Raw genomic sequence first — 72,089 nt, 5'->3', positions numbered from 1 at the left:
TGCATGCTGCCCCAAATACGTTCATCACATGTCACTAGACGTTTAGCTGGCCAGTGGATGTTCCGTGTGTACACATAAACGATTTAGCATGGTCTTATGAAAGGAAATGTGTTTTTATTGATGTCGAGTCCTTCCTGTCTTTGAACAGATAAAACTGACAATTTGTGTGTACATTTTCTTTTCTTATAGTTTGAAGGGCTTACAACAATACCTAATGTATGGCATCACTCAAGTGTATACTCAGTTAGGAATGATTTCTAAGCCCCTATAGTTTATTTGCTTAACAGGTAGCTTAGGAGTTATGAAGCTTCCACAAGTGGGATAGATTACATCCGTAACGTATGGACAGTTTATCACATGTAACACACAGCATCATCATAAGTAGGCCTTCCTTTTCAATGAGTTCTGGTTCCTTCAACCAGAGAGCAGAAGACGTCAGCTTTCAAGGAACAGAGTCGAAAGAGAGAGAGAGAGAAAACTATATCGAGCTTTAAATGGTCGCCTTTAAAAGGTAAAAAAAAAATTGGTCAAAACGGTTCGACCAATAAATTCTTCCCAGGAGACAGCAGAGGAGAAGCAGGCAGAATAATGCATAGTGGGTGAGGAGGTAATGAATTGGAAGTGATGAGGAAATGTACAGTAGGACTCTCCAGTGCTGGGAGTGGATGGGGACCAGCCTGGATGGAGAGGCTGCTAGCCAAGCCTGTCCTCTCCTAGCCTGTGCTGTCCCGGACCCTCCTCTGGGTTCCTGATGCTTGTCTACTTCATACGTTTGCATGCAGTAGGCCTACCTAGTATCTTGTTATTCTTGGGTTATTCGTCGTTACATTACGTAATATATATACTGGATGGTAAGCAATGAATTTCGATTTTTGCCGAAAAGTCACACGTTAACAGCTTCATAACTCGGAGATATTCAATTCAAACTCAACAGTTTATCAATGTAAACACGAAAAGCGAATGCTTTACAAAACATACGATTACTTCCTCACTCCTGGCCATGGTCAGTCTGTGTCTATGTCTCTTGCGAGTGATCTACCCTCAGTCAAGTTGCTTGATTTGCATTGTGCCTTTCACTCACATGCGTCCTAGCCTGGCCCTGCCCTCCTACGTACTTCCGCTCGATTTGGATTTTGCTTTTGTACAAATGAAATGTTTGAGGGTCTGGTTAGGACCAGGCTATAGGTGCGTCCCGCCTGAGAGCGTTATTACACAGAGATGATGAGGAGTCAGGAGGAGCTTCTTCCCTCCCTGCCCACCCCTGTCAGCGGCCCTGGTGGGTGGAGAAAGAGGGCCACTTCCCAAAATTACAAGGGGCGGGAGAGTTTGACAAGTATTTGTGGCGGCTGGCGCCCTCCTGAGACCCTCTGAACTTCTCATTCAGTTCACTGATGAAATATTTAGCATCACAATAGCCGTCCTTAGAGAGGTGGTCTCACTGTTGTCATCACCATCATCATCATCAGCGTCTTCAAATCTTGTGATGATTAAAAGACAATGCCACAAGATTTTTAATGAAGGTGCAATCATGTGTTCAGTCACCAACATGACAAGCGTACACTCCATCGCTCAAAAATATTACTGTTGTTGGCTGGAGTACATTACGTGAATTGCTATGCAAGTAATAACAACAGTAGTTCTATGCCATAGTATTTTGTATGTAGTGTCTTCTTTTAGAAAGTTTACAGCATTGGGTGAAAGTGTATGACAATATTGTGGCAAACCATGAATATGTCCAACATGTTGTTTAGAGTGCCAAAGATAATTGTATAACAAAAAAGCTATGTGCCCAGCATAGGGTGACACATTCTCAGGAAAAATACAACCCAAACTGTCACCTGAATTAGAAGTATTTTTATTTTCCATGTTGAAAAATAGATGGAGTTGGGGACAGCAAAGGTGTTGTATTCAATATATGGGCTTTCATGTGATAAATTGAATGTTATTCATATCTGAGTGCACACTGTTTTGGGTTATTCTCAGGGAGACGGCTCTGCCTGTCCTGGGACTCCTTTCCTTTTACCGAAAGCAGTTTGAGGAAAATCTCAACAGACCTTGATACAATTACTGAGCCTCCCCCTCTCCATCCACAGCACTCCTGGCCCTGCTCTGGCTCCACCGTGGGGAATTCAGACGGCTATCCAGCAGAAGATTTGGTCAGTCAGGCATCAAATGCAGGCCCTCTTCTCACACTCTGTGCCGCGGCGGGCGCACCAAGGGACCTGCATTGTGCATTTTCACACACTTCTCTCAGCGGACACTGGGAATCCTTAGCTTGGGGAATGGAGGATAGAGGGAAAGAGGAGAGGAGTAGAAGGGGGCCGTGAGAGAGAGTGCTCTGAGGATGTAGGAGTACACGCGTGCCCACTCTGGTCCCTGCGTCTTCTAGAGTAGTCTGAAGCACTCATACTTTTTGTCTAGCCTCAGGACCTGCTTTTTGTTCCCCTTCTCTTTAACAAGCGGCCATTGCAGAGGAAGAGAGACAGAGCCAGAGAGTGAAAGAGAGACATAGGAGACAGGCGGAGATAAAGATAAATAGATAGATAGATAGAGACACAGGGAGAGAGACAGGGAGAGAGAGAGGGAGAGAAACAGAGACAGAGACAGAGACAGAGACAGAGAGAGAGAGAGAGAGAGAGAGAGAGAGAGAGAGAGAGAGAGAGAGAGAGAGAGAGAGAGAGAGAGAGAGAGAGAGAGAGAGAGAGAGAGAGAGGAGAGGAAACTTTGTTGTTTAGAGTTTTGACCCTGGAACAGGGGTGACAGGATTGTCCCGGGGCTACAAGGTTAGAGGTCAGGGTGAAATAGGTAAGCGTATTTTTTATATTCATGGGTTTGGGGCTCCGAGTGTAATGTCACACAAGCATTTCTCTGAGAGAGAGGGTGCGAAAGGTGGAGAGCCCTAAGCTACCAGCCTCCATCAGTCTTCACTATAGACCTTTCCATTAACCCAAGTACTTCTTCCGCTATCACAACATCCTTCAGACAATTTTTTTCCCAAAAGTGCAGTATAGACAGTTGCGTTAAGACCTATTTTACATGATGATAACTCGATGAAGAAACATGAAGAAAACAAAGGTTAAGTACATTCTTTCATTTTATTTTATTAAATATGACTTGTATTTGGATTGAGACACACAAACCATCCTTCACAGATTCAGAATTCTAAAAGGATCTGGATTTATGACGTGAAAATCAAATACAAAATGTTTTGTATCCAGCAGTGCTATGAATATTATTGTGTGCATCTTGGTTGAGGAGGACAGAGACTCCACCCTCTGTATTACAGCAGGAGGCCCAGGTAGTGTTTTAGAGTAATGCATGCTAATGCAAACATCAGCATTGCTTTCGGAAAATTCAAATGCGATCAGCCGAGTGGAAAATAATAGGAGTGAGAGGACGAGAGGAATAACTTCCTTCAAACACTCCTCCATAATATAATCTCCTGCCTCAGATCGGGCCTGACTTTCTCTCTCAAAGTGACCCCGACAAGCGGAAAAACCTTCCTGAGAGACCGGACTATTAAACCCATCCACGGTGTCAGGACATTTAAATCGCAGCTGCCTTTTTTATATTTAAGGCGTTTTCTTTTTTCCGAGGCGAGCCACTGGTTGTCATGATGACGTGATATGAGCTTTCTTTGTTCACTGCTCTCTGGTGTGGATTCCTTTGCGTTTGCGAGAGGACAGTGTTTCTCAGATCATCATAAAACATTACATTATGTGTGGATGAGAGCCAGAAGAATCTGATTATGTTGCTATCTTGTTCTAGTCCTTCGGTGGTGCATACATACATATAAACAGGCACGGAGGCCTGAGTAACAATGACTCCTGTCAGTCAGGTGTCCCGATGTCCCTGCAGGGCTGTCCTGATGGCTGCTCCATCCCCTGGCCGTCACCTACACCCAGGCCATCATGTCAGACAGCCGGCTGACACTGATCACTCCCCTCTGTAAGGGGGGCTTCAGGTGGTCTTCCAGTGACAGGGCCCACAGCCTGGGGCTCCCCTGGTGCCTGTGACCCATCCAACCCCAGCCGTGTGCAGCCACGGGTGCCGTGGGTACCCCCCCATCCCCTCCCCGACCCACATCTCCGTGTGCCCTGCTTTTCAGGGGACCAGCTGAGGACAGCGCCCTAAACCAGGCCCGGCTTCGAGTGGTCGAGTCAGAACAACCCCAAAATATCAGTTGTTTCCTAAACTGCTGATCGCTGTGTGTAGCGACAAGCACTTGAGGTCTCTGTCTCTCTCTCGCTCTCTCTCTCCTTCTGCTTTTGTCTGCAGACTAAATGGATCACAAAAAATTACCTTTCCCCCCCATCTTCTCCTTCTATCCTTTTTACTCTCTACGTATGAAGCACCAGGACATTATAAAGTCATGATTTCCATCCTCTTTCCATATTCACTCCACATAATACAACTAGTACACTGGGAGTGTGCTAGGGCTGTGATTATCCCTGAGAGGTAACATGGGCACTTACAATTATTTATTCATAATGCACCTACTGAACACAAATGCACTTTATTGTCTCATTCCGCATCTTATTTTACCCCCTAAACCAGAAAATGGCCTCTTTCTAATGACAGAGCCATGTTAATATCAAAGTGGATAGGATGGCTCTTCTCAGACGGGAGCACAATGTGGAAACCAAATCACAAGTTCCTTCAATCACCCAACTGAGGAACAAGGGATGCATTTGAATATTTTTACCTGAACGTATTAAAACTATACAATTTTAATATCTGTTTAACATGTAGTTGCTTTTTGGGCCTTTCGCTTTCTTGCAATTTGCGCATAAAAAGCAGTAGGGTAATGTATTGTAGGAGTCATCTTGGCAGTTGTGAGCAAGACATGCTTTTTCCACCAGGCCTCGTCTCTCCCTTCCTGCTTCCTGTCAATACAGGAGCTGCATTAAGGCCTAAACTTCTCCTCTCTCTGGAATCACGGTGCCTCGGTTCTTTGTTCTCTGTTATCCCCAGCTAAGAGGTTTCTGGTCAGTGATCACAGGGCCTTTCACTGCTCATCTTCATTTAGAAACAAAATAAATCCTTACCTGGAGTAACCTTGACTCTACAGATTGTATTGTTTAACTAGACATTGCTGTTAAGAAATTGCTAATCAAGTTGTTGCGGATTTCAATCATATGGTTTAAAACCTTTAAACAAGGATCTTGGTAAGTCAATGCTTAACTCAAGTTGTAATCTTGATTTAGGTTGCAGCATTACAGCAATGTAACACACACACACACACACACGCACACAAGATATCTTATTATAAGGGCTACATACACTAACTTTATCAGATGTTTTCAGTGTCAGTTTAAACACCCTTGTCTTAACTTGTTTACTGTGAATAAATGTTGACCATGCAACAAATCCGTTCCACAGAGAAAGTTACGTACTGGAGGATTCCATGATTGATGCATGTGTTGCTAACTGAGACAAACGAACCTTGCAAATATAAAATGTGACACTGTCCGGGTCTAACTGAAAGGACACTACTGTAACATGGGTGTAACATGGGTATAACATGGGTATAACATGGCGAGAATCTGGTAACTCTTATTTAGAAGGGGGAATATCTATCGCTGTTTCTGTCTCTGACCAGCTGATAGTGGAATACCTGCAGCTAGTTAACCAAGTGTAGAGTGAATGCTCCAGACTATCAATAATGCAGGAGAGGAGAACTCCGACACGTTAAACCTCTTAGAGATGCAGCATAGAGGAGAGAGGGGAAACGACTTCCCTTCAGAAAGCGGCTCTGACTTCCATTGTTTCAGTGTTGGGAAGTCAGCATTGATATGTTGAATTCATTTAAGGATTAATATGATTGTATTAACTTGATTACATGCTGTTGACCTCTAGTGGAAATTGATATTTGTATTTACAACCAAAAGTTGTAACACTAAGGGTATGATCACACAATATTTTAAACATTAGTATGCTTGTGACTGGTTGCAAATCACCATGACTCTTTATTAGAGAGGGCCCTCTCAAACCATCTAATACTATGAAACCCACACTTGTGGACATACAGTATGGACAGGGATGTTTTCAATCATACTTAGAGGTTCTGAAACATATCATATACCTAAATGTTCCCTAGTTTGAAGAATGCGCCCAGGGAATGCTGCTCTCCAACTCATGCAAATATTACTGGAGGCTTAATGGGAGAAGGGGCTGGGGCAGGGAATCTGTGAAATGAAATGACTAATTTACAGAGTGATAGTTTTGAGATCAATATTCCATTTGCTCCCAAGGACTATACAGGCTAACGTTTTGGAGGATTAGCAAGGTCTATAACCTTGAATGGTCTCTGCGAAGTGACACACCATTGCCACTGAAAAGCCTTGAAGCAGCTCCAGGGGTTTGTGTTTGAATACAAGCCAGCCATGTACCTGGGCTCACTAGAAGAAGTCAAGACTGGGTTGCTGTCTAAATAGATTATAGAGTGGTTTATGCATTTAAAGCATTTGAAATGATTGAAATCATTAAAGATGATTGGAAAATGAACCGTTATTGCGATTGTATAAGTATTAATAAGAGATTGTACATGCTTACAATCATTGTCTTTGTATGGACGATTCAGTAGAATGTTGTCTTGTGTGCAGACTGGATGTGTTTACCTCAATCCAGCCTGCTAGGGTACGTTTTGGAGGTTAGACTTATGGGTTTACCACATCAACAATAAAAGTTCAAATCCCCCTTCTCAATGGAAACACTGATCCAAGTCATTTTGGGTTCAAATATTGAGCACCATGACCCTCCTGTAAGTTTAATTTGGTCAACTTGGGTGCAATTTAAGACCAATTCAAGTCAATAAATGTTCAATTCTGAATGAAAAGAAAAACAGGTAGTTTGAGCAGATGTAGAATGAAAAGCATGAATTCCATATTTCACAGACAATAACACAACAGGAACGTAAGCTAGAGGGGCTAAATACCAAACAAGATTCGTTTTGCTGCTCAGCAAGAGGCATGCCTCATCAATCAATGTCTGATATCAAGAAGTGCAGCGTTAATGAATTAGATGTTTGAGGATGACGGTCGCTTGTAGATGCACTACACATTTAGCCTATGGTAATTGTATTTATCTAACCATTCAGTTTTTGTCCAAGTTTATTGGATAAAAAAAAAAAAACATTAAATTAAAACGTAGGCCTATTGTGGTTTGTTTATGCACTGGGATGTCATCATCACGACATTTAAAATGAGTAGGCCTATGAGTTCCTGTTCTTCCTGTTCCGTGTTCCAATTATTCAGTATAGTCAATCGATTGTTTATTGATGAGCTTTTAATTGAAATTATGAAAGTAAAACTATTGGACAATTTATTTTTTTGTGCGAATTAACTTCAAACTTTGAAGCTACAACACATACTTCATGTAGGCCTGAAAGACTATTTTCATGAAGTGGACTGTAGAATATTGCTCTTTACACCGTCCTTCCCCAACATCTGTCTACGAAGAGCTTCTCTTTTAATCTTTAACGCAAAACACGAAACAACTTCAGTAACAGCATTCATCCTCTTCTAAAAGCATATACTCGTGCAGCTAAATATTTTATAAATGCCTGATAACACAAGCAACGCAGCGGATAATGAAAATGTATAGAGAGAGCCTGTGTGGACAATATCGTTTACTGAACGTGTCCATCAAACTTCCGTCGACTGCGCTATCCCACACGTGAGCATCCGTCTGCGCCTCCCTGAACACTGCAATAGAAAGAAAAAAAAAACGATAAACAACCAGACTAACTGTGAAAAATCTCATCTGTAGATCATATGTCAAGATCAGTACCGTAGTCTTTGTAAAAAGCAAAGGCTATTAATATAAACATTTTCATTAGGGCCATATGACAAAGAAGGAATCATTTGGGAGATCAGTTGGGTGTAGTTGAGTGAAGTTATTTTAACTTGTCAGAATCGGAATTCCGCAGAATGACGTGAAGATAAGTTGAATCCACCCCTCTAGTAATGAATGTGCACAACCTTAACCCCAATGAATTTAAAACTCCAAAAGAAGCCTAATAGAGCAGTATGTTTTAACGCCCTATAGTCAATGCTTGAATAATTCAAAGGGCTGTTGAGGTGTCATTTCCTCAGTTAATGCAAATTAAAAAATATGGCAGAGGGGGTGATTCCCCTGACCTCTTGTCTATGGTGTTAATGCGACTTCATTTGCTTCTAGGTGAGAGAGCTAATTCAATTTGTTTAAAAAAGAGCGTTGGCCAACGTTCTCAACTCCAAAAGAAACTTGCCTTATGAAGCCTTAACTTAATTTAAGGACAAGCTCACTTTCATCTAAATGAAAGCAATTATGCAGCCGGTATCACATTATGTTGGCTGGTCTCTAGATAGTCATCAATCACCCTCAATCGAGCTGTCACTGTAGGCAGATTCGTTTCTAGCCAGGCAGTCTTCCAGCTGGGGAGAAGAGGAGTACATCATCATTAATTTGAGTGTGGCCCGGGGTTAGCTACTCACACGTCTGGACCGGGATTATCCGAGCAAGTCATCACCGTGGCGCAGACGTTTTAGCCATACCTGCAATACCAAACCGCTGCTGCCCTCCACTTCTCAGACTCAGTCAGATATCTCTTGTCTATGCCACGAAAAGAAGTTCTTAAGAACCCTTATAATTGGGAAATTAGTGTGGGGAGGACACCACTTGAGATATATTTCAGAAAGATAAGGAGATATGTAATCTGATGAGATAGTAGGCTACAATGTAAATGTTAGATTGTATTACATGTAGGCTACAGACAGTGCATAAGGTTGTCTAGTTTTGTTTTTTTCATGGCTGTGAACGGTGGTGGAAATTGCATGTGTGAATCAATCTTAAAAGTGAGGGAAATTAACGGCTAATTAATTGACAATGCTCAGGGGACTCATCAACTGACAACATAGTGTGTGCATGACAGAAAAGAGTTATGGACAGATGTATTTCCTTTAATTATAAAAACGAATAAATGCAAGGCTCTAATGTGCTTTTATAAATGAAAAGCTTTTGAGGTTTATTTTTTTAAACGGTTTTGTTTTCCTATAATTTAGTGGCACTGCCTTTATCTTCGTTTGTTAATTATCCTACTAAGAGAGGACAGAGTGCATATTGTTCATTCATTAATTTAAAATCATACAAAAACACGATATCCCAAGTTAATTTGTGCTAAATGAATGTATAATATGTTTAATTGTAGATAATTGCCATGATTGAAATTAAGAGATAAGAGGATGGTACATGTATTAATTTATTTAGTGATTAAATTGCAATCACGCATCCATCTTTAAAAGCCCTGTCCCGTTCCCAGTTTCTTGTTCGATATGAAATGCATATTAAAGTTACAGTCTGGTCATTTTGAGTGGGATTCTTCTGACGTCAGAGTCACTGGTGTTTAAAACAACCTGCATCTGAGCTGACGTGTTTTATACTACTTTTTTATAAAGCAAAATATGTATTTCTGACACCAATGATTAATCTGACCAAAGCCTTTATAGCCACAATTCATTTGAGTATAATTGGAATTGTAAGGTAGTAAAAAAAGGGGAGTTGATATTTTGAGAATCGTTCGAGAGGGCATTTTAACAAATTAAACATGGTACTGTGCTTCGCCCTATAAGCATCTAGCAGCCAGTGCTTACCAATCAATTCTTATACAGTGAAACACACCAAGGCTACGTTAGCGTGGAGACCTGCAGTCACGCTTTATTTCTGGATATTGGGACCACTCTACGATGTCATATCCACAATTTGGATATCCCTACTCGTCTGCACCACAAGTAAGTTCAGCCTTGTTGATTATCAACCAAATATTTATTTGGATTTTGTATCGATTGTCATATTGATTCCATGCTCCTTTTTTGCTACTTTCAACTGGAAAGATGTCCATTGGTGTATATCGGAAATGTATTACGTTACATTGAATCACTAACACTACGCGTGTTCTTTGAGCGAAAAAGGCAAAGGGTAATCGGGAAACAGCATACTTTGCTGCAAACACTCAGTTTACAGATTTATTCGAGATAATAGCGCAGGATATGTTTCTCTGTTCAGAAATCCACACATGCCAACTTGGATTGTAGACAAGCTGTTGTGATAGAAGCTTGTCAGATAGCCCAACTGTTGTTTTATTGGCAACAAGCCATAATTGTATTTTGCTTTGATGTCCTGCATACTTACCCTATATGAAAATATGCAAGTTAGTTTAGCAAAAAAATAGTTTGTCAGTTAAATATTTTTATGACATTTTGAAGTATGATCCATAGTTTACATCTTCCTGCCTTCCCAATTTAGAACGTTTTTGGAATCTAATTTAGCCATTCATTCAAAGACGATTGAACAGAAAAAGGTAATTGACTAATTTCCCTGTGTGTTTTTCAGTTCCTCATGACAACCAACTCCTTGACAACTTGCTGCGAATCAACCGGCAGATCCATCTCGGATTCCGGAGTTGCAGCCACTGCCCAGACGCCGGTTTACTGCCCCGTTTACGAGAGCAGACTGCTGGCCACTGCCAGGCACGAGCTTAGTTCCGCCGCGGCTCTGGGTGTGTACGGGAACCCCTACACGAGCGGTCAAGGCTATGGAAATTACGTTACATATGGAACCGATGCCTCCGCTTTCTACTCACTGGTATGATATGTATCATCTCTTCTCTGACATTGATGAATCACTTTAACGACTGGATCATACTGTCTATTTAATGCATGCTGCCAAAACTTGTCCTGGATGACCTCTATGGCAACTTTTCAAGTGACCAATTAAAGTTTAGAAAATAATGGCCAAACAAATCCTTAAATTTTCATAGTAGCTCTGTATTTTGGGTAGGATGTAATAACCGACAATGGTTTTGTTTGAAATGCTGTAAGTCATTATGCTTAATATAATACATAATCACCTATTGTTTACATCCCATTCTCATGACAGTATTTTCACTTATTGCAGGGTACATTCGATTCGAAAGATGCCACTGCATCTGCGCATGCGGGGATAACACAAGCAGCTGCTTACTACCCATATGACCCTACCCTGGGCCAGTATCAATACGACAGGTATGTCAAAAGGAATGAGGATGTACACGTTGTAGTTGAAGTTACAAATATACTATAATATAATTATACAATTCTAAATATCAAAGTTGTTCTTATTTTACAAATGACCTATAGTTTTTCAAATAAGTGTATATAGCTAACTTGAATAGTTTGATAATGCTTGAAAAGTGGACTGCTTGTAATGTCAGTGCACTGAGCAAAATGTTAACAGTGGCACAAGTGTTAGCTATATAGTGTGGCTTAGACTGTAGTCCAACGCACTGTGGCCTTGCAAAACATGTGATGCTGAGGTTTTACCAAAAGGCCCACAATACTCTCAGTCTGCCACTGCTCTTACCTAAGGGCCTATCATTACACTCAATCAAGCAATTCTACAGCCTGTTTTATCTCTCTGAGTGAACTCTCAGAATGGTGGATCAGGACTCCCTCTCGTTTAACTCACCTTGCGGTGCTTGACCTGCGATCTACAAGCCAATAATGCACTTATAGAATCCTCCCTTGAGAGTGCTTTCAGACTTCCACGGTGTATAAATCAACAGTGTGCTACATTTGAAATGTGCAAGACCTTAAGAGACCTCGTAGCAGCCCAGCCTTTGTAACCCTATCATCTATATCGTCTATTGAGTCAAATGCATCTGTCCAAAAAGATGGTATCAGGGTTGCACTAAGAGTTTCTGTTTTTCATAGCTGTGCCAATGAACACGATAAGCGAAGCACTGTATGCCACACGTACAAGTGTCTGTGCCTGTCACTTTACAAACAAAATATAAGTTATACTCTCAAAATCCCCCCCCAAAATGCTGCTATGCAGAGCCATTTGAAACAAGCCAAAACCCCTTTTTGTGGGTTCAATAGACTCAATAACGAATCAGTTTCAGGTCCAGAAGACGGCTTCCAATCCGCTCATATATCTGAGATCTCAAGGTTCCTGTGCTGTAGCAAAGGGTTCTTGGCAGCACCTTTGTTTTAGAGGGATAGTTACAGTGGATGATATCTGGGTTTTGGCTGACAGATACGGATCCATAGACGGAGGAACCAGGAGAAAGAATGCGACCAGGGAGACGACCAGCACCCTGAAAGCCTGGCTCCAGGAGCACAGGAAGAACCCCTATCCCACCAAAGGAGAGAAGATCATGCTGGCCATTATCACCAAGATGACCCTGACGCAGGTCTCTACCTGGTTCGCCAACGCCAGGAGGAGACTGAAGAAGGAGAACAAGATGACCTGGCCCCCCAGGAACAAATGTTCAGACGAGAAGAGGTATGATGAAGATGACGATGGGTCGCAGGAGGAGCAGATCAAAAGTGAAACCAACGATGATGGTTAGTATCTTGTGTGTTCTACATCTGGGTCCTGAGATGGTTAGATGAGATAGGGGAAAGGAGATAATAGCTTCTGTAGCTGCGTTTACAGTGGGGATGGAAAGCTCAGACTCACTCTAAACTATCAATCTATAAAGTATCTATAAAGGAGGACTCTTATAGGTCTGGGCCAAACATTGGGGTCAAAGTCATTTCCAGCTTGGATCCAAGACACAATCTCAATTCCGCTTCTGATTTCATGGGTAGATTCCATGATGACGCCTACAATAATTGAACCCGAACACACACTTGACACAGTTCACAGAAACAAATTTTCCACAAACTGACAGAAAACGGCACGGAAGTAAATCAAAGGCAGACATAACTTGTTTCCTGTATGCCATTGAAACTGATATGAGCTTAAACCAGAGCTCATGTTTGAGTGTGAACTGTTAAATTGCACGAGACAAGTGGTAATTTAATTAGTTTTGATTCCCATCTTATCGTTTATGTCTGATGTCTCGTTCATTTCCAGAGAACACGAGTCGAGAGGACAAGGATCTACAACTCAGCGATCTTGAAGATTTCGACACAATTGAGTCTGAAAACTCCGAATGCGAGCTCAAGCATCAGTATCACTTAAATACTCACATGACGACGACTGACTGCCCTAACGGTCACATAAAAGACACTTCATTAAAGATAAGTATTCCAGTGTCTCTGGGCGGAGAGCAGGACTCGAGAAAAACCTGCCTGAAAACCAGTTCGGAGGATTGTGAGCACGATGTCAGCAACGGAAGACAAGTTAAAACGTGTTACGAGCAAGGCCACCAAATACTTGACGGGAAACCAAGAATCTGGTCATTGGCCCAAACTGCAACTTCTTTGAACCAGACTGAGTATCCGTCGTGTATGCTGAGATGTCAGCCAACCATGTCCCCGTCTCCCGTGGCCGACTCTCCAGTGCACGTCAATGACAGGCAGGATTCGCCTGTCACAACTCTCAGAAACTGGGTAGATGGGGTTTTCCACGACCCTCTGTTCAGGCACAGCACTTTGAATCAGGCTTTGACCAACACTTCCGTTTCTTGGACCACGACCACCAAAGGCTCAATACTGGAGACAGGTGCGCTTGACCGCTCTCTTGGAAACAACGTTGTCAAAGGACACGCTCCCATGCAGCACCAGGATTCCACCAAGGACACTATGAATTTCCCCAAAAATGTGAACAAACTTTTCTGTTCGTAACACGCCAAATTAGATTTGTATTTACAAGAGACTTGCAGGATAGGCCTGTGTTTATGGGCGTTTAACATGAGCAATTGAACTGAGAAAAAGCTGTTGAAGTTGAAGCTATTTCATGATTCTTTTTTAAGCAAGGATATATTTGTGTACTGTTACAATGGCATTTCACTGGTGAATTTGCAAACGGGATTCGTTTGAGCGTATTAGTATTTCGTTTTAAACGCACGTTCCAAATATATAAATGTATAACTGAAAGTTTACATTCGGAAAAAAGTTTACAGGATATTTACTTTTTCTTACAGCATGCAAATGTTACAGAATATGCTTTACATCTCAGCTGAGCCATCGTTAACATTTGGCTTGAGAGTCACACTGTTGAAAGAAAAAAAGTCACACAAATGCACTGCTTTCCGAAAATTGAAGGATAGTATCTCAAGTTTGTTCACTAAAATAAAAAAAGTCATTTTCTGAATAGCTCGTGTGTTCAGATTGCATCAATGATAGTCGCTGTCCATGGTGCTGAAATACAGCGTTTTTTCCCCAAATTGCAGACACAACATTTAGTCTGTTATAGGCCTAATACTGGACATAGCCTGTTAGGATTGCATTTATGCAATAGGCCTGCTTCTTATTTTTTGAACTATTCAATTTATTTTGAGGCTATAGCCTATGTGAATCTGACAGCAACACACATATCTCCTTCAGGCTATGTACAATCATGACTCGCGTTTTTGAGGAAGCATCCACTCTCACCATCAGACAAGGAGAAGGAGAGAGCCTTCACGAGATAGACCTATGTCAGAGCGAAAGATTTGGCTCATTAATACACTATAAACAGGCTGTAATTGGGATGTATGCAGTCATATTTCATGTCAGGGTATTGATTTCCTCATCCGTCTTGATAATATTGTCGAAATATCTAAACCCTATGATCCGCTGTCAACGGGGTAAGTTATTCGCTATACGACCGCTAATAGGTGCAGCAGCCGCAAATAATTTGATGTGAAGAGTTTTCATTTTGACACTAACCCCTCAATTTCTGAGGGCTCTCCGACCCGAGATTCCTGAGCCTGTGAGAGGCTTTACTCAGAGGCTCGTCTTCAAGTGAAAAGGGCAAAGGAACTGGAATTAGTTGTTGTAGATAAAAAGGGCAGGAATAAGGAGTCAAGGGTACTTGACAGTAATGGCAAAAGTGGCCTCCCAGGGGACTGTCTTCCTGTGAGAGATGCTCCGATGATGAATTTTAATGTGAAAGCCAAACGAGGGAGATCTTCCCTAGAAGACCTGCTAGCGGACAAAGGATTTTTCTATCACAGTCAGGTGGAGCATATGGATCTATGTGTGTGTTCTTCCTTCAACTCCTCCCATGTAGGAAGTCCCAATAACTGTAGTCACATAATACAAATAATAGAGGTTACAGGGGTAATTTCAATTGAGGGCTAGGACAATGGTGTCTGTCATAGTTAAACCCAAGTGTTTGTGAATTATATTAGCTGGATAAATCTTCCTTTTTTTTGTCACGGAAGAAAAATGAAAGCCATTGACCATATTAAAAGGACACAAAATCAAAGCAACTTGTCACCAAGGGCTAATGCATTATGGCTAGATCATTATTATCTTCGCTATATATGTCTTATTCCATAGTATCCTATTTACTGAAAAGAGCTAACAGCAGAAAGAGTGTGTGGTCTGTGTGTGTGTGTGTGTATGTGTGTGTGTGTGTGTGTGTGTGTGTGTGTGTGTGAGAGAGAGAGAGTTGTTTTATAATGTGAAGGCTAAATCATTCAGCCATGACAAATTCGAACGCACAGAGGAGGGGATGCTAAATTAACAGCGCTTTTTACACAGAGACCAAATAAAACTGCAATCAGCGACGCGTTACTTTTCATTAAGCGAGTTTGACAGCAGCATATTCAGACTCGACAAGGGAGCAGGGTCCGGGAAAACGACTGCTCTCGAACCGAGAGTCATAAGATAATTCCTTAAGCTCCATTAACAACTCTTAGCCGCAGGAAATGGGCTCCCTGAAAACATCTCAGAATCTAAAAGCTTTATCGACCTGGCAAACCTCGGTTGATGGCTTCTATTTTTTTCTGTCTTTTTTCAACTTAAGGGAACAGTAACGTCCAACCGAGGTAATAGACTTTGACACAAAACATTAACTGTGAAATAAGAAAAATGCGAGCAGGGTCATTCTTAAACAATCCCTTTAAACGATATCAATTAGAGGTTTGAAACCGAATGTGAGGCCTAATGTCGAGTGATAATGAATTCAATCAAATACAATGGGTAACATTCCATTTACAAAGAGGAGACATGTACCGAGTTGAGATGTGTACCCTCAATTTACTCAGGAAATAATACATATGTTGACTGCATTGTATTCAATCATCCAAGCTATCTTAATGTATTTGATAGTGTATTAGTCAGATTAGATATTAGTAGATAAATCATATAGGCTACATACCTTTTCAAATTAAATAATGTGTACTAATAAAAAAATAATTTGTACCAATAACATACTGATAACAATCCAGGTTTCCCCTTATCCAAATGTAAAGTCTGAGAAGGGTAGGGATGAAGGCCTAGTAATAATGAGTCGAGCCAGGCCTTCACAGGGGCCCTATATCAGGTTAAGACTAAGATTACATGGCTTGCACCATGACACATCAAGAATTTTGTGGTCCGTCGAATCACTGATCCTTTTTGGTCTTGGCATTGCAGGTATGACGTGGTAAACAAAGGAATGTATTAGGGTATCATTCTAATCACACAAACACATACAAGCACAGGCACACCTTTTATCATTGTATAAGGTTTAGGTCCAACAACAATCAATTGATTTGAAAGGCCTTTCATTCTAAAGCATATCAAGTATGTGTGGAACATTATGTAACAAACAGGAGAGAAAAGCCACAACGCTCATAAACAGCCCGCAGCCCTCAAATCAGAATGAAACCTTTATTTTCTCTTCATTTAAAGCAACTCAAATGTGATCTAAATGTCATTTGCTCTGAATACCTTGAATAGTTCTGGTTGATTGATAAACATGAATAAAAACATCTTACCATTCGATAGTCAAGAGAAATAGAGGGAGAGAGAAAGATAGACAGAGGGAGAGGAAAAGAGAGAGTGAAATGCAGGACGCGGGGAGAAAGTGAGACAGATATTGTAAAAAGTGGGATAGAAAGCAAGGAAATGAGAGTAACTGAGTGAGAGAAGAGAGAGCAAGACCAAGGAAAAGCCAAAGTTAGAAAGAGAGAATCGAGAGAGGGTGAGAGGAGAGAGAGAGAAGTGAGAGTGAGAGAAGGGAGAGAAGGAGAAGAGAGAGAGACAGAGACAGAGCGAGAGGGAGAAGAGAGGGAGAGAGCAAGAGGGAGGTCTGTCAACACTCCCCGGTGTCCAGGAAGTCGTCAGCAGACACCAGGCTGAGTGCCCCCATCACCCCTCTGGGCTGCCAACACGTCCCTTAAGTCACTCTGGAGGTCAACATGTTTCAGTCTGGCCACCATCACTACTCAATGAACCCTTCTCAGGCCTGTCTGCCTGCCTGCCTGCCTGCCTGTCTGAATGTCTGTCTGCTTTCCTGCCTGTTTGTCTGTCTGCCCTTTGCCTCTCTAACTGTCTTTCAGTTTCTACATTGTCAAATATAGAGCAGTTTAGAGACAAATAAGGTATACAGTATAGGTGAGACAGAGTGTGTTACCTTACCTTTGTTAGTACATGTGTTTGTTGTGTAGCAGAAAAAGACAATAGGTCTATTCTTTCACGGGACCCTTTTCTATGACTTCACAAAGTAAATACAGTTAGTAAAAAAAGCATTGACTTTATACAAATAACAAGCTGTTCCCTAACAGTCCTTTAGTTTTTTTCTGAACCTAAGGGTCTCATTTGTATGTGATGTTGATCCTACTGTACACAATAAAAACAATCTAGACAAAGGTCAACTCTTGAGTCTCTAATGGCGTCTGGTTTTCAAACAACGTAATGCTATTGATCTCTACTAAAATGATAAACACAAATAAGTTGTTGGAACACAGTCACCTGTAACCTTTTACGATGACTTCAACACACATTGATTTAGTCAAACAATGACCAATGCACCTACACTTCACCCACAAACTTAAACATTGGTATTTTATCCTTTTTGAATAAAACATATCACCATTTTGGACTTTTCAGTTGAAATTGCAAAAGAAAAATGGAAAAAAGAAAGCGGGAATGTCCATGGAGAATAGCCAGGGAGTGAGCTTGCATGATAAAACAGAGGTTATACTAGTCAGGGGGGGCTTACTGTATAAACACCAAGCCATAAATGAGGGGTACAGTAGAGAGGATCTGTGGTCTGGCATGTATCCAAACTCAGAGAAAGCATCTTCTTTATATACATATACTGTATATATCCAATCACCTCAGACTACATCTACAACAAATACAAGAAAAGACATGTGATTTGAGCAGAATGTTCCTCAATGGTCAAATATGATGAATTAGGTTCTACGTTTCTTGAGGTGTATTTAGATGGCACATCGTCTTATGAGGCGTTAGAAACTAGGAAGGGCTCCGAGAAACTGTATCTTTTAACAAGTCCCACAGAGAGACACGCTGGAGAATACCCCTGACCCTACCATACAGCGTGTAGCGTGACGACTCAGTAACTCAAACAGGTTCGGCCGAGGCTATTTGAGAGTTTGAGAGACAGACCCGTCCAACTGTATGGATGTGCACCAGCGAGCTAGGTGCTCCTCTGCGCGTCTCAATCAGGTCTAACGCCCGTCTCCCTCCTCTCACCTCTCTCAGGTGGAGCATTTCATCCTAAATTTTGATGAGTCATCCAAGCGAAAGGTTCCCCTTAAAAAAAAGTTTAACAAGAACAGACTATCTCTCAGGCTTGGCCCGCTGCATCCTTCCGTCTCCTGGTGATCTGGAGAGAGAAGAAGAAGACAACTTTCTTTGTTAAGGGGGTTGTAAGGTGTTGTAGTGGAGAGCTGAGCTATCTGGCCTTGGCGGTCACTACAGGTCAGGGCTGTTGGTTTCCTCTGCATGGGGACCCGGGATGCTCTGACTGTGCTGTAGGGCCAGGGCTTGGCTCACTGACCCACCCACTCATTAAAGCATTGGCCCGTTTGCCTCGCCTTGTAATAGGCGCCTGTATAATGTCAAAAACACTTCTTTGTTCAATGGCCATCAGAGTGTATTAACATTCATGACAGTTTTGACACAAGAGAGGAAGGGAGGGCAGAGATGTCTAACCCAGCAGCCTACCAGCCAACCAACCAGCCAGTCAGCCAGTCAGCCAGCCAGCCAGCCAGCCAGCCAGCCAGCCTAGCATCCAGCCAGTCAGCCAGCCAGCCAGTCAACCACTCTCAGTCTTACAGCACTCCGCTCCGCATACACCCCAGGAAACATGCAATCAGTCCTCTAAGTAAAGGTCACATTTGCAATGCAGGTGACTGGTGGGAGGAAAAAGCGGCAGGTAATTGGTTAGCGGGGAGTGCTAACACCTCTCCGGGGTCTCTGGAAGATAATGTGATGGATGTGAAACGTTTGGCGGATAATTAGATGTTTGGGAACTATGGTAGAGGCCCCCACTTAGTGATGTGGGGAGGCTGGTGGGGGGTGTGAGGGGAGATAGGTGCAGAGAGGAAAAGTTTGGGGAAGTGATGTCAACAGTGTGCTTAGTTATCTGTCTCAGAGTCACTTGGAGGGGAGAGGAAGTGAACGGATGTGTCTGCAGTGAAGTGTTTATCACACAGTTTACTGTACATATAGATCAGGTGGAGACAGCTCTTCAGATATGAGAGCAGAGCAGAGGAAGGGGAGAGGAGAGCAGAGGAGAGAAGAGTGCGATGGGAGTGTTCTAATTAAAGTGGGTCAGCTGTGCTTGAGTGGCAGGGTAAGACCCTTTAAGATCCATGCATTATTTACATGGGGGCTCATCATGTGACTTCCTGTCTGCATCACACCTCATTTAGGGCGGGGGTATCTTCTATCCTGGGGCATCCATGTGGAAACAAACCGCACTGTTTGCCTCAGAAGAAACACAATTAAACGAATCCATGGCATTCAGTGGCAACAGTAGCTTCATGACCAAGAAGAGGAGAGCAGATCTGGGAGCGTTTGTTTTGTGAATGGTGTTGTTAGTTTTTGCTGTTATCCAGTTAACCTTCACAAAGGCACTTACTGCACACACAAGTACTGCACCTAATGATGGTGGTTATTCCAACAAATGTTTTAATTACAGTTTTGCACATTGCCAGGAGCATTTAAATGACCTGCAACACTGTCCAATACAAATGAGTGTGCCACCTACCCACTCACACACACACACACACACACACACAGAAGAAAAGGATCTACCTGTGTCTCCGATTGTCCCTGACAGTAGTTTCCCGACACAGTAGACCTCATCAGTAGACATATCCCTCACCCATTATCGCCCACCCCTCCTTCTCTCCCTCTTCCTTCCCCCCCTTGCCTCCCCTCTCTCCCCCAAGCAGGTCGCAACTCTGATTCTGTGTGCAAACAAGATTAGTGGGCTGTATTTTAGCAGGGTCCGTGATGACACAGACAAGCCTTGCAGCATGTGTAATTAGCGAGAGAATGCGACCAGGCACTCGCCAAAGATCACAGCGCGTCCACACATACGCGTCAGGGGGTGATGTTTGAGGTGCAGCTTAACAAGGTCAACGGTGCTCCACACCGAAAGGTGGCCCATACAACAAATAAGAGGAGTTTCCATGCGGTCACAGCTAAATTGTACAGTAAACAAGTGAGCTGCAGTCTCATTTCAAGGTTAATGTCGGTGCATTTTTCATCTTCCACGTTGTGTGTCAATACAGTGGTGTTGTGCGCTGGGGGAGTTATAGTCGTCGTAGAATATCAACAAAACAATCCAACAGTGTAGCTGGGAAGGCCATCAACTAATCTGAAAAAAGTGAAACAGTCACTGTGGTGGATTTCCTGGCTATCGGCTTAGCAGCTCATGAGTTCATATAAATGTTTGCATTTGTATGATTCATTCTTTGCTAACTAGTATAGCCATCCTGTAATCTGTGTGCACACACATTTAATTGTGATCATTCCAGTCAAATGTAAGTGTATGCAGAATGCAGAAGGCAAGGTTCTAACACCCTGCTAACTCTCCTGGATTTTTTTTTTAAAGAATGTTATTATATATTTAACAATAATTCAATTAATATCATTGTTTTATCAGTCTCTACTGACTGAACATTCTGTCATAACAGACATAACATTTCCACACGGTCCTATTTGTTTCTGAACAAATGTAAAAACCATTTGATTATCCCTTTACTGTCATTCTTACTTGAATTAAGGCAGACAGGACACTTCCTCAATTTGCCTGGTCTAAGTTAGTGGTCTGCTCTAAATGCAATTTATAATCATTACAGTGGAGAAATTAATTTGCAATAAATGTTCACTCTCTGTGCTATCAGCAATTATGTTTGTTGTTGAGCATTTTATTTGAACCCCATATCCAGGAGCATGTGCCAATCCCAGTATAGTGTGGTGTGTACAGCTTCTGTCTACCTCCAGGCAAAGCCAGGTGAGTTTGTCTGGAAACCGTTTCCGGGAGAGTTAGCAGGGTGTTGTGTTAGAACCTTGCCTTCTGCATTCTGCTCAAATCAATCCCAGTAATCTCTTAACAAGGAAGTGTGTCTTGTAACCTTTTGAAACAGAAAAGTTAAAAGAAAAAATACTCCTTTTTTTTTCTTCTCCCTTGTTTTTTTCTTTCCTTTTCCATCATTCCCCGCTGTTTCCGAGGCTAAATAATGAACGAGGTGTGTATTTTATTCAGACATTTTTCATGCACAGTTTCACACAAATTTGCGCTCAAAGCGTTTTTCTATCTGTGACCCTCTTCATTGCCATGTGTCTGTCTTGTCCAGGCCAGAATACCTCCCACAATTAGTTTTCATTGAATTCTGTTGGGGCTTTTTTCACCCTTTCCATTACAAACACCAAAGTCAACCACCACATAGATTATTTGTAGTCATTAGAGCAACCCTTTGTGTCTTGCCCCGATACTAATTATGTCTGGCTGGTCGCACCATCCCTGAAACCCTCCATGTAGAGAAAACTACAATGACTACAAGCTCCAGTGGAGAGACAATGTGTGTGTGTGTCTGTGCATGTGTGTGTGTGTTTGCAAGACTATCCTGCCACCCTAAAACCTGCAGGGAATACACCTGATAAAATAAATATGATCTGGAAAAAAAAAGCGGAATTGTTGTTGTCCCTTGACACGTCTCCTTCAGACAGAGCAGAACGCTTTTGTGCTGCAGATATTCCTGTCTAAGTGTTACTCTGAAAGGACTCTTCATGTACCATTCTTCATTAAAGAACCCCGGTGTTCCTGATACAACCATCTATTACAAGATTTTCTTTCGATTTGTAATCATGTAGCAATGTTCAATAGGCTGATGTGCAGAATATTTAGCCTGTGTCTGTAGTTAAGCTGCAATGGATGAGTGTAGACCATTGTTTGAGAGCACGTCAGAGTTCTGTTTACTTGTCCACTAAACAAAAACAACATGCATATGTACAGAAGGGATTTGGGCAGCCACATCGGGTTGAGTTGGCATGGCTTGCGTTCTATGCAGATGGCAAGAGTTCAATAACTCCACTTCCAGCACAATTGGAAGGAATTATTGGAATTATTCCGTAGCATTGTGCTACAAAGACAAGCAGTTACAGTGTAATGTCAGAAGGTGCTGTCAAATCTAGCATTTTTCAATTAATTATTAAATATTTTTATGTTGTAGCTTTGACTCAGCAACTCTAGTAATTTTTTCAATAAAAAGAAACAATACAAAAGTTTTTGTGCCAGGAACTAAATTGATGATGTAGTCTGAAAATAACTTTTTTGGCTGGTGAGATATTTAAGTCAGAGTTCCAAACAAACACATTAGACTTGGACAGGTACTATATATCAAATTAAAAACTTTTATGAGCCCTACTTATCAGTGAGATCAGAAGTCTGGGATAGGAGCTAATGATGACATTATACATTTCAACACCCGGCAAAGTTCAGACAGGTTCCCTTCCCTACCATCTATCACCCAGTGTTTCTTTCGTAATTACACGCCAAAATGACTTAAAACCTCAGCGCCAGACGACAGAGCGCAACCCCTGAGATGACACGCCCGTTCACCTTAAGCACTATCCTCCAGGAAGAGGGTGTACAGCCGCTACCCTCGCTCTGTAACAACTAATTACACCTTTCATAATCCTCCGACTCGTTATTTTGACTAAACAAGTTCACGGGAAAACAGCAACGTGGCAGTCTGCCATTTTTGGGGGGGTGTGTGTGTGAGTGTGTGTGTGACTGTTAAGACGCGTGCTGAAGTACGCAGACAGCGATACACTGCACATCCTGCCATTCACTGAAACAGATAATTAACTACAGAGCTCAAGTTTGGAACATATTCACTGGAGCTGGGATGGTTGGGGTAGTTGTGTTTGTCAGGTAATGGAAATTAGATTTCAAGGGTAGAGGCCCTGGAGGAGAGAGGAGAAAGGGGGTGGGGAGAGGGCGAGAGAGAGCGGACGAGAGAGAGAAAGAGAGAGAAAGAGACAACAGTTTATGGGCTGGATGCCAACCCAAGGAGTCTACCTGGGCCCTTGGAGAGAGGCTTTTTTTTCTCTTGCTCATTCACAGTGTGCACATTTACACAGTAAACCACTGGCTAGGGGGCATGCTAACCAAACTCAACACACCTTTAAACACATTGACAACCATGCCCGCATTTAACACTTGAATGGCTAGTGCCAAATGTTCAGGGTTGGCTAGACTGTTCAGAGTCCCTTTTGGAACACACACATTTACTGTATGGATGGCCTGTGCGTGTTTGTGTGTGTGTGTGTTTGTGTGTGTGTGTGTGTGTGTGTGTGCTGCTCTTCAGTGCTTATGTGTGCAGTTGACAGTTCATAGTGGGCATCCATGTGTTGGATTTGGCTTCACTGGGTCCTGCCTATCTCGCACACTGTGCTCCAGTCTCAAATAGGCTGCAGAGACCAAAAGCTAATACAAACACAATGGAGAGCGCTTTGGGCTGTGTTGAATGATTTATGTTCAGTCATTGGTAAAAGTAATGATTCTCTAGCACTGTTCCTGATTGGTGATCAACATAAATCAATAAACACTCCTCAAACACTCCTCAAATAACCCCAGCAATGGTGTTATAAGTTAAACTATGTAGCAATAAGCCATTTATAAACCACTATCGGAGACCATTTATATTCTGTTCTTCACAGTCAAACAAAGACAAAATAATGATTTTGTGATCAAATGTGTAATATATTTAGCCTCATGTCTCGTCTCGCAGACATTTCAGTTTGTTATTTTGTTTTGTTTGTTGGTTTTTGTTTTTGTCAGCGCCTTAGTGTAAGAGTTTTCGTTCACCCCTGTAGTACGGAACATGTTGTTCCTGGCTTTGCTTCCCCAACCGAGCAGAGCCGTCCGCTGCTCCTGCTGTGGTAGTCTACAGGCATCAGTCACACAGAGGCCTGTGGCCCCCGTGTAGATGGGCTGTCTGGACGCACCTTCAGGGCCCTCAAGTTCTGTTCACTTCAGAACTTGTCCATGATCTGTGGAGGGTAAACAAGTACCTGGGAGTTGTCTGAGACTTAAGGTTGGAACCTAAGAGGTTGGTTGAAGACTTACAGGTTGAGGACTTTGGAATTTGATAATTTTAGAAGTTGGTTTGATTTTGTTCAGGCAGGGCATGGGGGTGAGGATGTTATTTGCTGATTTGAGTAGAAGGGCTTCTTTCAAAGCCCTTCTTCACACCACACGCACTACAACAATGCATAATCATGTTGTCATGCGTTCATCCCTATTCTCTACCCCGACGTTCACACGACTTGTCAGAATCATGCTGACATAAAGAGAGTGAGTAGAAAAAACAGACGGAGAAAAAAAAAAATTCTGATCAAAGAATGACACGCTTAACATTTAATTAGGTGAAATGGTTGTGTACCATCTCTCCTGCACGGCCCCGAAAAGTCAGAAGCAGACAGAGCTGAGCGGTGTGTTTGGGACTCTTAAATAACACAACAGTGACCTCTTTCTTTGAGGAAAGGAACAACATGACCCTGATTCAATATTCAGAGGCTCTCTGAAGCACACTGTTTATCACATGGCACAGATACAGCCAAGACCAGGGAACATATCAACGTGTATAACTTTATAGTTATAATACAACTGTATAGTATTTGCTGTTAAAACAATTTGCATCTGTCGTGTTTCTACTGTTTTGGGCATAAAAGCCATAACTCTTAATTTACACAGTTGGGTCATGATTTGGCTATTCGTCCACATGCAACCATTGTCAAAAATTATTCGACACCCTACCATATATTTTAGACAGTTTACAACTAAATGTAAATTGCACAAAATTGGTCTGAACAGTCTGAGAGGGGGGCTGCCGAAATGACAGGAATTTTACTATTTTACAACAAAAACCGAGACACGTAGATTTTGTTCGCCGAGAGAATTTGTGTGTGTGTCTGTACACATCCTGAAGGTACTAAAGCCTCTCCGTCTGTCCGTCTGTCCGTCTGTCTGTCTGTCCAGCTGTCTGTTTGTCACAGCTGATAATATCAGTCCAAACCCCAAGGCAGACAGTCAGATATTTCTGCTTGACAGTACACCTGCCCAGCCATAACCTGTCCTGCCCTGCAGTGACTGAGGTGTGTGTGTATGTGTGTGTGTGTGTGTGTGTGAACAGTGATTTGGGAGCTGTTTCACACTCACAGGACACTGACAACATGTCAGAAACAGAAGCTGTTCACTTGTGGATGTACTTCAGCATGTTTGTATTTGCAGTTATTTTACCCTTCTGAGCGATAACATCTTGTTGACAACACCATCCCAAAACAGCTTTGATGGACAACCTTGAACGTGTTTTCACACAAAAAGGGTCCCTTTTATAAATCTGCTTCAATTCCTTTGCAGTTCAATAAAGAATTCACGGTGTGTCTTTGCCTCATACATATTGTTGCATGAGAAACAGACTTTGCTCCCTGTACACTTGTACACCACAGTCTGCTGCAACACACACGCTCCGACATCCATGTCATTCCAGAATGCCGTCTAGAACAAACTTGTCGTTCCTGTGTAAACACAAGCCAGTTAACAAGACAGGCCTCGGAAGAGCCAGCATTTGTTCTGGGTGTCCCCGCAGAGTCAGACTCAGTTCTAAAGACAACACACCAATCACCAATCAGCCAGACACATACAGCATGAAACAACTCGGAATGCCTGAAATGATCCATGTGCCACTTTCACTATCCCACTAATAAGCTGCTTAGTTGGGATCAGATCCATGTTAGGCGCTGCCTCAGTGTGGAGTGGAGCTTCTGCCCCAGTGTGGCTGCTGTTCTCGTGCCCTGCGGAAGCTGTGTTCTCACCTGGGATCCCAGACACCAGCAACAAGCGGGCCTTTCATGCTCACATTGTAAACCTGTACAATAAAGACAATACTGCACCAGGAAATGATCATGTGAAATGAGATCATACTTGGCCAGGGAGACGTTTCTGATCCAGCATATTGACAAACAAACATATCTGTGACTCGTTTGGTTAGGGCTGAAGCATGCCGCATGAAACAAAGTGACAATGCCTCGATGACAGGACAGCTTGGGTGAGAGAAGCGTTTCTATGAGATATTTGAGCAGCTCGCCAGGAGAGAACACTGGGCTATGACAGGGGGGTTCATTGTTGTTCATGATAAGAGGAACTGGACTCATTTCTGTGGTTTGTTTTCAGTCGGTTCAGTGTGGCACGTTCAGTATCAGCATTCTCCCAGAAGATGAGTGATCAGAGATGCCACCTGATACCACAGCAAGCAGACACAGAGATCTCATAACGGATTTACATAGAAACTCGTCCAAATTCCAAATTCCTTCACAAAGCTGCTCTCTGGTTCTGGAGCTTTGAGGGACGAGCGATTGCGATGATGCTATTGGTGGATTTACATCGTGGATGACTTTGCATAACCTATGGGAACGTCATGTTTCCAAAATGGGCTTTTCAAAACCTCTCTCATACACACACACTGGATTATGTTCTGTCGAACAGATTAGACAAGATCAAATTAATTTCTCAGTCTTCTGCCAGTTTTGTTGTCGTCTAATCCCGGCTTTTCAAACAACACCGGGCACAATACACATTTTCAAATTCCATCGATGGAGTTGGACCGAGTACAACGACCATTTCTGTTGTCGTGTTTTCAGGGATGGAGCAGGTCTGTTCGTACAGCACAGAGGCTCTGGGCAGTTCACCCTGCCTGCGGATAATCTGTCTCTGTTCCCATTCACCAGTTACACAGGCCACAAAGTGTAAACACAACAGGATCTTTTTAATTGTGCTGTTTGGAGCCTTGCTCCTCTGTCGAGTTAGCACAGCCCGTCCCCGCCAGATTGATGGGGCCCTGTTGAAAAACAAAAAACGCCGCGGAGCTTGTCAACGAATCAGCTTAAACTTTGCTCAGGGAGCGTGCAAGTGTGTGATAACGGGATGGACGTGGTGTTTGCCATGCGGAGGTTTCTGGAGCTTTGCTGCCCGTGGTCCACCCACGGACGGGACGGTGGCCTGGCAGGCACAAACAGAGAGAAACCCTATTTGTTCTGTGGGAGTGGGAGTGAGGCAGGGAGATTCCCACCCAGCCTCTTCTCCATCAAAAGGAGTGGGCTGCTGAGGCCTCAGTTCACAGGGACGATCCATGTGAGATGCTGATGCTAACTTTGCATTACGGAACTGGAGTGTTTAATTGCCTTGAAAGACTTCATGTGTTCATCGGTGAATCTCTGATCGTCGAAATCATGAATACATCCTTATGTTTCACAAGCTCTGTAACCGAGGTGGAGGATGTTTTCTAACTCAAACTACATTCATATTGTCTTGTGCTGCTGTGAGATTGTATGCAGGCCAGACCATGTCCCGATGCAAAAGTTTCTTCTCAGCAGTGTTGTGAGATCACACAATCTGCAAGGCCGTTCATCAAAATGTAAATGTCTTTTTTAACGTATTTTTTCCAGCCATAGAAAAAGGTCCCTAAGAACAGGGCAATGCATATTTTATGCACCATGTGCTTTTGTAGAATGATCAACTGGAATTTAATTGGTTTGGACATATACCATTTCAAAATTTAAACATTCTGGAAAGAAAGAGACCCTGCGCACCAACCCCCCCCCCACCCCCCCACCCCCCCATTCCCCTGGTCTAAATGAGTGCTGTTCTGCTGGAGATATTAACCTTTCTGGATTAGAGAGCGCTTGAAACTGACAAGGGAGGCTCTGTTACCTTTGGCATTCATCCTTGCCAGGACAGTGGAAGAGAACCAAGATGAGAGGTCTGGATGAGGAGAAGGGAAGGGGTTTGGGGGGGGACGGAGGGGGCGGAGGGGGAAGAAGGAGTGAGAGGGTGGGTTGATAGGAAGCATCACCATGCTCATGAATATTATAATAACAATGGTATGTTCCATGGATACTTTGACAGGTCACCGTGCTTTTATAGAACCGCTGACATGAGACTGGAATGAGGAGGCAGTCGCTTCACCTTGCCACAGCCTGCGGGAGGGGGGAGGAATGTGCCTGTGTGTGTGTGTGCGTGTGCGTGTGTGTTGACAAAGACTTGACCAACAAGCCATTAACTCTGGGTGTCCGCACGTCATTAAATGTCCCATTTTTCGGCAGTATGTACAATCCTGGGCAGGATTTAATCAGGTTTTAATTGGTTCACTGATGCTCAAGCTGAAGGGGTCCTGAAGCAGCTGTTGTATGATATAATGAGGTTATGTCTGGAGGTAGGACATGCAGGGACGGAGGGGTTCATTTAGAGCACCTTGCTGTCTTCAGACAGGGAGACAGGTAGAGAACGATAATGACTGCTCCAGTCAGTCATTAGGCAGTCTGCAGAGGTAGCCAGATTTCACTGTAATCAGGGAATATTTTCATCTCCTCAATTCCAATTTGTGCCAAGTGTTATTGGTACTCTTGACATGCAGGTGGAGTGTTCTGTTAAGTCAGCTAAATCAACCTCTCTTCACCTGTATCACCACTGTACTGGACTAGCATAGAACTAATGTGTCAACACTAATACTACATATCACTTATACACATATAGGAAGAGAAGCACCAGTAATTCACTGAAAGCAATTTGCTAGGAGCCAGGCCAGACTGGCCAGGGCAGGAGCCAGGCTCTTGGCCAAGGTAGAGACCAGACCAAAGGTCAGGGCAGGGGCCAGTCTTGGGGTCAGGGCAGGGGCCAGTCTTGGGGTCAGGGCAGGGGCCAGGCTTGGGGTCAGGGCAGGGGCCAGGCTTGGGGTCAGGGCAGGGGCCAGGCTTGGGGTCAGGATACAGACCAGGCTACAGGCCAGGGTGAGGGCCAGGGGTGTGGAACAATCTAAGCCTGGTTCTTGCACAGACAGAACACATGCCACAGTACTGTTCTAACACGGTCACTACACATGATCAGATCTCTCCAGGGAGTTTCCTGGCTTGACTTCAGAACCTGAGCATTTGTTAAGTCTGTGGGTGTGTGTGTGAGTGGGTGTGTGTGTGTGTGTGTGCGTGTTTCTGTATGTGTGACTCTGCATAGGTCATATATAATGCATGTACATAACAAGCCATTTAACTACAACGGCATGTCCATTAAGACTGAGAACCTCACGCAAGAGATTTCTGGATTTTTCTTTTGTGGACCTATAGCCCCCCCTCTTTCCTCCACTCCCTCCCCCTTGCCCCAACCCCCCCCCCCCCCTCTCAAATGAGGGAATATAAAACATTTTTTACCACAGATCCTCCAACCATGTCGAAGATTTTTAAAAGGGGGGGTAAAGCGTGAATATTCTTCATCCGTCCGACTCCAAACCCACCAGACAGAGGGGGGTGGGGGGTGGGGGAGGAGGGACACGCGCTGGGCAATCACAAAAATGAATGCAAATGGAGCTTCTTGATGCGAGGCGAGGAGGGTATGGGCCTGGGATGGACCACTCCCTCCCCCCTCTCTGCCCCATAGACCTCTCACCCTCATCCCCCTCTCCCTCCCTCCTGCCCTCCTTTCCTTCCCCGGGAAAGAAGGCAGAACAGACAACATACTCCGGCCGTCAACTGATCAGTGACAACTAACTGTCACACAAGACTGCCCCCCCGGAAACCAGGAAGGAGAGGAGAGAAAACAGATGTGTGTGTGTGTTTGTGTTTGTGAGTGACCGAGTGACTGAGTGAACCAAGGAGTGTGAGAGCAGAACAAGAGATTGTGAGAGGAGCAGCAGCAGGAATGGTGAATGGTCAGATGATTCACAGATAGGTGGACAGACACACACAGATGACCCTCTCTCTCTCTCTCTCTCACACAAACACAAACACACACACACACATTCACACAAGCCCCAATGCAGACCATTTTAAGTGATAGCATCTCATCTCTTTAGATAGGGAAGGATAAGAAGCAACATCTACCGTTCCACAATCACTGCTCAGGTATTGAAGACTATGCCAAGATCTTCCATACACACACACACACACATCCCAGCTTACGCTAACATATATTAAGGCACAAATCCCTCTCTCCCTCTGTTTGGAAAGAGCTGGCATGTGTGTGTGTATGTGTGTGTGTGGGTGTGTGTGTGTGTGTGTGTGTGTGTGTGTGTGTGTGTATGCGTGTGTGTGGGTGTGTGTGTGGGTGTGTGTGTGTGTGTGGTAAGGTGGGCTTGAGAGCTTTCTGCTCTGCCAGCCGTCCGCCACTGACAAGTACCTTAAGAAGCCCTGTCAGTTTGTACATGAGGCCCTGTGACCTCCAGAGTCTCGTCCGAGAAAGTCTAAATGAATGTTAATGTACATAGGGAGTGCAGCCCAGTCTACTGTGAAGCAGGCGGGCGGTCGGCCCCCACGAAAATGAAATATTCAGGGGTGGAAGTTAATACCCAGGAACCAGAGATGAACATTAAATAGATTCAGAGCCCATCTCTGGCTTTGTGTTTCAGAAAAAATCTGAATAGATTTCAGTCTGGGGACGTTTAAGGCAGCAGTCTGATGTTTTGGACGGGTGAATTATTCAGTGATGTGATCATTTAGAGATGACTGATCCAGTCCTCCGTCCTCCACGGGCTGTGGAGGAGCTGAGGCTAGGAGATGGGGTCTGTTAAAAACCTAGTTTAACCTACTTTAACCTGTAGGCCCCCTTGCATTTTGATTATCCAGTACATGTTACAGATTGGTATGGCAGATTCATGGCCCTTATTTTTCCGTCTGAGCTAATTGAGGCTGACTGGGGAAGAACAGGTACCAGGGGTCTCTTCATGAATGACAGTGACTTTCATGACAACTTAAAACCCGAGTGGGAGGGGGGAGGGGGTGGGGGGTTTGGTCGGTCGGTTGTCTAAGGATGGGGTACACACACACACACGCACACACACACGTGTTCCTCTGTTGGTTGTAGCTGCGCTGTGGTTTTTGACATCCCAGCTTGTGATTCAGATTAATAAAACAGGAAATTAATGCATTTTGAATGAAAGCTCTTGGGGGGCGGGGGAGGATGGGGGGGGGCGGGGCTGCTCATTAACAACTACATTATTGATCAACGGGAACCTTGGTGCTCTGAAACCTAACTGTGAAATCCCCCTCCTTGAGAACTGTAATTGTGCGGAGGTAAAGGATTAATACCTAATTGAGCATATTTCAAACAAATCAGCGTCATCGTGGACAGTTAAATGAGAGCTTTACTATGCATGGGCACCGTAATGCATGATCAGTCAGATAACACAGCACAGGGAAAGGTCAGGCACGGTATTAGAGAGACAGAGAGAAGCAGGAAGAGTACACTGAGTCCATGTTGTCCATGTCGATCCAGAACTGGTTGCAGAGGCGAAGGGCTTTTCATGTGTTTATAAATTAATGAGTTTTCGAGTTAATGAGAGGAAACCAGTGCCAAAAGAATCAAGCAAATTGGTGATAAATTGGGGAATCCTTTTTTTCCTGCGTTTAATTTAAAGATTAGGAAGCCAAAACAAATGTGGAAGTCTTCAGAAACAAAATAAAATCAGTCGTTCCTCCTCTCTGTGCGATTGACACTCAGCTGTTGAGACATGAAGGTCAGGTGCCAGTGAGATGGCTTCTGCTTTCTATCATCATCTGGGTTGTTTTCCTCATGGTGGCAATTTTGTTTTCCTGCTGAACAGCTTGCCATGAAAAATTCAAAGGGATGCTAAGTGACTAATGCATTTTCTCAATCTCGGATAGGCCCACTGAAAAATTAACAATAGAAATAATTAATTTTGATTGGTGCCTACAGTAGTATAAACTTGTGTTGTGTGCAATAAGTAATTCATGCCTATGCAAATTCCTTTTTCACTTACACCTAAAATACCATCACCACCATGTTCTATAAATTCTGTAGGACTTTTAACTTATGTTCCTGCATGTCAGGATTACAACATGCCTCTATGCACAAGGCAACGCTGAAATGTTAATTGTTTTTATTTTCAAGTTGGGCTGTGCAATCTAATATGTACATAACCAGAGGTAAACAAGCATTCCTAGCAGTGTTTCATTTTGTAACTATTAATCCTCACCTTTCTCTCTGCCATGTTTCAAATGTCACACTAACATCCTCTTTCTGTAACAACATTTTGCCGCTCGGCATTCTTCTGCCTCCGCCATGGCAGTGCTAAGTTGTCTTTCACTTTAATGTGGCTCCTAGTTTCTTTGCCTGCTACACAGTGTCACCTGGACAAGCACCACACTCCTCATCTTCCCAGTGTCCATGGCCCCCATGTTGGAGAGATAGAGGAGCCGTATGCCAGCGTACTGTACGCCTTCACCCCCAAATTAGCATTACTAGTGTCCGTACAGCTTAAACGAGGAATGACTTTTACAGCAACGATGTTGCAGTTACTAATGTTACGTGTTTAGTCGAGGGGCCAAGGGATTCAGGTGGAGTTGAACAAAATGTGTAATAATACAAGTCAACACAACAGAACACAAGGGCCATATGAGTCAGTCTATCAGATGCGTCAGACGTGTTCAGACATGACAGACATCACAGTGAGAGTTTCAGAAGGGCAGTGATTGTTCCGCATCCCTCCAGCTACCCCTGCAGCCCTCTGGGTGATGATCAACATGTCCTCCTGTAATACCTCAGGCTACGGTGCTCCTCCACTCACCATGCTACACTTCAGTTTGTTTACGTGTGTGTTTCCAAAGCGTCCCAATTACCGGCAGTCAACTAAGCATGTTTTTGTTTTTGGGGGGGGGGGGGGGGGAGCAGTGCTGTCGTTACATGCCGACAGATCATGTAAAACACCTCCTTTACACACATGCACTTCCTGCTATCTAACGAGGAGTTGTTCAAACGTTTGTTCGTCTTTCCCTTTTGTTTTGGAATATTTATAAGTTAGTTGTTAACTATCTGAACGTTATCCGAGTGTGGTATTTCATGTGTCCTTCCGTCCTCGTGGTTGAGCATCACTAAGGTTAACCAGCCTTATCTCAGGATTCGGCCTGGGATGGGATTGTCAGGTAAACAATGTGTGCTCTCTCCTGTTCTCCTGTTCCCAGTCGAACTGGAGGAGAGACGCTAGGAGACTCACCAGAAAGCACTTAACCTGTTTGTCCTCCATCTCCAGCTGGGTCTTCATCTTCTGACGCCCCCCCCCCCCATCCACCCCCGCCTCCCCCGCCGCCCCCAATCCCGTCTTCCTGTTACTCAACTGGGGCTGAATGTGTCCTGACAATAAATGGATATAACCATGAGAATATGTTGCTTTTCACTCATACACATATTACTAATACATAGTCTGTTGGTTGCATGGCATAAATACTTTAATATACCTCCATTTGTAACTTGCACCAAGCATTTCGGAACATATGAAATATAAATTGTCGTTTGTAAGGGCCCTTTGTGTTGTCGTCTTGGGGTACAGACATTGTTCTTCACGAGACAAAGTAAATTGAATTGGCTTTCTGTGGGGATTTGGCCTGCTACAAAGAAAATACATTTAAACTGACACTGCTGCTGTAATTATCCCCCCTATTATATTTTATTGAAAGCCAAAGGACTGGCGCTCAGGAGCCCCCTGCATGCTGTTCACTGACGCAGCTTAGCCATTTACACTTGGGGGAGGGTGGGAGTGGTGCGACGGGTGTGCGTGTGTGTTTGCAAGGGGGTGGGGGGTTGGGAGGGAGGGTGCGGCTTGGCACACAACAGGGAACGGGGGGTACGCCTGCTGTCAAACGGCTCAAAAGTAGACCATAAGTCAGATTTTTCCAGACTGACATATCTGCTGAAAAAGAAAAGTTCTCTGAGACGTTGCCCCGGGGGGAAAGAAAGACAGACACAGGAAGTCTTCTTAACTGAACAAATGACAAACGTGTACGACCAGAAGCGAGATGGTTTGTATGATCTTGTACTACATTTCGAGCTACAACAGCTGAAACCACCGATCCACAGCTCTACAGCATGCGAAACATCCCTCCCATCTTGTTCTGAGGCCACGAGTACATGGGGACTCAATTATGTGTACAGGGGTTATGTGGTATCAACACGCTGCGATACACTCGTCTGCGTGCTGTTCTGTGCTCTGTGCATATTGGATTTATGTAGCCAACTAAGCTAAATCTTCTGATAAGATGATATAGTAGGCTCTACGCAGCAACAATCCAGATGGTTAAGTACTGTAGAGAACTGTGAACCGTTTTAAAAAGACCAATTTTTCAAATGGTAATGATTAGTTCTGGACCATAAAAAACGTGTAAAAACCTGAACGAAAATGCCCTTATGCGTTCCGTCCTTGGAGTGTCAGGCCGAAGAGGAGAGAGAGAGACAGCAAGAGAGAAAGAGAGATAGAAAGAGCAAGAGAGGGAGGTCAGATTCTTAGCCACCCGAGGCCTACACACACAGCTCAAGGTACTGAAACCACATCTTCGCTAACCAAATGGCTGCCCCACTAGCTTGGCATTATCACTGATCTCATCTCCCACACCCGCCTCTCCAAGTGTCAGCGAACGGTACCCCTCTCCTCCTTCCTACCCCCCCATCCCCTCGCCCCCCCTCCCCTCGCCCCCCCTCCCCCCATCCCTCCAAACGCCCACCCCGTCCACTGCCGTCACGGCCCTGAGACAGGCACTGGCCAGGGACGCTCTCTGACTCTGCACAGTCCCTGTCAGGACCCTCTACACAGGTCTTTCATCATCTGACGAGGATCAGATTGAGGAGAGGCAGGGGGACCGGCTGTCCCAGCAGGGCCCAGGCCGGACCGCTGAGAGGTTATCTGTAGTGCGGGCGTCCGGGGCCACAGAACACCTCCCGCCTGTTTATCTAAGCTGCTTAGAGTTTCCCCTCTGAACATTCAGGACATGTGTTGATGGAATGCGAGCAGGAAGTGGAGCTGTCTAGACCGAGCTGTGTGCAGGGGGTGGAGGAGGGGTGTGGGGGGGGGTCACTCAGACTGTAGTGCAGTGATAGGCCCACATCACTCGGGGTCATGAGTGTGATGTCCCTCAAGGATCACTTGACATTTCCTCATGGATGAGGTCAGTACATGTCACCTTCTTACCTCCCCTCTCTTGAACCCCCCCCACCCACCCTCCCAAAAAAAGAACTTTTCAGCAACTCCGAGCCGTGTCCTGACCTTGATGACGAGGACCCCGTAGAAGATCCTGATGGCTGAAAGAAAGTGACGGATTTCTGATGTCCGTCCAGAAGCTTCTAGAGATTAGGATAAGAGTGTGGTTTGAGGTTACAGTAAAGATAGAACTGCCTTCGATTGAGCGATAATCTCCTTATCTGCCGTGATAAGTATACATTGGATCTGTCTAGCTTGACTCGTGGCTGTCTGGGCTTCAACACACAAAGGATGGATCGCATTACATTTGAACACTTAGAGCCAACTGCCAGTTGGAATGCATCTCCAGTCTCCATGGCTAGATACATCTGCTGTGATAGACACCGCCACCAGGAGGAGAAGGGACTAATGCTGAGAGCTGCTTCCAGAGGGGTCAGAATGTGTGGCTTTTAGAGGGATGTGATCTGCTGTCACACTGGAGGGAGATAGAGGGGGAGAGAGAGAGAGAGAGAGAGAGAGAGAGAGAGAGAGAGAGAGAGAGAGAGAGAGAGAGAGAGAGAGAGAGAGAGAGACAGATTTAGTCAGATATTCAGTACAGTTCATTGAACTTTAATTATTTTTGATGAGTTAATCGTTGTGCTGAACGTTAACAGTAGGGAAATGTGTCTCTCCATCACTCTCTCTCTCTTTTTTTCTCTCTTTCTCATGCACACACAGTCACACTGAACCCCGGGCTATCTGCATGTCAAAGAACAGTTTGTGGGAGCTATTTCTAATCAAATATTTCCTAAGGTAAGTGACTGTACAATCAGATCAGCTTGTCTTGTTTTATGACATCATTGTATAACCGTAATATGTGGAGCACCATTAGGGAGCATCTTCTTGCTGCGTGGCTGGACTTTTTCTCCAGCTTGTATTGGTTCTGGCTTGCTGCAATATTTACTGTCATTACCAAGATGAAGCTGCTTCATTTCAATCATGGAAACAGAGGAGGCCCGAAAAGAGTGACAGCTACCACACCGGTCTACGGTATGGGATTCACGTTAACACACGCGTGTAGGGAAACATGGATCGGGCTGCTTTACATCCTCTTTAGCCTGGTCGAAAGCCTGATTCACTAAGATCAAGATTACACTTGAGAAAATAAATTAACCAATAGTCAAATGTTATTAATGGCTTACCCATATGCATGGAAGGGGCAATTAACCATTCCCAGGTGAAGAGACCAGATAACAGTGAGCACAGAGCGAATCGAATGGGGCGTGATAACATCAATGGCATCCTTCTTTTCGCTCTTCTTATTTCTCTCTTTCTCTCTCTCTTTCTTTCTTTTTTTTTTGTTTTCCACCAGTGTCCTTTGGTTATCAAGCTATCACCAAAATGTGTTCACCATCCGTCCTGAACGAGAACTAAATTCTAATGATCTCACCCCATCCTGTGGCAGCTCATTAATAAAGGCTAGTTATCAGGGACTGACGCCCGGCAAATCGCCCCCCTCTTATCCGTCTTATCTCAAAATATTTGGGAATTTCTCAAAAATATATAATTCAAGATTTTTTGCGGTTGATATTCAAAACGTCCCTGTAAAAGATATTCATTGTATAATGGGAAAAATAACTCTGGCCTGTGTGTGTGTTCCCAGGATAAATGTGGTGGAATTACATGGCTGCTGCTTCGTAAACATTGATGGATCTTGCCAACCTGCAAATGCAGATAAGGCAGGAAATCACTGAGTGGGTTAGCTCTGGAAATGTATATTTAAGGGGCTATAGGTTACATATGCATTACTTATTCCTTTGCTACATACATCAATGACAAGCCTGAAAAAAAATGAATAGTCAATAACACTGTAGTGGGGTATCCCATGTAGCCTGACCATGCATATATTATCCTCAAGTCTGTCGGACAGGAAATTGTTGGCAATACTGACTCTATTTCCTTTAGTGTAACCCCATGTGCCCTGTTAGCTGCTGCCTGGGAGATAGGATGGACCTGTGGGTGTGTATCTGGGGGATACACACAGGGGGAAAGGTTTGGAACCTGCTCTCATCCTTTCTCATCCCCAGTTGCATTCATCCCTGCCTTCCCTGAACTGATGCTAGAGTAGGATTTCAGGGCCTGGAACGAAAGTGGGAATCGACTTGCATGTGAAATGAACAAAAGACAACAGGTTTTTCGGTGTCAGAGCACAATACACCACCAATGTCTCCTGGGTGTGTTTTGTATTTCAGCGTCACCTTGGCGACGGAGTCTACCAACCTGGCATCAGCTAACTTTGCTCTTTGATCTGGTAACGCTATCTCAAATATCAACCCCACACATTTACAAAGCATCCCCCCCCCCGTCCAAAATGACCATCCTGGTAATCACTGTTTGGATTAGGTGACCGCAAAGCAGTGGACGGAGCCAGAGGAAACAGTAGATAAGCGGAGGACAGAGTAGTTATGTCGGGGAGCTGTCACAACCACTCACAATACTGCCTTATTAGCCTGGCTGTTGAAAGAAGACTTCCAAGCACTTTGAAACAGTAGAGCGCTCAGCTGTGTACTGCTAATCAAAGGCCCGCATTCAACCGGATATTGAATATGAAAGGTTCTGCTCTCGGGAAACATTCTTTCATGTGCATTCCTGTGTAATGTGATTCGAGGTGGCGGACTGTGACGTGCGCCTGGGATGAGGCAGCCCAAACAGTCCAGGCTCTTCTCTGTTCCGCCCAGGAGAAGGATGGACTTCAGAGAGAGGCCTGGCAGGCTTTTTAAGTCTCATCTCCTTGGTCTCATCATCTTGCTCCTTTTGTTTTCCCACTCCTCTGGGATGTCCAGGAGGAAAACATTTATTAAGTAACACTGTAAAGATGTTTTAGTCTCCCCACCGCTCCTCATCCATCCCCCTTCAAATCTTGTCGGTCGAGAACAGAAACAGGTGGCTGGGATGCTTTTGGAGACATTTTTACTCTGTGTTTCAACGAGATTACAGATTTGTTTTCTTCCAAACTGGTTTGGTTTTATGACCAAAACAAAACAAATATGAGCTTAGGGGTAGACCGCTGTCCCATCAGGTGCTTCACCTTCCCCTTCTCCATCCAGCTTCCAAACAAACAGACTGAAACGCTTGACTCTATGTGCTGCTCTGATTCAACACCGTCCTTAATCGCATATACCAAACATCAGTCAGGATCACCCCCTGCCCATCTCCTCACTCTCCTCGCGTAGCATTTAAGAGGCATGAATAAGTTATGACATCTCACATTGGATGTCTGACAGACAGTAGCTTCCCACTGGGTCAGACAGAGCTGCGTACTGTAACCAGGCCTTACAAATCTTTATTCTTATAAAAGATGCCCCCTCGCCCTTTCAGGATTAGGAGAAAGATAGTGAGTTTGGTTTTTGAAAACGGGCATGTGTATGTTATGAAGGTTCTCTGTTTTCTAACCATAATAATGTCATAAAATCTAACTCTGTCACACATGCTTACGTTTTTACACATTGTGTACGCGTTATCCCTCGGAGCAGGGTGAGCAATGGACCAGCACTAGATCTTATGAGTCTTGTAATCCAACCCGTGGTCATAAAAAGAAACAAATGTACTGCTTTTATGGACTACTGGGGTGATTCATATCTTGTCTATGAGAAATGGATCTCTCTCTCCTTAAGGTCACAGACTGGAGTAGTGCTGTGCTACAGTAAGAACAAGGCCCTGTTTCTATAGACTACAGCTAGGTATTCCACCTCGCTCTTGTTCTAGAATATGGTTGGTGACAGCTATTATGATAGGCTTAGGATATATTTAATCACGTGGTCTTCATTGGAGATCTCCGATTGGTCACAGGAAGGCAGGGAAAAGGGAAGTGGTGGTGCCGCCGGTGTGTGTTTCCAACATGTCGATGACGTGGACCCCCCCTCCCTGCTCGCTGTCTCTCTGATGGTTTCCAGGTGTCCTCTTCACTCGCTTCAACATCAAAGATACATCAAAGAGGTGCTTATGGTGCTCTAGCAAGAGCAAGGCTTTATGGAAACCTGAACACCGGCTCAATCCGGATTATGTCATCAATACTGTCTGGGTCGATACACGTCTGGTCAGTCTGTGTCGTCCAGTCTGTGGGACTGTGCATGTCTTCTTTTGCAGGCCTGTGGCCACAAGTGTTTCATGAGGTCACCATTGATTCAAGTCTTTGTCTGCTGTCCTGTTGACGCGCTGGAGCCAACGCAGCCACTTGTGATTAATACAGGTAGATGTTAAGAAGCAGTAACAGAAATGATCCTTCCAAACCATTAGGAGCTTCTGTTATCCCTTTTGTCAGTTCATCCTCTCTCCCTCATCCTGGAAATGGTTACTCTCTTTGTATATTCAGGGTAAATTGATGGATTAAGTTATCCTGTTTCTCTAGGCTGGACTTGTATTCCCTGCTGGGGATACCAGTAAAGAAAAACCCATTTGGACACTGATAAGCCTTGCCTCCATTATATGTCATTTTAAACAAAGAAGCCAAGGAGCCTTTGGAGGCGTGCTATCAGCCATTAAACAGAGACATAGCATGCCGACCAGATTGATGATTAGCGTTTTGTCGCTTCCAGGGAACGGGGCCCCGCTGTAGCTGGTGATAGCCAAAGAAAAGAATATACACTTGTCCTCGTTTCTCGTCGCGCCACATTATTCTTTTCCCCAACATCTTCCCTCTCTCTTTCTCACTCCCTTTCTCTCCCTCTCTCTCTCTCCCTCTCTGTGCCTTTTGTCTTACTCTGTGTAATCTGTGAGGAGTGGACAAGGAAGAGTCCCTTATGTCACAGTCAGGGACTTGTAAGTGCTGCCCTGATACAAGCCACAATGACACTCGATGAAAGAAAAGCAAACCCGGAATTCATGTCAGTTTTCATAGTAACTTGTTGGGTTTTTGGTTTGTTTCACAGAGCTTCTTTTGTTTCAAGAGCAATGTCAAGCAAGGAGCGAAAAACACATAACACAAATGAACGTCAAATGTTCATATAGAATGGTGGGGATTGCTTCTAAAATGCCTGTTGTCTTGCAGTTACACGTACATAGGCTTAAGGTTAGGGTAACATTTGTTAACTATGAGTAACACACATACACATAGGCACACACATACACACACAAACTCCATCTCACTTCAGGTCCACCGGCCAGTTCTCTCTCCAGTCACAGCTCTGTGTAGTTCTCAGGTCCTGCTCCTCTCCTTAGCTGCTCTGCCTGTGCAACAACACATCACTAGAGCTCCTCCAGCTGGTCAAATGCAGTACTACAGCAGAACCTCCATGTTCATATGAACTCACCTTTCAGTTCTATTTCTGCACTGCTCGCATAGTGATATACACATTGTGTCCGTGAAAAGCATGTGTTGCCATTGGAGATGTGATCCTTCCTGGAAAGATAGTACTAATACTGTTTATGTGTGGACCACATTGAACTTTTCCATTTTTCCAAACGGTCACAACACTTGCCCTTCTTTTCACAATTTGTGAAATGACAAGGTTCATCTACCAATGCCAACCCAGAGTTTATGTCCAGCATGTGCCAGGATGTGGGAAAGCCACCAGAACGTGTCGTGCCAATCAAACACCTTGACACCGCCTGGCATGTCCGCGGTATTTTTCCATGATTTTGTCCAGGTTTGCGAGGCACGGACAGACAGCACATGTGCTGGCAAGGGGGCTGGTGTCCTGATGCCATTTGAAGGCACTGTAACTGGGGCTTTTGTGTGAGACATCCTAGACTGGGAGAGGAAGCCTGCGACCGGGTGGAATCCCATCACTTTGATGTACTAGTCATCACCACAGATGCTGGCTGGATTAGCCTGAATAGCATCTGCCTCATGAAGGCCCTTTATCTCACCGGCCCTGGCACTGCTACAGGTCTCACACACATGCACACACACGGACACGCACACACAAACACACACCCACACACACGTACACGCACACACAAACACACACCCTACACACACAAAAGTAGATGAGTAGAGAGTGAGACAGAGAGGCCATTTGTTGCCATGTTGACAGACACGGAGACAGCGAAGGGCACTTGCAAAACTTCCCAAGAACATTAGCTGGCTAGAAAGTGTGTGGACCAAGCATGGAGCCCCATCCACTTGTCCTATCAAAGGGAATCATTTAGTTTTTGTCTCGATCTTTTTGATCCGGCTTGTCAAGCAAGCTTTTACTGTAGCTATTACTCTCTCTGGCCTTGTCTGACATTGCTCTGTCTGTTGACAAATGTTAACACTGCCCTTTAATGTCCAGTGTAATTGGCCTAAAGCTTCTCTGACAGACTGATTATGTTACTTGTGTTTATGTTAATTGAGCTTGTAGATTGCTTTTGACGGGGTCCGCTAGCCTGGGAGAGAGAAAGAGAGAAGGGATACCAATATCGCTCAGTTTGTCCTTCTGAGTTACAACAGATATGCAAATCAATTGACAAACATTGTTTGATAGAAACTCTATTCATTGCAGTTCCTCTCCAATGACACGTTCCTATGTAACTGTGCAGTACTGCTGAGATTTCAAGAGTGACACTTCAGAGGATAGCTGCCTAGCCCACATATGAAAATGGATTTCGTCTGAACCCAAGGGTGTGCCTTTTAGTGAGTATCATTTAAGCCAAATCATATACATAATGTATTCCTGCTCATGAATAATAAAGAGGAACATCTGGTGCACCTGCAAACTCGGCCATGTTCTTCTACACATCACAAAGTAGGCCAGTGTGACGAGGATGTGTACGATTAGAGCTCAGGCACTACTGAATGTGGGTACTGATCTGATGCTTAGTTTCTATTTACACAAGCCTACTTCGAATCAGTCGGAACACACACCCAGACACACAAACACACACACATTAGGCTCGTCGAAGATACCAGGAGGTGAAGGGTGAGTAGCATCTGACGTCAGCTTCCCCTTGCTCAGGTCAATGCTTAGCAGTCTTATCTGGCTGTTAGCACTCAGTGCTTCCTGTCACCTGACACTTGGCTTCCTGTCACCTGACACTCTGCTCTCGATGATAGCGCGCTAGCGATAATCTGGAGGCCTCTCCTGCTTGCCATCATCAAGATGTGTTCCAAACCTATGACCCTCAGGGCCCTTAAGTGTGTGTCTTTGTGTGTGTGTGTGTGTGTGTGTATACACCCAGCACTCTAGAGTGTCAGACGTGCACATTCTCTGTGATTTAACCATGCCCATGAGGAGAGACACATTCATCTCCTCTTTCTTGTTTGGCTGGGCCAGAGCTACCCACATGAGACCCTTTTAAGTCTATTGGAATTCCTGTTGAGTGGGTGGGAGGACTGCGAGGGATTGTGGACACAGTGAAAAGTGAAGGTTAGGAGGAAGATCAGAGAGCTTGAAAATCCCTAAGCCGTAGCTGTATTTCAGTCCACGGTCGACTCGCAACTGAGATCTCAATTTCTCCACAGATATTCTATGGGGTCAGAGGTCGTGTCTGTGATATGCTGTAGGGGTTCATCATCTCATGAATCTGCACTTTACACACCCTGTGCTGAAAAGCTGAAACTGAATCAGATCAAGATGTTAGAAATGATAACCCAACACAACGCTAATCTCACTTTTTATTTGACACAAAAGCAGCTACAATTCTATTCAATTCAATCTTTATTTACAGACTCAGGGTTCAGAAACAAGGACAAAAGACAAAACAACCTACAGAGGAAATAACAGACCAACACAATAAAAGATGAATGTTTAAACAAAGAAGAAGCACATCAAATGCATCAGTGTCTAAGAAACAGATATACCAACGTTTTGCATCAATAATGCACAAGAACATATACCTTTTGGCCTTTATTTTTGTTTACACCTACTTTTAAGGCAGAAACACCCAAGTCAGTACCATGTATAGCTTTAAAACCAAACTGGCCATCTGTGGACTTAATAAAGTTTTTTTCATCTACTCTGCAGGATTCTTTCTAGGACTTTGGATAATATGAGCGTGTAGATTAGACTGTCACCTTTACCAACTTGCCCTTCATAACTGGCACCAGCAGAACAGACCGCATTGAGTCTGGCAACAAGCCATGAGCCATGCAACCAGTAAAACAAATGGCAGGGAGAGAAGCTATCCACAGACCGGCCTATTTAAGGTGTGTTTTGTTATCAGACAGCTTGTACGTAGCATGTGACAAATAATCATCATTGAGTCATTACCCTCAATGTTGTCCACCTTCTGAAAATCACATTTCAGACCATCCACAAAAAGGCCACAGAAAGAGTGTCACCTCAGTTCTACAGCACTGGTGCAACTCCGAAAACAACTTCAGCGGGGATACAGCAAATCTATGTCTTTCAGTCCAGGCTACTCAATATTGCTGTTTTTTTGAATTCCTAACAAAGTCATAAAAATCCTCCCTTCATCTCCAAGGCCTGCTCGAGGGCGGGGGGGGGGGGGGGGGGGGGGTGTTTGGCCCAGTTTGGTGTTACAGACTACAGGTGTTTAGCCAGGTTTGGGGCTGACAGACAGGTATGTGAGGGGAACAGCCAAGCACTTGTGTTTGCCACAAAGATCGCTCTTGTCTTACAACGACCTGTCCATTCTAACATGTGGTTTTAGTTACTAAACTGCTCCGTCTGTCCTCTGATTGGGCACAGAGGACGGCGTGGGGGCTTTCCAAGGGCAGCGGCATCTTTTCAAGGTCCAGATGATGAGGCGTGTTCGCCGTGTGAGAGGCAGCACCTGCTTCAACGACACAGATAATGCTGGGATTCTGCAACAGAAAGAGGAATAGGAAGAGGTTGTAAGATATGAGATCCTTCCCCTTCATTTTATGGACCAAATTCCATTTACTTTGTTACTTTGAACTACAACTACAGGTTCAAAGTGGACCCAGCATGCATGCAGACTATTTATTTTCTAACATGGGTACTGTGTACTGGGAAAGAGGGATATTTTGGGGCATTTTACAATGAATCTGAAAAGCGAGCGTGTCTGAACTGAACACAGTCACAGAGCCTGTCATTCTACATCTTGTATTTCCTAAAGCCAGAATGTTCTTTTTGTGTTGTTGAATATGTTTTGGAACACGCTGGCCATTGATTGACACGCCAGAGAGGCTGGTAGAACATTCCGTGGAGTGAAGCGAACAGTGGTCGGCCTGTCAGTGCTACTCAGACTGGTGGCCTGAGGCTGGAGAGAAATATGAAGGCCGTCTGGACCCACACTACCAGCAGTCCTATCATCACAGCATAACTGGTGTGGAACACACACACACACACACACTAATACACACACATCTCAATCATTCCACAGCTTGCTCCAAAGCCCTGACTTTCAGCACTCCAGATTGCTAGATAAGAAAATGAATGTAGTAAATGTATTTAAAGGAAAGAAGGAAAACAAGGAGGTAAGGAGGTAAGGAAGGAAGTAAGTAGGGAAGGAAGGATTTCTTTTCCGAAAACATTGGGATATTGAAAGCCGTTTTTGTTCAACAGTTGGGGGCAAGTCGTTCATACTGTAGTGACAGCAACTCATTCTTCCTCTTTAAAAAACAACAAAAATATTGCTGTATGGAAAAGTCCTGATGCAAGGTTTTCCAAAATGTCATCTGGATTGATTTTACAGCTGCATTACAGTTTTAATCAGTGATGTAGAAGCAGCTGTTAAACTGTGTTGGCCCCGGGGCTATAATGAAATTGGACAAGGCCTGGGAAATTGTGTCTTGGCCAGAAACAAGTGTTTTGTGATTGTTTACTTCATGTCTTTAAATTGCATTTCTTCCTTTTTAATTCCAGCAGCCCTGAGAGAGGAAGGGGAAACCTTTTCCCTTGTTCTGTTTTCCTCCTCTTCCCTCCCTCTAACCACTGGCCCTGCCTCGCCCGTGCTTGCGGAATGCAAATGTCATGACCAGCCCCAGTGTGCCTTGGGGCCGGTGTGAGTAGCCCACACACTCTCAATCTAAATTAAAATGGAGGCATGAGGGGGGGCGCTGCGTGACACGGGGGCTGATCTTGACACTTACAATTACAAAATCTGGAGTGGTAGCATGATTGCCAGGGACAGATGGAAGGAAGTGTGGGAGAGGTGTGCTGTCGTTTCCCCCCAAACACTGTGTACAGTCATATTCCACGCTCTGATGCTAGTGTTGGTCTCACACCGCATGTCCATCATGCAGCCCTATAGAGGCAGGCCTCATCCATACACGTAGAAAAGCTCATTTATAATTCCTCACAGGACTCACGATAAGCTGCACACTATAGAGCTACATGTGAATGTTGAGGCAATCCTGACCTGTTGTGTTTGGCTGCATTTGAGACGTACAGTAGAGAGGCATGACACGAGTGTTCCAGGAGCATACTTTCGGGTTGATACATCTACCTTGGGATGACAGGAATTAAAAACTGTGCTCCTATTGACGTCGCATATGAAATCGGGCTTTGACGTGTTTTGGTAGGGCTATTGCAGGGATGGTCCAACCATGCGAGAAAGAAACATCCAGCATGTTTTTAAAGGTTGTGGTGTTCAGTGACCCGCCACTAGATGGACATCTGAAGCCGGTTTTGGAGCAATGGTGATTAAAGTAAACTGCCAGTAGGTGGCAATAAAGATTCATTTCAACTATCAACCTTAGGCTCAGCACAGCACAGCAGTACTTGTCGAAATAACAGTTTTTGTTCAAATCAAGTCAAATTATTTAATTCATTAAATGTGCCAAAACACATGGACAATCATGACTAAATGCAAGAGGAGATAAGGCTGGTTCTGTGTAAAAATAGACGTGACATATTTGCCAAATAAAGTGATGGCAATGTTTTGAAACCAACTACTACATCCCAAAAAAAGTGATGTGGACACATCCCTTAAAATATGTATGCATCCCTCATGCTTACCAAAAATAACCTAAAATGGACTGTAATGACTGTCAATTCACAGACCTGAATCCACATCCTCCTTTGTATGCAACAGCTGCAGCAGTGTCTAAAGTCAGCAAACTGCCTCCAACCACACACACACATACCGCCTACACACACGCAAGCACACACACACACCTCCTCCGCACACACACTCAGACGGTGTAGGATGGAAGACCAGGTATCTGAACACCTACACAAATACTTTATCGATCTCTTGGATACAAAAATAAAATTCAGTAACTCTGTTTTATTCCCACTGTTCCTAAGCAAAACTACATATTCATTCACTAAGAATAGACACATGTTTTTTTTTTACTGGACAAAGGCATTTTATAGCCTACTCTTCACTTGTAGGACATTCATCAATGTAAACATATGGTCCACATCCTAGGATCATTAAGGTATGCAAAATACAGTGCTGCAGCTTGTTACACTGGCAAAAGGTCAAGTGCTGCTGATAGTCAGCAGTTGCTATGGCAGCAAAGAAAATTCTCGTCCTACCCCCCACATCTTTATTTTCTTGTTTACATTTGTTTATTTATTTAATTTGTATTTGCATTTTAGACAGGGTCGTTTGGATTTTTTTTGTTTTGTTATTCATCAGTTTTAGTTCTAATAAATATTGTTTATACTTTTGTTTTAATTTTTTTATGACTGAGACATCAGTCATGATGCTTCAATTTGATCAGACTCAAAATTCAGATGATTCTGCATTTCTATAAAAATAATCTCAGAAAAATGAAATTAGTTGTGAGTTATGACGTTTCAGTGATGAGCCAGTTTGTATCATTGAAAGGGGAGATCTGAGTCGGATTTCTGGGATGGTTTGACCCTGCTTTGCTGCTTTCATTCACCAGTGGACACTGTAGCACCGGTGTTAATGCCATTCACAAGCCGTGATGTCCTCTCCTTCCTACTCCTACACAAAGCTGTGGGCTTGGATCAATGTGAGCTAATCTGGGTGGGAATTAGGACAGTCTATTTTTCAGGTGTCCAACCAGGTAATGCAATTATGAATGAATGAAACAATGAATACATGGTTGACTGGAAAATATGGCAGATACATTTCCAAATTACAATAGGCCAGGGTGTGTGAAACGTTGTATTGTTTCTAGAGTACATTGAACTGCCCTAGTTCTACAGTAAGGAACTTCAGACCCACTAGACTATTTGAATACAAACATAAATCTTTAATATTTCAATACATCTTTCATCATTGCATCCCTTACAAAAGTAAGACATGATATTTATATAGTGTGGATGTAAATTATTACCAACCTTTTCAAATTATTTCCATGAAGAACAAAAGGGGGATAGTACATTGAACCTGGCAACCCTAATCCTCCATCCCTCCCTAGCGGGACGACTGGCTAGGTAGGCTACTGCGTACTAAGAAAGCTATCACCGACTTCAAATATCCCTGGCTAATCCTTTAGCCCTTTACAGCTCCTTGGAAAAGAACACAATAACCTGTACACCTGAAATAGACACACTCAAGAAACAACGCCGCGTTTATTTTCTGACAGATTTTCCTGTCGCTTTTCGATAGAATTCCATCCATCCCTTCGCAGAGGATGAGGCTGCCGACCAGAAGGCAGTGTCCTATGGAAGGAGATGGGAAGAAGGAGCAGGCTCCTCCATTTAGGAACCCCTTTGTGCACGATTTGAGATTCACCCCCCTGGAGAAGGCAAAGGTAAGATAAGATGACCAAGACACTTCTGAAGGCTGCCAAATGTGATGCTCAATTAGAGAGTCAACATAATTGGCTCTCACGTTAGCAATGCGCTTGTCTTGCCTGCTAATCGTGGCTAGTGCAGCAGCAAGCTACATGTTGCTCATCTTGCAAGCCTGGTGGCGTTAGCGTTGGCAAGCTACTTAGCTAGCAACTGTCTTGACACGCCATGAATAATTTCAGATCAGCATCATCAGCATCGCGGAGCCAGAGGTTATAGTTTGATTGCACAATGACTCAAGCAAAGACAGCTCGCCAATAGAGTGTTTGACCAGTAGTGCTGACGTTGGTTAGTTTATATTGTTAGCTTAGTTAGCAACTTATCAATCTAAGGCGCTTCATTGCAAACGTAGCTGGCTAACAATTGTAGCATTAACTGACAAGTTAGCTACCTGGCTCATAAATTCGTGACTGGAGACATGATTTAAAGGCCTAGCAAGCCTTATCACTTGTATAGGGTCAACACCTTGTGTGTCCCTTGGCTCGAGTACAAACCTACCACAGTGTTAACTAGCAACCTTTACATAGCTTCCATACACCTGTCTAGCCTTCACGTGGGCCAACATCACCTATGTCTTCGATCATCAATTTGATGTGTGGAGGCGGCGAGCGGCCACACAGACTGTACTGCCGTCATTGTCAGTTCAAGATCAATGGGAGCTTGACAGCCAGTGAAGGCAAGTACTGATAACGAACTGAGGTCGCTGGTCTAAAACTGATAACTTCAGTAGATGCAACTATCAACGTTGCATCCACCATTATATCAGATTGCTAGTGAGGACACTTGATGCATTTTAGGTCTTGCCTTGGCTTAACAGGTGCACAACGTCTCCTGCTCTGACAGCCATTTGACTGAAGATGACAATCAAATGAGTGATTCTGTCTCCATTAATAATCATATATGAAAATTCCTCTTTGTCTTGTTTATTTCACTATGGGTGCACTCTACCTGTTTGAGTACTGAGTAGCCTACTTCCTCTTGTGGATTGGCCGATACTGGGCACCACTCCAATGATACAGCCATTTATGCTAGTTCCTATTGAAATGACCTTTAAAACTACCCAAGTACCTAAGTGGAAGCATCAGAAGCCTGATTGCTTCTCTTATGGACGTGTTCAGTGTTGGAAGTGTTTTGGATTCAGTGACGGAAGAAGTGTCAGTGTTCAGGGCTGTCAGTCCGTGTTCAGGGCTGTCAGTCCGTGCTCAGGGCTGTCAGTCAGTGTTCAGGGCTGTCAGTCCGTGTTCAGGGCTGTCAGTCCGTGCTCAGGGCTGTCAGTCCGTGCTCAGGGCTGTCAGTCCGTGTTCAGGGCTGTCAGTCCGTGCTCAGGGCTGTCAGTCCGTGTTCAGGGCTGTCAGTCCGTGTTCAGGGCTGTCAGTCCGTGTTCAGGGCTGTCAGTCCGTGCTCAGGGCTGTCAGTCCGTGTTCAGGGCTGTCAGTCCGTGTTCAGGGCTGTCAGTCCGTGCTCAGGGCTGTCAGTCAGTGTTCAGGGCTGTCAGTCCGTGTTCAGGGCTGTCAGTCCGTGCTCAGGGCTGTCAGTCCGTGTTCAGGGCTGTCAGTCCGTGCTCAGGGCTGTCAGTCCGTGTTCAGGGCTGTCAGTCCGTGTTCAGGGCTGTCAGTCCGTGTTCAGGGCTGTCAGTCCGTGCTCAGGGCTGTCAGTCCGTGCTCAGGGCTGTCAGTCAGTGTTCAGGGCTGTCAGTCCGTGCTCAGGGCTGTCAGTCCGTGTTCAGGGCTGTCAGTCCGTGTTCAGGGCTGTCAGTCCGTGCTCAGGGCTGTCAGTCCGTGCTCAGGGCTGTCAGTCCGTGCTCAGGGCTGTCAGTCCGTGCTCAGGGCTGTCAGTCCGTGTTCAGGGCTGTCAGTCCGTGCTCAGGGCTGTCAGTCCGTGCTCAGGGCTGTCAGTCCGTGCTCAGGGCTGTGTGTCTTCTGGGAGCGGTGCAGTGCCTGGCCAGGCTGAGGTGTGACAGAGTATCCTGTTCCCAGGATTCATGGTGTCCTGGGCGGTTCTTACTCTCCTCCTTTCAGTCTGTGTAGACATGTGTGTGTACACACCACACCTGTCCCTTAGGGCTGCAGCATGCATGAATAGACGGTGTCATCTTATTGATAATGTCAACAATACAGTGACAACAAGATAATGCTCTCAGATAGATAATGAGAGCTAGATAATGTAGTCCATGGCATCAAGTTACTCGTGATGGTGTGATGGGAATATACCTTAGAGTTAGCTTTTTAGGATTTCCGGGGGCAACTGTGGGGATAGTGACTCAGTTTGTCTTTGAGATGGTGAGAGAAGTCTGCTAATAATGCTGTCTACGCCTGTGAACCTTGAACATTGGGCCCAATAGCTGCCACTGTTCCTCAGAAAATAGGCTTGTCTCAGGGTAAAGACATCTTTTGGGAAAAGGGGGTTTGGTGTACTTCGGCCTTCGGCTATGGCACACCTATCAGTCTTCTTGCTGGCAATAAACCATGAGTTTGCAAGATTCACCAAAAAAGACATGGCCAGCAGTTCCTCTGTTCTAGGGGTTTTGGTGGCTCGTCTGCAGTGTGGTGTGGCGTACAGGGTGTTGAAAGAGAGCAAGAATGCGTCCCACGGTGGCAACAGCTAAGATGACAGAAAGATAAATGTTGACATAAGCTAAGCCAGCGATCATAAAAGGACTCCGGATGAACTATTGCTTTGACCCAGATACACTACGCTTCACATGGCTGTCTCGCTTGATTGAGGAGAGTTTCACATCCGCTTGCACAATCAAAAGAGGCCAAAATGGAAGCAGGCCAAGGACTCAATAGTAACATACTTTTCACAGTTCTCAGTTTAAACTGATAGGAATAGATAACATTCTTCTCCTCTCCTCTCCCCCCCCTCTCCTCTCCTCTCCTCTCCCCCCCTCTCTTCTCCCCCCCTCTCCTCCCCTCCCCTCCTCTTCCCCCCTCTCTTCTCCCCCCCTCTCCTCCCATCTCCTCCCCTCCCCTCCCCCCCCTCCCCTCCCCTCCCCTCCTCTCCTCTCCTCTCTCCTCTCCTCTCCTCTCCTCTCCTCTCCTCTCCTCTCCTCTCTCCTCCCCTCCTCTCCTCTCCTCTCCTGTCCTACTCTCCTCCCCCCCTCTCCTCCTCTCCTCTCCGCTCTCCTCCTCTCCTCCCCTCCCCTCCTCTCCTCCGGCAGATCGCCCTCATGACAGTGACCCTGTTCCCTGTCCGTCTGTTCCTGGCTGCGTTCATGATGCTGCTAGCGTGGCCCTTCGCCTTTGTGGCATCCATGGGACGCTCCGAGACCGCCGTGGAGCCCCAGTGTCTGTGGAGGAGGTGAGCTCCCACAATGCACCTCTCCAAGCCTCCTCGCAGTGCCGCCGCAGTGCTGTGTCAGAGAGCCTATATGGGTTGCATCGCTAATCACCAACGGTCTGTTCGAATTCGAAATTCGTTTAGCATTGCTTTCTAGCCACTTTTAGTGTGTGGTATAGCCACATCCTCAATTTAGAATTCAACCTACCCTTAACCCCCATCAACAACAAAAACCATAGCCAACAGCCACATGTACAATCTTTCGGTGTCGGGGAAAGAAAATGTGTTTATTAAACAGCCAGACCTGTGGACATGATATCTGCAAGGCTAACGAATGACTAAGACATCTATTTCCGACGTGATTGATTACGATGCGATCATGTGGAGGTGGCGCAGTCATCCTCTGGCCCCCAGAGACCAAGGCTGGATCTGAGCATGTGGGGGTGTTGGAGATGAATTCAAAACCACCAGGAGTCTACTAAACATGTTCAGGACTTCAGAGTGGCCCTCAGGATGTATGGACTGCAGAGTGTGTGTGTGTTGTGCCCGTGTGCGTTTCGCCTTGCTCACACACACACACACACACACACGAGATATACATGGTAATGCATTCCTGAGGAAATAAATGTGAGTGAAATCCAAACAAACCATCCACTGCCAATGCTGGTCACCACCACAGTATTTCATTTAGAAGCCACGAAGCCCTGGCCTATTAGCTAGCTTCAGCTGAGCCCCAGCCAGCTGATAGACCAGTAGTTGTGTGTGTGTGTGTGTGTGTGTTCTCTGTTGTGTTCTGTGTGGTGTGATCATCAGCAGAGTTCCCCTCCAGCTCCTGGGCTCTTCTCTCTGTGGGGATTCTTTCATTTATAAGGAGGGAGGAATTGGAATAAACGCTGAGTCTCTCTCTCTCTCTCTCTCTCTCTCTCTCTCTTCCCCCCATCTCTCTCTGTCTGTCTGCAGACTGGTGGATGTAGCTCTGAAGACCATCATGCGGGTCATGTGGTTTACCGGAGGCTTCCACTGGATGTCCGTGAAGGGTCGCCAGGCGCTGCCGGCGGAGGCGCCCATCCTCACCCTCGCCCCCCACTCCTCCTACTTCGACGCCATTCCCGTCACCATGTCCATGGCGTCCATCGTGATGAAGGCTGAGAGCAAAGACATCCCTCTGTGGGGCAGTGAGTGACATACACACGCAACCTCGACAGGATCCCTATCTCCTTGACTGTCCTCCTCTCTACCTCTCTCACACTTTTTTTTGGGGGGGGGCGGCGTTTATTATTCTTACTCCTCTGCATCCCCCCCCCTTCTCTCTTTGTTCTCCTTCCTTATTTCTTCTCTCACCGCGCCACATTGTTTTGCCTGGCCCAACCTCCTCTCGTTCATTTGACCCGAGCGCATCGCTGGCTGCCTCCCGTTGCCGGTTTGTCGCCGCCGCCTCGGCCTCTAACCGCAGACCATGAATCACTGGCTTGTTTTCACGAGGTCAGCGCCAGCCGAGGAGGAAGCACTCGCCTCCAGGGCTCCATCCACGTCCCCGAACGGCTCCCGAGAGGGTCGTACGAGCCCCCCCTGCCTGCTGGGCTGGTTCAGAGATGGGAGAGAGGAGCGAGCGAGAGAGAGAGAGAGATAAAGATACAGAGAGACATGAAGAGAGAGAGAGAGAGAGAGAGAGAGAGAGATGAGGGAGACGTGGATTGCTGCCAGCTGCCCGTAGTGTATAAAGATTAGCTAGTATATAAAGATTAGCTACCTTAAGTCGATGTTTCCTTGCGGGGCTGTTGAGAGGGAGAGTTAGCCTTTCTCACCACTGAGTAGTGTGGCCGTTAGGGAGAATCACTACAAGTCCCATCTGACGACGACAGCAACACGTTTGATATGCATTCGATATGCAGCCTATGTGTTCATGCATGTGCCTGTCTGCATACAGGACATGCTGTCAGTCCTGCTCGTACGGTTTCCTGTCTGTTTCCTGTCTGTTTCCTGTCTGTTTTCCTGTCTGTTCTCACCCTGGCCTGCTGTGAGATGGGTCTGTCGTGTTGTGCGAGAGGTTTGTCCTGCTGTGAGAGAGGTCTGTGATGGCCAGGCGTCTCAGCTGGACCGCAACCGCAAGCAGTGTAGGCTGCAGGCGTGGCTGAGGGATTGTAAATCAGTGCTTGTCAGCAAGCCTGTCTTTGCATCACCCCCCCCACACACACACACACACACACACACACACACTCACCCGTCAGAGCGAGCCCCACCTCCCTGGAACTCCTAGGCCGGGCTAGATAAATCAAGCTCTAATTCAGGGGGGAGAGATTGATGGATGACATCAGTCGTCGTACATCACGGCTGCAGGCCGTAATCCTGTTAGCGCTGTCCTCTCGGGGGTCCGGCTGAACCCTCGCACGCCCCGATACCCTCAGGCACCACCGGGGACGGATCCAGCCTTCAGCTTGGGGCCAGGCCTCCAACCTCAGCCTGGTCACCCCTCTAGCCTCTGACTAGTATCCTCCATGAAAGCTCTCAAACCTGGCCCTCAAGGCTGGGCTTCCCTCTGACATGACGTGTGGAGGGCAGCCTGGTTGTGAGAGGATGTAGGGAGGGCAGCCTGGTTGTGAGAGGATGTAGGGAGGGCAGCCTGGTAGTGAGAGGATGTAGGGAGGGCAGCCTGGTAGTGAGAGGATGTAGGGAGGGCAGCCTGGTTGTGAGAGGATGTAGGGAGGGCAGCCTGGTTGTGAGAGGATGTAGGGAGGGCAGCCTGGTAGTGAGAGGATGTAGGGAGGGCAGCCTGGTAGTGAGAGGATATAGGGAGGGCAGCCTGGTTGTGAGAGGATGTAGGGAGGGCAGCCTGGTAGTGAGAGGATGTAGAGAGGGCAGCCTGGTAGTGAGAGGGTGTAGGGAGGGCAGCCTGGTTGTGAGAGGATGTAGGGAGGGCAGCCTGGTCGAACTGTCTTGCCTGAGTCCTTAAATGCAGGAAAAATAAGGCCTACAAAGGCCAATGTGTGGGATTCATTTAGACTTCCGCCTTAAACTGACAGCCAGCCAGCCAGCCAGAGCAGTTAACTCCAGACGAAACCTTAAATCCCTGATCAGCCTGGCTGACGCGGAGACTCTCTCCCTCACTAATCCTTCCTGTAACAGCAGCGCCCAGACTCCTTCCTCCTCCTCCTCGCCTTTTCTCTCCGCACTCCACCCCCCCTCCCCACGCCCTACCCTCGTCTCACCCTCCCTCCCCCTTTTTCTCCTCCGTCTGCCCAGTTTTCATATCATGTCTCTCCTCATATCACGTGCTCTCCCAACAGTACAGCTTAAACCTCGTCCCCGCCGATGCACAGTGTTTAGAAATGTGACCCCTGAACAACCGCAACCTCTCCCGGAAGTGAAAGTAGCGCGGGCGACATTTGTTTGCCGCGACAGGAAGTGTCTGCGAACGGTCCTCTTTTTAAGATGCGAAAGCATCATGCTGACACGTAAACTTTCCAACTCGTATTTGCACTCAGAGAGTTTGTTGTCTGTGTGTCCCGTCCCGTCCCCCCTCCTCCCACACAGCGTTGATTAAGTACATCAGGCCCGTGTTCGTGTCGCGCTCCGACCAGAACTCCAGGAAGAAGACCGTGGAGGAGATCAAGCGCAGGGCACACTCCGGGGGGGGAGTGGCCTCAGGTACCAGGAGCTCTCTCTCACACACACACACACACACACACACACACAAATAAAAGAAACACACATCAATGCGTGTACATGCGTCACACCCGCACAGAGCACCCGTATCACACAGCACACCTCAAAAACAAGTATACACATGCCAAGCACTCCAAACAAGTATTGAACAGCACACCCAAGAGCAATTAAAATACACACACATGCCCAGCACTCATAAACGAGTATCACCCCCCCCCCCCCCCCAATGAGCAAATGTTCCTCTCCATCCTGCTGGGTGGAGAGGAACATGGTTACTGGAGGGGCTTGTAAGTGGCCGGCCAGCACACAGGGAGAACACACACACACTGGGAGTTCTAGTACTGTAGCAAGCGTGAGGCTGGAAGGGAACCTTTCGGAAGGTAGTTGTTGCCTGAAGGTCCAGACTGAGGAGAGGGAGAGAGGGAGAGAGGGAGGGAGAGAGAGAGAGAGGGAGAGAGAGAGAGGGGAGAGAGAGAGAGAGGGAGAGAGAGAGAGAGAGAGAGAGAGAGAGAGAGAGAGAGAGGGAGAGAGGGAGAGAGAGGGAGAGAGGGAGAGAGGGAGAGAGGGAGAGAGGGAGAGACCAGTGTTGGTCAGAAGTGTTGTGCATCAGGAGGGGGCGGAGTAATTGGTAGAGACAGACCATCATTCGGAGGAAGGGGAGGGGGGGGGGGAGAGCTGTTACCATAGTAACCCAGTAGACGAGGGTTGCTTTTCTTCGTGTGTGATGACGTTCATGTGCTGGTTTAACACAAACATACAATATGTGTCTGACAGTGTTTTTTGCTTTTTACAGATCATGATTTTCCCAGAGGGAACATGCACTAACAGATCCTGCTTAATCACATTCAAGCCAGGTATGGTTCATTTCCACGGGTGTGCGCACACTCATGCGTGAATACACACATTCCCTCCTCCCTGTTCCTCTCCACATGCCCTCATGATGCTTGTTGTTAATTATTAGTCACCATAACAAGGAGGCCTCGGCATTTCAAAACTGCAGGCTGAGTTCGAGAATTGTGGTGCTTCTCTCATGTCACACGACTCCAGTCACTCTGAACGGCTGCAGATCGTTCCGACTGCTCTTTAAATAATAATACTTAATCTTTTCCATTAATATATTTTTCTTCTTCTCTCAATAGGCTCACAGTATGCCTGTCCTGTGTCTGGGAATCTGTACTAATCAAGTCTCTACCAAGCTATAATAGTACTACTAATAATAATGTAATCTTTTTTAGTATGTATTTAAATTGGTGCTTGCTGTTCTTTCTTCCTGCTCTGCAGGAGCCTTCATTCCTGCTGTGCCAGTGCAGCCTGTGGTGATTCGCTACCCAAACCCAATGGTGAGAAACCAACCACTTGCCCCTAAATACCACACCTCCTCCAATCACTGTTCTCCATTCTTCTGGCCTTCTGGAGAAGGTCCCATGTTCACATACACGAGGTGGCCTTGACTTGCTAAATGAAAGCAGTGTCAACATATGAAAGGAATCTTGCGGCATGTTGAGGTTGTCAAAACAAACACCCTCCCTACCCTCACCATACCGACTGGAGAGCTCGCTCTTCATCCAAGTTTTGTAGTTGGTGGCTGTTTTGTCATATTTAGGACATCTTGTACTGGCGGTTTTATTTTTCCTCAAGCACCCCCACTGTTTGCCAGGACCCCCCCTCCCACACACACACACACACACACACACACACACACACACACACACACACACTCACACACCCAGCCCTCCCGCATCCCACAGTGGGGGGCCGGGCATCTTTGGCTGTTTCTTTTTGGGGGGGGGGGGGGTTTGAGGGGAGGATTTCTTAGGAAACATTGATTGGTCGTGGTCTCACTGGGGTGTCTGGGCATCAGCATGCAAGTGTTCTCTGCTGCTTCCTGTCTGCTAGTGGGAGGACGTCTGTTGGCAGTGCAGCCGTGCCTCTTGGGCCCTCTTTAATGGGACAACTGACTCCAGCTGAATACATTTCAGTTTCTGTTCAAACCAGAACGGGCTCCAATTAGGCTCCCGAGTGTGATCCAGCTATTGTTGGACACTTGACGAGGGACTGTTTCAACAGAGGAGTGTTTGTTTGTGGAGTTTTGTGTGTTCCTGTGTTTTGGGCGTTGTTGAGCTACCGTTGCTAAACTCGTGTTCCCTTGCCCTTTTAATGTTTTAATTGTTTTATTTGTATTCCCTCCCTGTATGTGAGACATTAGGCCTCAGTGTCTACCTTCTGCAGGAATAAAGGAGAAATAACAGTCTAGCATGGAGCAGGTCTCTTTAGCATTAGCGACAGCCAGGCACGTTGTTGACTAGAACAATGTCTTCCTGCTTCATGTCTCTGCTACAGTCACACTAGTCTGGTGGGACTAGTCTTGTCTGGTCAGAGCTGGTATGGCAGGAATCTCTTTTTGTCAGGCTCGTCACACGGATGTGACACACTGTTGGAACCACAATCAGGCCAGACCTTTACTAATGGGGGGGGGGGGGGGGGGGTAGAGGCCCACCACATTATGTCAGAGTGAAAGTGGGTTGTCATTGAAGCAGACATGGGCTGTCTGGTTCGTTATGTCTGTGGTGTAGTTTGGATCTGTTTTGTTGAAAGTTCTTAGAGCTCCCTGTGCTCATACTCTCCTCTCTCTCCACTCCTCTCAAATACTCTCCTCTCCTCCTCTCAAATACTGTCCTCTCAAATACTCTCCTCTCTCCACTCCTCTCCTCTCTCCTCGCTCCCCTCCTCTCCTCTCTCCCCTCCTCTCTCCCCTCCTCTCCTCTCTCCCCTCCTCTCCTCGCTCCCCTCCTCTCCTCTCTCCCCTCCTCTCTCCTCTCTCCCCTCTTCTCCTCTCTCCTCTCCTCTCCTCTCTCCCCTCCTCTCCTCTCCTCAGGACAGCATCACGTGGACTTGGCAGGGACCCGGAGCGTGAGTATCCTCGCACGGAAACAAAACACACTGATCATCTAATCCAGCAGGAACATAAGAATAACCAAGCAAACTAAGTGAAACTCAGCACTGATCAAACAGCGAGCCCAGACTACCTAAGCACACACTGGGAAGCTCCACCATCAGAAGCCTAGGGAGAAGCCACAGAGCCCTGCTCAGTCTCGTCCTGTCTTCCTGGAGGCCTGAAGGCTTGTGTCTAGTTCTGTGTACCAGGGAATAATAAGACTTTATTTATATAGCACATTTGATACAAGAATTGCAGCTCAAAGTGCTTTACATACAATCAATCAAAACAATATTCTAGGTAAAAGAATGCGGGTTGGATGAAGGTTAGACGCAGAACGGCGGTTGACTGAAGCTTAGACACAGACTGGTTGACTGAAGCTCAGACACAGACTGGTTGACTGAAGCTCAGACACAGACTGGTTGACTGAAGCTTAGACACAGACTGGTTGACTGAAGCTCAGACACAGACTGGTTGACTGAAGCTCAGACACAGACTGGTTGACTGAAGCTTAGACACAGACTGGTTGACTGAAGCTCAGACACAGACTGGTTGACTGAAGCTCAGACACAGACTGGTTGACTGAAGCTCAGACACAGACTGGTTGACTGAAGCTCAGACACAGACTGGTTGACTGAAGCTCAGACACAGACTGGTTGACTGAAGCTCAGACACAGACTGGTTGACTGAAGCTCAGACACAGACTGGTTGACTGAAGCTCAGACACAGACTGGTTGACTGAAGCTTAGACACAGACTGGTTGACTGAAGCTCAGACACAGACTGGTTGACTGAAGCTCAGACACAGACTGGTTGACTGAAGCTTAGACACAGACTGGTTGACTGAAGCTCAGACACAGACTGGTTGACTGAAGCTCAGACACAGACTGGTTGACTGAAGCTCAGACACAGACTGGTTGACTGAAGCTCAGACACAGACTGGTTGACTGAAGCTCAGACACAGACTGGTTGACTGAAGCTCAGACACAGACTGGTTGACTGAAGCTCAGACACAGACTGGTTGCCGACACTTTCTTGGCCCTGTTTCACATCCCCACTTCTTGTCTGGTCATCATTATTTCACCTCATATTTTCCTTTTTCCAGGTTTAAAATCCTGTGGCTAACACTGTGCCAGTTGCACAACGAGTTTGAGATTGAGGTAAGTGGGATGAAGATGATGATGATGATGAAGATGATGATGATGTTTTAGCCAGTCCCTTCTTTTAGCTAGTATTCTGTCACAGTGTCAAAATGACTTCCTGATCGCCGGGCTCAAAACAAACACATCAGAAAGTCCTGGCCAGAGCCTTTCCTGTGAAGTGGGTCATGCTCTTCCTGTGTGTGCTTGTTTACTTGTGGTCTTCCTCTCCGTCCAGTTCCTCCCCATCTACACCCCTTCTGAGGAGGAAAAGAGGAACCCAGCTCTGTTTGCTAACAATGTCAGACGGCTCATGGCCCAGTAGGTCCTCCTCAACTCTCGTGTTTATATACAGTACAATGCATAGATGTGTGTGTGTGTGTGTGTGTGTATATATATATATATGTGTATATATATATATATATATATACACACACACATAAATGTGTGTGCTGTATCTCTCTTTTGCTCGCTCGCTAGCTAGCTTTTGGTCGCTATATCTCTCCTTATCTCCGTGCCTGAGTTTCTTTTACTCTCTGTCTGTCTGTCTTTCTCACCCCCACCCTCCCCCACCTCGTGTGGATGTGAGGCTCCAGGGTCTACATCGCACCATTCCTCAGTACCACCTGGTTCAGTGTCTGTCTCCTGTCGTTGCAGGGCCCTGGCAGTGCCCATCACGGACTACTCGTTTGAGGACTGCCAGCTGGCCATGGCAGAGGGCCAGCTCAGGCTGCCCGTGGACACGTGCCTGCTGGAGTTCGCCAAGCTGGTCAGGAGATTGGGGTGAGTGTCGCACCGCCTGGGCAGGTCCCAATCTAGATAACACGGACATCTGTCCCTCGCGCTCCGGCCATGTCATGTGATGCAGGGGAATGTATACCATTTGCACAAGATGCCAGGCAGAGTTTGTTACCGTCCAGAAGGATTCAGCAGCTTAGCTAAATACGCTCCCTCAGTGGCATACCTATGTGTGGTCTAGAACGGATTAGAAAAGGTCTTAGCCCCCTCTCGTCCGGCAGTGTCTGATTAGTAACCCTAAAGGAGGGGCCGAAGAGAGGGGGGGTTGTGAGCTGCTAGTCTTGACCAGCTGTGTGGTGCGCCGTCAGACTCAAGCCGCGGAACGTGGAGAAGGTCCTGCAGGAGCACGGGAACCGGGCCCGGAAGCTGGACGGAGAGAAGCTTGGGCTGGAGGGCTTCTCCCAGTACCTGGACGTCCCCGTGTCCGACATGCTGAGGGACATGTTCGCCCTCTTCGACGAGGTGAGGACGCCCGGCGGGCTGGGGGGGGGGGGGGAAGGCGAGGGGCGTTTGGATCGATCCAGGGCGACGAAAACGAGCGTCGAGTCATGCCACGCTCGGTTTGCAGCAGTTCGACTCGCTCTCGTTTTCCGTTGGACAGTTTCTGTTGGCAGCCATCGTGTGCGAAGAGGCAGTCTTCAAAGGATGACTTTTAGTTGGCTGAAAACGGGCAAAAAACGTGGCGCGGGCAGTGTTATCTTAATGCTGTTAATTCAGACCGTGGAAGAGCTCTTTGTCTGACATTAAAATAAATCAAAATATGGCCTCGAAGCTGGGAGACTGGGAAGCGCAGTGCAGTGTTAATGTCAGTGGTTTTAGGTAATGTGAGGACTCGCTTGTTAGAGGGCTCGTTGTCAAACACTGCTTTGTTTGGAGGTGATTGGAGTTCCCGTCTCATTGTGATCAGAATGCTTTTCTAATCCAATCTCCAGCATGACGATAACTCCATGGACATCAGAGAATATGTCATCGCCTTATCGGTCGTGTGCCGACCAGCAAGAACTCTGGAAACTATGAAATTGGCCTTCAAGGTATGTTCTGCTCGAGGGTGTATGCTCACCAAGGGGATGCGGGGGCTGGGATGACTATATCTATCTTGTAATATAATGTGACATTTTCTATTTTGAAATGGCAACTTCTGTCCTCTGACTGTCCTGAAACAGACCTTCGGGTCCTACTCTCTGCGGGGCCGATTAGAAGCACGTCTCAAATGTGTTCATAGAGATGGGCTGTGCAGGATGGGTAATATTACACCCAGTGTGTCATAGACGGTGGGGGTCGTCCATTGGAGTGCTGTCCTCGAGGTCAGACAGTGACGGTGTATGCGTGTGTGTGTGTGTGATCGGAGATGTTCGAGGCGGAGGAGGACGGGGCGCTGACGGAGTGTGAGCTGGCCTGCATCCTGAGAACGGCCCTGGGAGTGGCTCACCTCCGCGTGACACGCCTCTTCAGCGCCATCGACGTCCACGACACGGGCAAACTCACCTTCGGTAAGAAACCCCTCCCTCTCCGACCCTTCCAGTCCCACAATGCAGTTCACCTCGATGGGGAGACGCCCTTGTTGCCATGTTCTTGTTGACGTCATGCACGAGGCCTGGCGGCTTGGCCTGACCACGCCCCCTCGGTAACGTTTGTCTTTGTGTTTGGCGCCCCCTCGTGGCAGACAAGTTCCGGAGCTTTGTGGCGCTGCACCCGGACTTTGCCGAGGAGTATCTGTACAGGGACAATACAAGCCTCCACAGCTGCGGCCACCACGCCAAGCCAAGCCCCTCAGCCAATGGGATCTGCCCCGACTTCAGCCCCGGCGACGACCACACGAGCGCCAGCAAGCTGAAGAAACACAACTGAGCCAACAGGTTTTACCCAGAAGCCACCTCTCCTGGAGAGAGCGTGGTGGTGGCGAATGGTGTCAAGGGCCTGAGCTGTGGGTTGTACCTAGTCAGAACCAACAGTATCAAATTTACCCCTTATTGTTTTTACCAGTATTAGAAAATGTTATGCTGTTCATTTTTTTTGCTTGGTGATCGAAACATTTAGTTACTTTTCTTTGTTTTTTTGTTTAGTTTTTTTTACATTTTGTAAAAGTTTGATTTGTTCTTGGAAAGGAACATTTCAAAAAGCCAAACAGGAGGCACTCTAGATACAATTCTTAAATACTTGAAGGGTGATCACTTTTTTCCTTTCCTTCTCATCCAGGGTTTTTTTCTTAGACTGGTCCTGACGGTGCATGTTTGTTTCAGATATATACAAACGAGGGAAGCAACAACAACAAAAAGGCCCTAGTTACTGAAGTAAACTTTTTTTTTTTGTGTGAACTCAGTGATTGTTTGTTTCTTTTGTTTGTTATCCTTCTTATTCTTTCTATTGGTAGCTGCCTTTTTTTATGAAACCCGAGCAGCAGTGGTTGGGGAACTTAAGGGCCTTCAGAGCGCCAGTGACAATTTTCTGACCAATCCTCGGCAAGGATTCAAACTTCTCAGATTTGAGGTGCGATAGGGCGAGAGACCACAAAGGAACTGGTTGATTCAATATGAGCCTGTTATATATCATACACAAATATATATATATATATATATATATATATATATACATATATTTTCTTTAGCTCAGGGTTCAGTAACAAAAAATGTAACTTGTAAGATGTCATCACAAGACAAGTATGGTTTTTCCTCGTATTCCGAGCATGTTATCTTCCCGCTGGGCGTTCAAGCTCTCTTTAGAGCATATGCTATTCTCTTCACACAAACCGTCTGCTCCCAAACTCTATTTTTTCAGTCAGATATGCAGAGCTTATTTTTCAAAAAAAAAAAAAAAAAAAAAAAGGATGAAAAAAAAAAAAGTTATATACTGGTATGGACCAAAAATAAAATGTTCCAAGTGGCGGGTGAGTGTGAGGTTAACTTCAGTTGGCGGTGTTGTGGTAATGAACCAGTGGTGTATGGCTTTAAAGGGAAGACATTGTTTATCATACTGTGTACCTCGTGGTGCATTGTTGTCGTTTTCATGGTTTGGTGATCATCGAGGTCCCAGACTTTTCTCTCAACAACAGCTCCTTTCAGCTAACACAACCTTCCTCCTGCCTGACTGTACACTGCATGTGAGACACTAGTAACCAGCCCACGTTCTCACTCTCACACACTCCCTCCAAATAATACACACTTTGTCTCAACTGGTCATGAGTGGAGAAGCCAAAACATTTGAAATGAACATCTCGGATTTCTTTTTTTCATCTTATAGATTTGTCGCCCTAAAGTACTTTGATGTCTTCCTGGTTTTTGTTGAAATAAAGGACAGTGGAGCTGAGGAGGCATCTTCTCATGGAGTGAAACGATCGCGTTCTGGAAGAGGCATTTGTAAACATCTGCTGCCTGCACCTTTGAAATGCACCGTCACATCTAATTTAAGCCCAAGGAATTCATATCGGGGGGGGGGGGGGGTATTTTACGATTGGCATGATATTGCCAATGTGCCCATAACTTTACTGGGTAAAATATTCCTTAGTCATTAGATTTTGGCCATGAAGTTTTGTAATGCACATAGCCACATACTTATTGTCCTAACCTTACGTATACATCTATAGCATGCCATTTTATGTTTGGTTTTATGTATGGGTGTGCAGCTAATTACTGCACATATAAACATGTTTTTTAGAATGTCTTATAGCATTGCCTATTTTTGCCATTTGACAAACATGACCAGGTGTTGTATGTATTTTAACTCTTTGCTGACAATATTTTAAATAACAATTGTTACAATTTGACATGATTCAAAATAGTTTTGAGATCTAGAACTGTTTCAAAGCTCACGTAGAGGAGCTCGGCTCCTGTGTCATGTGACGCACACACAATGTTGCTTATTTCAATCATTGGTGGACAATTTAAGAAATGTAATTCCAGCCTGCTGTCCCTCCCCTAACCTGAGGTATCCACTCATCCACACGCCAACCCTTTTCTTCTTCTGTGGTGGGCCAAGTGGCCACCTGGGTCACAGGGGGTAGCACCATGAGGAAGAACCTCCTTCACACTCGCTCACCTTCATAAAGCTTTGCCCCGCCCACCCGCTGATGCCCCGCCCACTCGGTGGCGCCCCGCCCACCCGCTAGTGCCCTGTGTGTGAAGGGGTGTGGACGAGGGCCCACCTCGGGGAGCAGTCTCCCAGTGAGAGGGGCGGAGCCTCTCTGATCTCCCCTCGTGCTGGTGAGATGTAAACAGACGGCTCACTGTAACGTTGTTGATCTGCCACACTGTCCTTGTTCAGCACAGTTTTATATGGCTTTGAAGGAACCCAAAGTAGAGATAAAAGGGAAACATGGACAACATTCCGTTTCTGCTGAAGGAACCCTGCCGTCTGAAGTGAATTAGTAGATTTATAACGCGTTACATGGATCTGTGTATGGAGTTAGATTAGTTTCATAATTCAAACAAACAAACGCAACACGATTCAAACAAACTTAACACGATCCAAACAAACGTAACACGATTCATACAAACATAACACGAATCAAACAAACAAACGTAACACGATTCAAACAAACGTAACACGATTCACAAATGTATTTCGTGATTCACAAATGTAAAGCGATTCACAAATAAATGACCCTATTACATTCGTTTGCAACCTGACAAACACAAGTTACAAATCCCTGCATTCGTTGGTGTGAATCCTTGCATTCGTTCGTGTGGATTTTTGGAACTTTCCTCACGCGCTTTGATCCACAAATGCATTTTTTCTAAAAGATATCCTCAGCAGCCTATCAGATCGTCTCTTCCAATTTTAGCCAATCACATTAACGTGTCTATGTGGACTTCAACAACCTGCCATAATGACGGACATCGTCTCCTTCAGATCACGAGCAATGTCGTCTGGTAGCATGTAGGTGAAATATTGCTTGTTAATCTTATTAAACCGATGATCATACCTGATTAAATATTGTTGAGAATGGCAGGATTCATGTTTAGTCATTTTCCGTGTTTCCTAGGCTAACGCAGAGCCCGTCTACCCATATTAGACATTCTCCGGTGATTGGCTAAAATTGGAGACATCTGATAGGCTGCAGAGGATATCTTTTAGAAAAAATGCATTTGTGGATCAAAGCGCGTCAGGAAAGTTCCAAAAATCCACACGAACGAATGCAAGGATTCACACCAACGAATGCAGGGATTTGTAACTTGTGTTTGTCAGGTTGCAAACGAATGTAATAGGGTCATTTATTTGTGAATCGTGTTACGTTTGTTTGAATCGTGTTATGTTTGTATGAATCGTGTTACGTTTGTTTGAATCGTGTTGCGTTTGTTTGTTTGAATTATGAAACTAATCTAACTCCATATCTGTGTATCTACAATTACAGTATCACAAAAAAAGTTTAGTTCCACATTTTGTATGCTTAGGGGTTTGCCACTGTAGCTTCTGTGAGATTCATAACCATCAAAACCCAACATGGATTTTCAGTGGAGCAATATTGAACATCTTTACCTTTTTCCAGATATCCTTTTAAAAGAGTTCCAATATGTATTTTGAATATTCCAAATGCAGGGCATTTAGGGAATTTTTGATATACGTATATGAATAATTTTTTGTTCACTGCCATGATGAAGATGTGCGATCTCCGAGCCTGTTTGGACTGTATCGACGATCTCATTAAGCCTCGTTCTCCTCCTATTCCTTTGTATGATGATTGTTTTGTGTTGTATTCCTGAAACCTATTTGAAAGTGTATCGCTATCAATGTTATTATTATTATTATTATTGCTAAGTTGACTGCTTAGATACTAAAATGCAGATTTCATATGGAAACCGATAGCCTTGAATCTATATGATTTTTATGATTGAATGAGAATGTATAGACAATCTGTCACAATCAGAAACTACTATATATATATATATATGCGCTAGTGTACAGTAACAATGTACTTAAAACTCATATTTTCCATACTGTAGGTTTTGTATCTTGCTCCTTTGAGCTCCACACCATCCTTAGTTGAAGCTACAGGTTGAATCAAGAGGTGAGGGTTGCGTGTCAAGCCTTGACGTGCTGTTACTAACACGTATGACAGGCTTACCGCCCCACACCAGCCCGTCACAGATGAAATGAAAATCATATTTTATCCACACTCCCCATGAATAAATTCGGGACCGTTTTCTATGTATTTGTGTTTGCACTTTAGAGCTTTTCAACGCTTTCTTTTTGCTGTTATCTTTTCTATGAAATGTGACTGAGAATGCGGTCTGCATGTCGCAACTGGGCTCCCCTAGAGCTCCACAGTCTGTTAGGGTAGTGCTCGTGTTCAGAACTGTTCTATCAATGTTACAGAATAGGGAGATTAAGATCCGACTGTGTACAGCAGTGTTATCTCAGGATAGTGACAATGCTGTAACTTGACTTTGAAGACTGGAAGAAGAGTTAACCCTCTCATTTATTTACAGTCTGAACTAATGGAATGAGTACAGGATTGACCCCAGCCCTTGTACGGTACATGAACTCGTATTGTAATTGACAAACCTTGGCTACCATGTCATGTTCTTCGAATGCTAAATGCTTGTGATCTCAAACAAAGACCGTCCAAGGCTGTTAAATAATCCGAAATACGGCTGGAATGTCAAGAAAGCTGTGAAATAGTTTAGATTTGTCTTGGGTTGCCTGGAATTTGGGGAGTTTACTGAGGGAAAACAGAATTGGGATCCATCCTTTTCATATTTTGCTCGCTCATGGTGTCGGTCTTTAGTTTTTCAAATACCTCAAACACGGAATCATTTGCTTTTTTATTCTTATTGTTTCAAACACGACCTGTGAGAGTTAACGCTGTGTATCCTCAAGCTGCCTACTACCTGGACAGTGTCCCGCAGTGAACTGAAGACGAAAGACTTCCCGAGTGATCTCGATCCGCCTTCGAGTGATACCTTGTCTTTCCGATGGTCCACTGCGCACGGCTGTGTCGCTGAACATCCTTTTGCTCCGTATCTTTGGTTTTTATTTGACGTAAAAGTCTACGCTTTCCTTTTAATATATTCGAGGAGTCATTTCTGCAAGCTACTTTTGAATTTTGTCTGTTGGAGACTGCTGTATGAAGATATAACTTGTCAATGTGACTCTTTTCATAATAAAACATGAGGATTTAACATTGTCTCTGTCTTGTGATTGGGTGCCTTTGCTGTTCAATTCTTTCAGCGCTCTGACATGGGGCCCTACTGCGTCTTATCTGGCAAACCCGTGTGCCAGATTAAGACGTGTGCCAGATTAGCTGTGAAGAAGGACCGACCCATTACCACAGACCTGTCCACATGACTAGATTACCCCAGGGAAGGTGCAATGTCAGGAACCGTTTAAGAAAAATTTGATCATGCATTTCAGTGTGCAGTGTCCTCTGGCCAAGCAATCATGGGATAGCCCCTACGGACAATTAAAGTTGTCACTGACGACGTCGGGACAAACCCAGAACACCCACCACAGCATGCATCTAAAAGGAAATCTGTCTCCCTCTTGAGGTTGGATACCCTCTCTATCCTCCATCCCCAGAATAATGCGCTGTATTGTCTTAATGTCCACCTTCCAACACATTGGGTGATAACGTCAGTTAAGTAACAAGTGATGGCCTTAGAGAGGATAGGTCATGGGGTTCAACACCAGTGTTGTACTCTTTATAGTGCCATTAACCTTTTTGCAAGGGATTCTTTAGACTGAGGGACAGGGAACCTGCTCTTATTAACCATGTATTATTGATCAGACCTTGGCTTTACTGGGGTTATAGTTATAAGTGGAAGTCAGCACATGCCACTTTACTGACCTGTGTGTTCTTTCTTTGGACTGGGTGTCAGTGACATGTAGTTATTCAGGATTCGACTTTAGTCAGGAGCCCTGTTAGACGGATGGATGACTGGCTACCAGCTCATTCTCTCCCTCGTACACGCTGTCAAGTCATGCATCTCTGTCAGTTCCTTCCCACCTAACCCTCTGTCTCTCGTGTTCTCATCCTTTCTATACCTGTCCTCGGTGTCCGCATCTCTCCTTCCCTCCTGTCCGCCCTCCATCCCTGACAGCACTCTCTCTCTCTACCTTCCTCTGACTCTGACGCCGGTCATCCGAGTTCAGCGGGATCGTGGAGCAGCACGTTGGCAGGCCTGGTCTCTGATGGCTGATTGGATGAGAGCACATTTGGACTCATGAGCTCACTGGGGAAATGATGAGCCTGCCGGAACGTGTGTTAAAACAAGAACGGCCCACATTTACGACGGGGAACCCGATAGCAACTGGACTTACTTGGAAGTACTGCACTTTCTTTTAAAGTGAGAGAGAGAGGGACACACATTCACAGACGTTTTCTGCAAGCCACTATGGCTCCACAAAATGCACGTGTGTGTTTCACAGGATATATTCAGATACACATATGAATTGAGATCTACAATAGACTGTCCCCCCCTTCTGAATCAACAGTCAGTACAGGGAGAGGACTGCCTTGTGACTCAATGGAGAGAGGGGTGTTCCTCTACCTGTTTTTCTGCTGTCTTTGCTGGTGTTGCTCAGAGACCACTGAGTGATTGACTGACAGGATGTGACATCATGAGTACCCTCTTGGCACCCGAGCCTTGTATTAAGTTAGATTGGTTCCCCATCCCCCCCCCCACCCTCCTCCTTTGGTCCCAGGTGTTGTGTTATTAAAACCAGACACTGTATTTTGCAACGTTACACCACCAACCACATTCACCCAAGCCCACCTTTCAGACAGTTCGATAGCCAACGATTTGTGGTTTAAGTTTTGTGTTTCGATGGATGATGGGATTCTAAGGGAACAATTGTGTCCTTTTGATTAACACTGGAATTCATGCTGCTGTCACAACAACGGCGGTCATAACAAAACACTCAAACGTCATGTCTTTTCACTGGGGCTGATTAAGTTATCTGATGCCCTGCCCTGGTGTTGAAATGGACGACCTCAGTGTTGCCATTGATTATATTAGGGCCAGTCGCACATTTGAAGTAATACGATTTCTGCCTAATGGCAGGTAGGACCAAACTACACACATCCTTCCTTCCCTCGCTCCCTTCCCTCCTCTCGCTCCCTTCCCTCCCTTCCTAAAATGTCCAAGAAGTACAAATGACCCAATTTCGTTCAAGCAGGCTTTATTATGTAAAAAAACTCATATATATATATATATATATATATATAGCATTTTAAATGAACATGTTTACATCACAAAACATGCATGCAATTGATGACTTTTTTTTCTGAATCACTTTCTAAAAACCTCCACAAAGTTCAGAGGTTGTTGTGTGTGAAAATAACACTAAATGCTGTATATTAGCAATGCTATACCACATAAACACGATGCAGTGTGTTTCAATGTCAGACATCCTCAAGACCAGGATAGGAGGGGAGAAAAGAGAGGGAGGATGGTAGGGAGGAGTAGCACGTCTGGAGAGAGACAGAGAGAATGAGGAGGGGGTTGGTATGGTTCATATTTCCAGAGATGTCCCAGAGAGTGGCTTCTCAGACTACCAGACACACTGGTGCCTGACGGACAGATGCTCCAACCAGAGGTCCACAAACCTCCAACCCACCAAAGATATAACCCTTTTCTCTCTCTCTCTTTCTAAATCTGCCTCCTCTCTCTCCCACTCCATCTCTATCTATCTCTCCCTCTCTATTTCTCTCTCTCTTTTTCCCCTAGCTCTCTCTCTCCTCTCTCTTTGTCACTGCTCAATCCGGGTCCAAATAACACCAAACGGTGGTCTACAAATATGATGAGCGACGTAGTCTGCTGTGAAAACAAGCGTCAACACAGTTGGAATTAAAACAGTTTGGAGCGCTGAAAAAGCTTTGTCATTTACAAAGGTAAGAATTTTACCTTAACTAAATGTTTTTGTCTGATTTGAGGAATAACGTTGGTTTTTACAGTGGGTTCCTACTAAAATCAACAAGTTGCTTTCATCCAAGTATTCTTTTCCATGTTCTTAATTTTGCTATATAAATTCCAACTAGTTAAAACATTTTCATAGCTTATCACTGAACTTAAATGGCTTGAATGGCAATCAAATTCTGAAAATGTGATTACAATCATTTCTGTTTAAAATTATGTGTTCTATTTCATTCAAATTACAATTGGTGTTTAAAAGATTACTGATGGCGCAGTAGTGATGGACTGTCTGCAACAAATGGAACGAGCTTTGCTTTTCATTTTCTTTTTTTATATGTGGTATTGAGAGAACCTTCCTATGAAGACAAATTGATTTCCACAAGCCAAACAATCAAATTGAAGGACATGAAAAAACTAAGTTAATGTGACTTTTCCTCTTTTTTTCCCTCTTCTTTCTCTCTCTGTTTCCCTCAACGCCTCCCCGACCCCCATCTCATGTCTCTCTTTCAGGACTGCAGTTGTGCTGCGTCTCACACCACCTGGCCCTAGCTTGATCAAATCCTCCCCTACACCCGCTCTCCCCTAGCTGTCACCCCTCCATCCCCCACGCCCCCTCTCCCCCAGCCACCACCACCTCCAGGCCTCAGTGCCCCCCCCCCCCCATGCTCAGAGCCCGAGTGCCGGCTGGTCAGATGTGTTCCGTCGTAGCCCCGGCCCAACCTGGCACCAACACCATGGGCCCCAAGGATGTGGAGCTGACCCTGGTGAAGGAGCAGAACGGGGTGCAGTTCACCTCCTCCACCCTGGTCAACCCCGCTCAGACACACCCCCCGGAGGAGGAACGGGAGACCTGGGGCAAGAAGATAGACTTCCTGCTGTCAGTGATCGGCTTTGCGGTGGACCTGGCCAATGTGTGGAGGTTCCCCTACCTGTGCTATAAGAACGGAGGAGGTGAGAGAGAGAGAGAGAGAGAGAGAGAGAGAGAGAGAGAGAGAGAGAGGGAGGAGAGGGAGAGAGAGAGAGAGAGAGAGAGGGAGAGAGGGAGAGAGGGGGAGAGAGGGAGAGGGATGAGAGAGATATGAGCGAAAGATGAGAAGGAGAGAGCTAGAGGCTTATTTGTTTGAGCAGATTGGTGGGGGGTTGGAGTGTGTCGGTGTGTGTGTGTGGACTGAGAGTGTTGCTGAGCATGTATGAGTGTGTGTATGGATGTGTGTGTGTGCGCGTGCAATTGTGTGTGTGTGCCGTGGACAAAAGACAGCTCCCCACAGCTGCTCAAACGTAGATTATCCCCAACAATCAAGAAGCCCAATTATGTCTGTTTAACATAGATACCTCATTGAGTTTGAGGGTGCTGATGAAAGAACACAGGTTGAGATTCGATTCTTTGGTTGTTTGAATTTACACACGTTGCCAAGGGCGACACCCCTTTCAGCGCGGCCTGCTCAGGGGAAGTGGTTCGGAAACCCAGGGTAGGATCACCTGACACACAAGGCCAAATGTTGCCCTTGAACCCTAAACATGCACTTGATGTAACGCGAGAGATGAGCTAGCATGCCGTGCTAAAGGGCACCCAAGAACAACAACCAAAATGCAGTACTCATCCTCACTAGCAGGATCAAACTGTATTCACGCCTCGCTGGTTTCCTTTTCCTGTCATGTGATCTCCAGGAGCGTTCCTGGTGCCCTACCTGTTCTTTATGGTGATCGCAGGCATGCCCCTGTTTTACATGGAGCTGGCTTTGGGCCAGTACAACAGAGAGGGGGCCGCTGGAGTCTGGAAGATCTGCCCCATATTCAAAGGTATTGGATAGACACACACACCTTCACACACACGTACACATAAACACATGGGCACCTTCACACGACACACACGCAGTATTGAATGAGATGAGTATACCAAGTTCAAGTCTTTTATTTGTCAGGTACACAGAACAACACAAGGTTAGACTGGGCACTGAAATTCTTAAGACAAGTACCACTAAGTACACTATGACATTAATGACTGTTGTCTTTGTTCAAAATCCAATTTGAGTGTTGCATATAAACGGTGCGTGGAGACGTCTGTACATAGGAGACAGGCCGGCCCTGTCTGTCTGTTGTGTAACGACAGGCATCATTTAGCGTCAGGCGGCTGCACTCGGAAGGAACATGGAAAATTGGCTTTTAAAAAGCGTCCCTTCTCCGTCCGTCCCTCTCTCCCTCTCTATCTGTCCATCTGCCGCTGGCGGATTACACCGTTTCTGACACTCCTCCTCTCCTTTTCAACCCATCGATAAACAAGATGTTTCCTCTGGGGCGGACGGACACAGAGGTGGGCAGAGATGGGTCTGGGGGGCGGGGTGGGGTGTGGCGGGGTGCAGCCAACATGCCGGAGGGTGTTGTTGGGGATGGCGAAGACCTTTGCTGTCACAGTGAACCAACGCCCACTTCTACAGATGGCAGTGGGTGTTTGCCTGGGTGGATTGAACTCTGCCTGTCTGCGTGCCTGTCTGTCTTTGTCTGTCTGTCTGTCTGTCTGTCTGTCTGTCTGTCTGTCTGTCTGTCTGTCTGTCTGTATCTGTCTGTCTTTGTATGTCTGTCTTCACAATGACTATAACCTTGTTACTGATGATTTGGACTGACGCTGAAATGAATGTACACCAAA

At 45.4% G+C, this 72,089-nt stretch overlaps 3 protein-coding genes across 3 annotated transcripts in view; all 3 read left to right on the top strand.

Annotated features, from left to right (window-relative positions):
- The first annotated feature begins 9,725 nt into the window (after positions 1-9,725).
- irx4a (iroquois homeobox 4a) lies at positions 9,726-13,752 on the top strand. Its single transcript, XM_047039279.1, has 5 exons — positions 9,726-9,770; positions 10,372-10,623; positions 10,936-11,047; positions 12,054-12,365; positions 12,880-13,752. The coding sequence occupies exons 1-5, from the start codon at positions 9,726-9,728 to the stop codon at positions 13,590-13,592; spliced, it is 1,434 nt and encodes a 477-aa protein (XP_046895235.1). The 3' UTR covers positions 13,593-13,752.
- Positions 13,753-47,389: 33,637 nt separating this feature from the next.
- On the top strand, positions 47,390-62,928 carry LOC124476997 (lysophosphatidylcholine acyltransferase 1). The gene is given in 15 exon segments (XM_047034495.1): positions 47,390-47,744; positions 50,945-51,084; positions 52,024-52,238; positions 54,595-54,689; positions 54,691-54,708; positions 55,520-55,580; positions 56,008-56,066; positions 57,602-57,636; positions 58,766-58,820; positions 59,038-59,120; positions 59,457-59,582; positions 59,906-60,059; positions 60,530-60,628; positions 60,946-61,087; positions 61,261-62,928. Coding segments are annotated over 15 exon segments (1,587 nt in total). The 5' UTR covers positions 47,390-47,624; the 3' UTR covers positions 61,446-62,928.
- A 7,179-nt stretch (positions 62,929-70,107) lies between these two features.
- slc6a3 (solute carrier family 6 member 3) overlaps positions 70,108-72,089 on the top strand; it is a 9,992-nt gene continuing 8,010 nt past the window's right edge. The window contains exons 1-2 of the mRNA XM_047042178.1: positions 70,108-70,396; positions 71,114-71,245. Coding sequence (XP_046898134.1) covers positions 70,108-70,396; positions 71,114-71,245 — 421 coding nt within the window. The remainder of the gene's footprint in view (positions 70,397-71,113; positions 71,246-72,089) is intronic.

The sequence above is a fragment of the Hypomesus transpacificus genome, chromosome 2, assembly GCF_021917145.1.
Source record: "Hypomesus transpacificus isolate Combined female chromosome 2, fHypTra1, whole genome shotgun sequence".
Taxonomy (NCBI): Eukaryota; Metazoa; Chordata; class Actinopteri; order Osmeriformes; family Osmeridae; genus Hypomesus; species Hypomesus transpacificus.
Note: the sequence above shows the minus strand (reverse complement) of the source record. Positions and strands in the feature narration are given on the sequence as shown.

Excerpts from the sequence above, each read along its gene's own strand:
- irx4a (XM_047039279.1), top strand. The coding sequence starts at position 9,726 with ATGTCATATCCACAATTTGGATATCCCTACTCGTCTGCACCACAA. Across the intron at positions 9,771-10,371 it reads CCTACTCGTCTGCACCACAA|TTCCTCATGACAACCAACTC; the intron begins GTAAGTTCAGCC and ends TGTGTTTTTCAG. Across the intron at positions 12,366-12,879 it reads AAGTGAAACCAACGATGATG|AGAACACGAGTCGAGAGGAC; the intron begins GTTAGTATCTTG and ends GTTCATTTCCAG.